The sequence below is a fragment of the Vombatus ursinus genome, unplaced genomic scaffold (genome assembly GCF_900497805.2).
Source record: "Vombatus ursinus unplaced genomic scaffold, bare-nosed wombat genome assembly UNPS02014802.1, whole genome shotgun sequence".
NCBI lineage: Eukaryota > Metazoa > Chordata > Mammalia > Diprotodontia > Vombatidae > Vombatus > Vombatus ursinus.
In genome coordinates, this window is record NW_020954580.1 from 2,868,162 (window position 1) to 2,935,976 (window position 67,815).

General features: G+C 37.9%; 1 pseudogene; it reads right to left on the minus strand.

Annotated features, from left to right (window-relative positions):
* Positions 1–19,271: 19,271 nt before the first annotated feature.
* Positions 19,272–52,624, minus strand: LOC114051487 (annotated as a pseudogene).
* Positions 52,625–67,815: the final 15,191 nt, after the last annotated feature.

Below are 67,815 nucleotides of genomic sequence, written 5' to 3' on the forward strand. Positions count from 1 at the left end.
CTCTCTATTATGGAGGCTTTTGCAATCTGGGACCTTTTCTCAGAACAATACTTTTAAATGCCTATGATGAAATACATAGAATTGCGGAGGAAAGCAACTTTATTGAATAAAGAAGTTTTTTTTTTTTCCATCCAAGTTCACAGACCTCCTGAAATCTATCCATGAATCTCTTAGAGGACCATAGATACCAGGTTAAGGACCTGTTCTAAATGAATTCTAATTTTCAAACTTTGTGGTTCTTTCTGTTTTCATGATGCCCAGTTTACTTCAAAGGCCTTCTCTGTCTATAAGCAGGTAGCTGTAACTCTAATTACAGAGTACCTTTATCAGCTTTATCCATATCTTCCCTGAGATCTCCTGAAGGAGTCTTGTGGATTGATTGTTTTTTTTTCATGATTGTACAATGGAAAGGACATTTTTTTATAGGTGAGAGCTCAGTTTAAAAACACCTTGTGTTTCAGAGTGTTTTCTTTTTTCTTTTTTCTTTTTTCCTTTTTCTTTCTTTTTTTTTTAGTTTTGTTCTCTTCCTTTATTTCAATTTGTTTGCCTTCTCCCTGCCAAGTCAACTGAATCTGCCTAGAAGGGCCAATCACTGGGAAATTGACCAATCATTTTCTGGTGCCTTCATTGAATGTCACAAACAATGCCTTCCCTAATGTGCACTCCTGACCCCTGGACCCCTGCCCTTACCCAGATAAACATTTAAGCCCAATGAAATAGTAAGTCCCATCAAAGAGCTTGGGAACCAAATACCCTTGAAAGGACAATGGGGCAAAGAAAATGCCTTAGGGCAGTACTGTACCAGGTGGCATCAGTATAATCTGTCTAAAGTGAGTCTAGAAGTTAAGACAATGGTGGCAGACAGATTAGCAGCTGCCAAGCTTTGCTTAAGACCCTATGACAAGGTTTCTTAAAAGATCCAAGAGCTATACTGAATGGGTACCAAAGGATAACATTGAACAATAGCCTGGCTTTCAAGGAACAGAGAAATTCCTTATTTTTGTCTCCTATAAGAAAAGAGAAAGGGAAGGCTTGAATAGCAGATAATGACAGATAATGACCTGAGGATGAGGAAAGGAAATGGTAATACAGCACTGCCTATTATAAGAAACAGGTTTCTCTGTTCTTGAAATGACAGCAGGGCTATTTTCCTCGGGGGTGGGGAGAGGATGAACTCGTTCTGTCATTGTTGAGAAGTTTTCACCATTTCTTTGAAGCAACACCATTAGGCAAACATGCTTGGGCTCTATCTGGGTAAAAGCTATATGTACAACCAACCTGTCTCTGTAACAAATGATAGACAAACCAGGACCTAATTCTTGGTCCAACTCATTCTGGGTTAAAACAAGAAGAGCATTTAATTGGGCAAAGGGAAGAAAACCCCATTGAGCTGGGTTGTTAGCATCCTAACCAATGTTTGTCAAGTGCTGGTGATAGTACTATGATTAAGTATGAATCTCAAAATCTGTGTCTTCCTTTTGACCTTCTTTCATACAGGCTCAATTTAATAACTACCTATCAAAAACCAAGCATGTTTCACAAGGTGGAAGGAGCTCCAGAATAAAACTTAGGAGACTTGGATTCTCAATCCATTTGGAAGTGACTGCCCTTTTCTATACTCTAGTTCCCATAAAATTGGAATAATAAGTGCATTGTGCCAAAAAAATATTTACAGTTATTACTTTTTTTTGTAGTAGCAAAGAACAAGATATAAAGTAGTTTGTATAATGGCTGAACAAATCGTGATATGTGAATGTAATAGAATATTACCACAGTGTTAGAAATAATGAATATGTGGGATAAATAGAGGCATAGGAAGACTGATATGAACCAATGCAAAGTGAGAACTTTGCAAAGTAGAACCAGGAAAACAGCATACAAAATGAATTCAACAATGTAAACAGAACAAAAAATAATCAAAACCATGGATTGGGGAATTATAATGACCACATTTTTTCCTTAAGAAGAGATATGAGAATGAATCTTCTATGAATCTCTCTCTCTCTCCCTCTCTCTCTCTCTCTCTCTCTCTCTCTGCCTCCTTCCCTTCCTCTCTGTCTCCATCTCTATCTCTCTCTAATTTTTGCAAAGGTAGGAGACTGGGTATGAAACATTGCTTATATCTGAATTGGTTGCTGCTAGTAGACATGTAGGTGGCACAGTGGATAGAGCATTGAGTCTGAAGTCAAGAACCTGGGTTTAAATTTCACTTCAGACACTAGCTGTCTGACTCTGGACAAGTCACTTACCCTCTGTCTGCCACAAGCTCCTCAGTTGTAAAATGGGGATAAAAAATAGCACCTATCTTCTAGGGTAGTGATGAAGATCAAATGAGGTAATACTTGAAAAAATGCTTAGCATAGTGCCTGGCACACAGTAGGTGCTCAATAAATGCTTTTTTCCTTCCTTCCCTCTGATATTACCTTCTATATATAATACATAGATTATATATGTTCATGATTATTTGCATAGTCTCCTCCATTAAAATATGAACTTCTTGAGGTCAAGGGTTCTGCTTTTGTTTTTCTTTATGTCCCCAGTATTTAGCACAGTATCGAGCACATAGCAGGTCCTTAATAAATGCTTGTTGACTGATTAATGAGTTGATGAGTTATGGTGAATTGTTTTTGTTTCTTTTTGTTTTTTTCTTTGCTTTTAGGAATATTTCTCTAATTGGGGAAGCCACAGGACTATGTTGGAAAATGAAGGTGATATGAAAATAGAAGATAACCATAAAACAAAAAAAAAACAATAAGAGTATCCTTTACTTCTTAGGATTATTGGGAGAATCAATCATACATATATTGATTACATATGTATATATATAATATATAATATATTATATATGTAATATACAATCATATATACAAGGAACTTTATAAACCATAAAATGCTATGTAAGTAACAGTCAAGTCAAGTCAGCAAGTATTTATTAAGTACTTAGTATGTGCCAGGTAATATGCTAATAGGAATACAAATACAGGCAAAATAAACAAACAAAAGATAAGATACTCCCTGACCTCATGGAGCTTACATTCTAATGAAGTAAGACAACACATAAAAAGAACTGACAAGGGAGGGTAAAGGGAGAAATCAGATAGTCAGGTTCGGGGAAAAAAAATTCAAGAGTTAGTATTATCTTTGCACTTGAAATAACAGTAGGATTTTTTTTGGGGGGGGGGAGCTTGACATGATCTTATATATGGTGCTAGAATATATCATAGTATCATTGAACCATAGATTTGAAGATGAGAAGGATCTTAAAAGACACTGAGAAAACCCCCAAATTTTACAGATGAGGAATATGAGGCAATATCTGTCATCTCTCTGTCTTTCTGTCTCTCCCTTTCTCTCTGGTCCATATGCCATAGGGAATTCCTATTGAGGACCGCTCCTTCCCCTAAGCCCCAATTCAAAGCCAGGACTTGACCCCAGGTCTTTTGGGCTTTAAGACTGGTTCTCTACCCACTACTCCATGTTGTCTTACATATAATCTTTATGTAATACATTCAGAGTATATATTGATATGGTATGTGATATATTCATCTACCTATAAACAGACCTCCTCTGGAGGTGGCCATGTTGTAACTGAGGAAGAGCTGGTCTCAAAAACAGGAACATCTAGGTTCAGATCTCACCACTGACACCTTTTAGCTGGGTGGCTCTGAACAATCACTTAAGTACTCTGTCCTCTATGAATTGCAGGGAAGGTGCCAACTTCAATTAGTAGGAAGACCTTACTTGTAGGGAGTTCCCTCCAAAGAAATCACATATTCATTCCCTCTCTAGGTCTCTTTCTCTATCCGTCTCTCTTTCTTTTTTTCTCTCTGTCTCCCCACACAAGTACACACACACACATGTGTGTATGTATGCATCTATAATACTTTCTCTTACCTTTTCCTCACCATCCCTCCACTCCCCAACTCTGGCCTCACTGCCAGATCACCCAAAATCCTTGATTATGATTTAAAAGAAAGGTTTCAGAGTCTCTGTAACCTAGTTTGCTCCCCTAATTATGGCATGACTCTGCCTCCTTACACTGCTTTTCTTTGATTTAATACACTTGGACATCTTCAGATGAAAAGCAGGCCTTTAAAGTGCCCTGTATTGTTTCTTACTCTTGAACCAGCCCGAAGTACCCATGTGAACAGGACTGCCTCAGGTGAGGGGAGCCCTCTCCTTCCTGGAGCAAAAACTAGACTCCAGTCTTTGGGTATATTGTAGGGCAATAGTGTCAAACTCAAATAGAAATGGGTGTCACTAATCTATACTTAAGTAGCCGTGTGGACTGTATATTGACTTATATTTAAAATGTTATCTATATTTTACTACATTTTTATTTATTTTGTCAAATATTTCCCAATGACATTTTAATCTGGCTTGGGTGTATTGTGAGCTACCGGTGGTGCAGTGGGGAGGTAGGTGTTGTAGTGGGTAGAGTGCCAGGCCTAGAGTCAGGAAGACTCATTTTCCTGAGTTCAAATCTAGCCTCAGACACTTACTAGCTGTGTGACCCTGGCCAAGTCACTCCACCCTATTTGCCTCAGTTTCCTCATCTGTAAAATGAGCAGGAGAAGGAAATGGAAAATCATTCCTGTATCTTTGCCAAGAAAAGCCTGAAATGACCAAACAACAACAGTGAATTTTTATCCTCTTTTACTTTCCCTGTCAGTGTCTCTTTTACATAAATGTTTATGGAATATCAGAGCTGTTTTTTTTTCTTTTCATGGCTTTTCATGCCTTATATTTATTCAATACAATTCAATTCAGTGAATAGTTCCAAAGCCTCTATGAAGATACCATGAAGATCTTCTGCTAAGCACTATAGGCAGTGACATAAACACAAAACAGTCCCTGCCCTCAAGGAGCTCACATAGGAACAGGGTGAGGGAAAGTTGGGAATAATGTGTACTCAGGAAAGTAAAGAGAAAATATAACAAGATATGCTTCACACGTATAGATGACCTAGATAGAAAAGATCACATCATAAAGAAATGAGGAACAAGGAAGAAATCATCTTTCAAATTTCCAGATAGGTGACATATTCATGATGATACAAGAGATAGAATCACAAAAGACAAAAAGGATAATGTGAATTACATAAAATATTAATATATATATAATTTTTATACAGGAAAAACACAATAGAGTTAATATTAAAGAGGAAATAACTTAGAAAAAATCTTTGCAACAAATTTCTTTGACAAAGGACTCATTTTCAAAATACATAAGAAATGAATTCAAATTTATCAGACTAAGAATGATTCCCTAATTGAAAATTATATAAGGATATAAGCAGACAGTTCTCAAGGGTCATCCGTAGCCATATTAAAAAAAAATTGAAATCTCTAATAATTTGAAAAATTCAATTCTGAGAATTCTCTCTTTCACTTATCATACTGGCAAAGATGACAAAAATTGAAATGACAAAACTTGGGAAGATTGTTAGAAAATAGGCACAATAGGTTTTGATGGATGTGTGACAAATGGGTACAAAAATTTTGGAAAGCAATTGGAATTATACCCCCAAAGTTACTAAACTGAGCATGCCTTGTGACCCACTACTAGGCCTATAATCCAAAGAGATCAAAGAAAGAGGAAAAAGCCCTTTATGTACAAAAATATTTATAGCAGCTCTTTTGTAGTAGCAAAGAATTGGAAACCAACTGTTGGGGAATGGCTGAATAAATTATGGTACATGAATATAATAGAAGGCTATTATGCCATAAGAAATGAAGAAAGAGGTACTTTTGGAGAGGGCTGGAAAGAATTGTGCAAATTGCTGCAGAGTTAAGTGAGAAGAACCAGGAGAATAATTTATATTATAACATCATTGTAAAAACAAACAATTCTGAAAGACTTAAGAACTTTGATCAAGTCAGTGATCAAACATGATTCTAAGGGACTGATGATGAAGAACACTGCTCACATCATGACAGATAGAGGACACAGACTGAGATACACATTTTTAGATGTGGCAACTTGTTTTGTATGACTAAGCTTATGCGATGCAATCATTCTTCCTCTCCCTCTCTTTTTTCCTCCTAGTGTGCGGACATATATTTTTTGGACATGGTCAATATGGGGATTTGTTTTGGTTGACTCTATATATTTATTACAAAAGTTTTGGTTTTCTTTGTTTTCTGTAGGGGAATATGGGAAGGAGAATAAATATATGCTTGAAAATTGAAAAAAATGAAGTTACAGAGATAATAACAGAACTAAATTCAGAAAGGGACATAGACAAGCAAGATAGTTTTGTTGATCATTTAAATTTAATGTACACTTTAAAAATGTAACAAATTCAATTTCATATGCTGTGTCCCAAAAGTTTTAATACAGTTTTAAGTTACTGAAGAGTATTATACGGGGTAAACCAAAAACCTTAGGAAAGTTTAATAGATTAAAACTGCACTAAGACTTTTGGGATAACCTGTAGAGTTCTCTTTCCAGTTTTCTTTGTAGGTGAGAATATTCGTTTCTTGATATGTAAGTCAATAATAAGAATTAGGTTTTAAGTTTAAAAACAACAAAAAAAGATAAAATATAAATATGAAACAATCGGAGGAGACAATAACAACTGGGGGGAAAGCAATAAAATCCTTTTTTTGGAGTTTGTACTTGAGTGGAGGGAGACTTGCAGGGAGGGAGGGGTTCTGCAAGCTAGCAGTGAGCAGTCTGAGCATTCCAGGCATGGCACATAGCCTTTATAGAGGTATGGACACAGGAAGTAATGGTCTTAGAAGTCTATATTTTTAAAAAATGAACTTTCTATAACATTAGACCTAATTTCCTTTGAAAAAGACAGTAGTCTCCCAAGGTTTATTTTTTGCCCACCAGTTTCAGTTTGTGAGATGAATGACCCAATAAAAACAGGTGACCAAAAGCTCTTTAGAAAGGACCAGGTTTCACATTGATTTAAAAAAAACAAAACCGGGAGCTCTTGCCTTCATGTGAAAATGCATTCATGCTTTTTTCAAAGATATGGCAGACTGATAGTGTGGGCTCATTATTAAATAATTAAAGAGTTGATGTCTATTTCTATCTTTTTCTAATCTATCCTCCTCCTCCTCCTCCTCTTTCTTCTTCTTCTTCTTTCTTCTTTCTTCTTCTTCTCCTTCTTCTTCTTCCTGGTAATCACCTCCAGTAGTCATTGCAGTTTGATTTCTGCCCTGGTTAGTTATACCTATTCATAGACTAGAGCTAACAAAAATCCACAGGCTCAAATCAAAATCGGGGCTTGTCAGTCACAAATTTGTGTAATTCAGGAAACATGGTGCTGTGGAAAAATTCTGGATTTGGATCCAGACAAGCTAGATTTGAATCCTGGCTCTGCTACTTATGCTTGTGTGACATTGATTACTTAACCTCTCCAGCCTCAGTTTCCCCAATTATAAAATGAGGGGATTTGGGTTAGATCATCTCCAAGACCTCTCCCAGGTCTAGAGCTATGATGGAGAACAACTCTCAAATAGCAGGGAGATGCATTTAAGTTCAGGGTCCCCAAAAGGGAGTATTTTTGCTCATGCTGCAGACATTAGCCTAGAATCCAAGGCATGTGAACAAAGGTATTCTTTCTCAGACTCATGCCCTGGTGACAGGGCTATTTTATTGAGTTCAGTCCACAGCTTCAAATTTATGGTCACCGGCATTGAGCTGTAAATTCCAGGGCCTGATTATTAGAACTCTGAGCATAGTTGACAAAAGACATTATTAATGAGCATTTGCTAAAAGTATTTTTGAGGATTTTATTCAGCAAAGTTAAAAACCACATTAAATATTAGTCATGCTATATATTATGGAGCATTATATGCATTTGTGTGCACATAAATCATTTAGCTATGAATACATAAGAGGAACAAGAAAGTGATAGCCTATGTACACTTTGAGATAATATTGTCTTAGTATTTGATTACAGGCATGGTGTCCTTAATGGACAGATTCATGTTCCATATCCAATGTCCAGTTTAAGCAGGAGCACAGAGAAATGGTAACAGGATCGGTTAGAGTTCAGGAGTGTAAACTTCTGTTGAAATAAGCCATGTTGACCAGTCTTGTCAGAAGGCTCTTGGCTTCATAGTGCATTACTTTCAAATAATCAATTTTACACTTGGTGCTAATTTTTGCAGTAGAGCATTTAGGCTGTTATGTTTGTCCTTTTCTTTGATTTAGAAAAAGTGAAGAGGCAAGCAGCTGCTTCACCAGGGGATACTGACCAGCCGGGGCTCTGTCTTTTGTATGAACACAAGGCTTATTCTCATTTAACTGCAAAAAGACCAACAGTTCTGCTTTTTGATTCAAAGCAGATGCAGAACCTTGTTCTACAGTACATCCACAAAATGAAAAGGGGAACTCTGAAAAATGTCTGGAAAATTCAGATAGAGTGGTGTAGAGGAAATGGCCTATGAGTGGATAACATGTGACCTGGGTTCTTTTCTTAATGTTCACTTCAGTTAACCTTTTCTAGTCCTCAACTACATCACCCATAAAATGAAGGATTTTGACTACAAAACCTCTAGACCATACTAGGGGTCCAAAATTCATTTGACTGAAATAGCTAATGAATCAAGAGATTATTTAGCTCTACATCCTTCAATAGATTGTCTTCTTAGTCTGATACATGGCCAGAATACGTTGAGTTGCCACTATGTCCACATGTCAACATTCCAAAAATTAAGCACTCACTGTATTGCTTGGTGATCTTGGGGAAAAAGCTAGGACTTGGGGAGAGTGTTTCAAAATCCTACAAAAAGCTACGGGACTTCTAAGAAAATGTAAGGCTGGACTCAAATCTTTATAGCTTGGCCAAGGAAAGTACAATGTGTAAAAACAAGAAAAATTGATGCTAAAATTTTGACAGGAAAATTGGGTATTTTGGTTAGTTTTTGTTACCTTCAGAATTTGAACAGTGGTGAATTTTGGACCCTGCTTTAACTCAAAAATTATTCACCTCATCAATTTCTGTGAATTCATGGTGATTTAGTTATGAATACGGCCAGACAAAAAGGACACTAATAATGACTGACATTTAGACAAAATTCACAAGGTGCTTTGCACACATTATCTAATTTGAGCCTCAGAACAACTCTGTAAGTTAGATATTGCAGTCCCCATCTTGCAGATGAGGAAATGGGAGTTCAAAGAAATTAAATAACTCATGGTTATAAAGCTAGTGACTGTCAGAGGCAAGATATGAACCCAGGTCTTCCTGACTTTGGTTCAAATGCTCTATCCATTGTACCACATTTCCTCTCAGTATGAGACTAAAACCTGGGTAAGCAATACTGGTTTGGAGTCAGAGGCTATAGTTTAAATTGCAGTTTTTCTACTTTGGACAAATCACTTAATCTCTCAAGGACTTGGTTTCCTCATCTGCAAAAAACAAGGTGCCCTATGAGTTCCCCTCCATCTCTAAAGCTATCTTTCTATGATCTTATTTCTCCTAACATGCAAAGAAATAAATAGCTTAATTTGCCTAGTTGTTGAGATAATTATTTTGTAAAGAATAAATCATTTTTGTGTGTGTTGTCTGGCATCTGCCAAGTCTCTCTACTAGCTCTTCAATCCTCCACTTGGCATTCATTAAAGAGAGAGTAAAAGTGATTGTTAAACCAAGGCTTTTATTCCTTTTGCTCCATAAATATGTATCTTTTAAACCATATTCGATTTGGCACTTTTTTTTTTCCTTTTTTTATTTCCTGTGGTTGCCTACAGTTGACATGAAATAGGTTGTGGAAGAAGATGAAAAAGTTTGTTTCAAAACCCGGCACATCTCATGATTATGAGCTCTTGAAGTCACTGAGACTCTGAAAATTTTAAATGTAACCATTGAACTTAGATGAAAAGGTTTATTTTCCTGGAAAGTAGCACCCTGGAAATGGATATTTCTCCATCACAGCTTATTCATGTTCAGCCAGATTAAAAAAAAAAAATTACCTTGAATTGAAACATATAAGGCACCCCTTGTGGCAGAAAGCTGGCAGTTCCCCATGGAAAAAATTGGCTATGCTATCCACAGATGGCCATTTCCTCCCCTATGGGGGCATTATAGGGTTAAATCCAGTTGCATCCAAATTCAGGCCCAAAAGTGACCACAAGGATGAAAAGGACCTATCCCCTTTTCAAGCAATTGCCATTCAATAAGCAACGAAAGTCAGGAAATCTCTGCTGGTTCCAGAAACAAAATCTACCTGCTTTTTCCTTCCTGGTTACATTTCTCAGGTAGCATTAGGAGGTGATGCTGGTGAATGATGAGGTTGGAGGTAGGAAGTATTCCAACTGTGAAGATCTGTGTAGGACTATCTGCCGCTATTAACATCACAGGAATGCCTCCGTGTAGATCAGAGGATTGCACATAGAATATACAAGATAAAGGGATCACCCAGGCAACTCCAGGACTCTTCAGGGGTTGGGGTCCAAACTTATAGTTTCTCCATCCAACATTTCCTAGAATCTTGAAAGAAACTAGAGCTCCGGATTATTCTAATATCTAAATGAAAGCATCAGTTATATTCTATGTGCCAGGTACTGTTTCAGGAACTGGGATTACAGATACAACAGGCAAAATGGCCCCTGATATTGAAGAGATTACATATAGGGGAGTGGTGGATGGGAGGAATATTTTGGTCTGGGAACGCAGAGGTGGTAAATACAAAAGGGAAATCATTGAACATTTTGTGAATGGTAGTGTTGATTTAATTATTGCTCCCCAAGGCAGAGTTGGAAGCAGGGATTGAAGTGTTGGCTTGAGATTGGCATGGAGAAGAAAGAGTATGCACTTAGTGGCTTGGTATGAAGATGGCCAGAAATCATTATGGTTGGACCGGGTCAGGCTAGATATGGAGATCCCTCACAAATCAAGAGCCCACTCTTGGTAGAGCTATTCTCATTCTCAGAGACAAAAGAATCTAGATGAAGAAGCCATCCTGGTAGCTCTATAAACAACTCAAGCCAACTCTGGACTGCACTAGAAGACCATGGACCATAGGGTTTTGAGCTGGAAAAGAAAATCTTAAAGATCATCTCGTATGATGCACTCCATTTTATAGGTGAAGAAACTGAAACTCAAAGAAGTTAATCACACCCATAGTCATAGGAAAATATTGCTCAGGTACTCTGACTTAAAATCTTAGAACTCTTTCAATAGGGAAGCCACAGGAACAAGCCCCACAGACATGTACCCATATTTCTAGCCCCAGAAACCCTAGGAACTATTATAGTGGTGGTCTCAAATTCAAATTTCAGATTCAGCTTATAACAGCTCAACTATTTACCCTATGGACATCTAAATGTTTGTTTCTCTTATTGAGGATTTGGAAATTCCATTACAATGGGGCATGATATGGCTGAAATGACTGCAAGAAACCTAAAGAGACCTTGGGCTTGAGATTTTTGGTCTGTAGCAATACTTCATTATGAGGATTAATATGACTTAGTCCTATGAGATTGACTGAGTGGACTGGACCTGTGATTTCATTGGTATAGGGAACTCCCACATGAGAAACCTTTTTATCAATGCAGGTTGGCACCTTCTCTACAACATAAAATCTTAGAGTTTCTTAGAGCATTAACAGAGGTTTAGTGATTTTCTCAGAGTCACTCAATCAATATATGTCAGAGGCAAGACTTCCCAGCTTTGACTTCATCTTTCTATCCACTCACTAATCAATGCTACCTCTGGGTACTAGGTTCATAGCATTAGAATATTTACAAAATGGAAAAAAAATAGGGATTAGGAAGAATATGAATTATGACTGATTAGATGGGCTCATTCTCTGCAATATTTTACCCTCAGTAAAAATAAGAATATTATTACTCTCCTCCTACCTCCTCTTTTCTCTCCTTTGTAATTGATCAATCAATCAATCAAAAAACATTTATTAAATGCCTAGATTTTGCCAAGCACTTGTATTAAACTCTGGACACACACAGAGTTTGAGAAAGTCAGGTTGAATGGTTTCAGTGTGTGATTTCCCATCCTTACATTTGTTTTTGGTGTCCTTTGAAATAGACAACACGATAGCTAGTTCTCTCACTCCCATCTCTTCTTGTTTTTGACCCATAGCTATGTGACCACTCCTTAGATATATTCTAGAAACATTGGCTGGACTCAGTAGCCACTGAGGTGTCTTCTAACTCTGAGCTTCTGCAGTTCTGTGATGGAGAACTCACAGTCCCTCAGTGCCCCTCCAATCCTCTGAATCAGAACTCAAATTTTTATTGTGCTTTGTGGTTTACAAAGGAATGGGGAAAATGCCCTAGGACTCCTGTAGCTTCCTGATTCCAAAATGCCTCCATTCCCAACCTGAGATTTAAAAGGAAAGGAAATCCTAAGTGGACATACCATCTTTCAGTCAAGCACAAGTCTCTCCCTCACTCTGTCTCTTTCACAAATATATAAGCAACTGTTCCTTAAATAGTATTTTTTTCTGAAATATTTTTAAAAAAGAGGGAAAAAAAATCAATAGCAGATGTAGATTCCAAAACATTTTCCCCCACAGGTTGCTATTAAGTAAGTTACTGTTAATACTATAATAATAAATAATTCTAAATAATAAATAATGTTGTTAATACTGTTAATAAAGGCTTATAAATTTTTTTAAATGGCAAAGGATGTACAAGGTGGGACCTTCAGATTAATATTCTAATTCTAAGTATAGCTATGATCACTTTGCTGCTCTGACCACTTTAGGTCTTTCATACAAAGGTTGGTGCCCCCCAATATAAGGGCAGATTGAATTTTAAAAGGGAACTATCTTTCATGGTCGGTCCTTCTTTTCCTTCTTTTCCTCTCTTTCTACTTCACTATCTTTATGACTCACCGTAACTCATGTTATACAGTACAGGGATACAATGGGGGGATCATAAGGTGAGTAGTCTGAGGACATGTAGCTTAATATATATTTTAATAAGTTTTTCCTGGTTTCCTTTTATGAGAATTTTACTATATAATATTATGTCTGAATACTGGAAGGCCCTGCACAGGCATTAATGCAAGTAATCCTTGATAGTATCTCATTCTTTCTAAAAACAAAACAAAACAGTAACAACAACAACAAATGCTTAACAACTGAAATAAAAAATAAATGATGGTCATTGTATCCTTAGCAATAAGTAGGTACTAGAAGTTGGGCAGCAACTCAGAATGCTAACCTCTACTCCTCTGTTCAGAATGCCTCTTACCAAGATATGAACCAACAATGTGGTACATCAGGAAGAGCCATGAGATCTTGGTCTGCATGCCAGGAACCTTGTGCTGCAGATCATAGAGATGGACACCTGATTTCTTTCTATTCTCTTTGTGAAGTTTGTGCTCAAATTGCTCTTTTGTGAAAATGTCCTGTATGTGGAGCCACAATTATGGATTTTTTGTTTCATTTGAGGTAAAAACAATCAAAGCTCAAATGATTGTTTGACTGTGGGTATAGTTATGCCCTGAGGGGGAGGTGGTGGCCTCACTCTTAGCCCTATTGAGGTTGGGGGGCAGAAGTATCCTGGAAGAGGGGTATCAAAGTAATGTCATTGTGGGGTTAGATGTCCAGGTTCAATAGTGCTATATGGATGATAGCAGAGGTTAAGGGAGTAGCACACCCTTCAAGGGACAAAGCACATCCTCTTCGGATGTCAGAGCCCAAAGGCAAAATCCTGTTTGCCTCAAGTTGGTTATGGATATGCATGGATGGGGACCTGGAGTACAGGTTCTTCAGAATGTCAATCTATAAGTAAATGAGAAAGATTTCCAAAAGTAGTAACCTCAAAGATGAAATATTTGGAATGAATAATTTACTAAGTAAATATATTCCTATATTCAGGACCCTTTGGACACCCTGTGGGATGTGACTGTAACTTTTAGCTAAACTGTCAAATATGGGTTCCAGTTCCAGTTACAAAGGACGTAGAGGGTCTCTATCTCAAGGAGAAAAGTACATTTCCACCAAGAGACAAAGTGGAAGGGCTTTATTATACGATTGGGATATGTAACAAGCAGATCCGTGATTAAATCAAGACAATGAACACATAGACAGAAAATGATAGCATTTAGTACTATGGTGACAATTAAACACCCACATCTAAGTCCTTCAGGGACAGGACAATAAACAGACACAACCAACATCATAAAAATAACGTAAAAGGACCATCCTTTTAAATAGTGATTCCCAAGTGCTTCCTGCTCAGGACCCTTTTTGCATTTAAATGAAGATCCCTGGACCTACTTCCATATTTTAAATGGAATTTTCTCCTTTGACTGTGACCTCCAGGCAGTGTTACAACAGAGGGAAAACTCAAGTTGTAGGAGTCTCTGGAAGAACCCTGTTGAAACTGCAGAAGGACCCAGAAATTCTAGGACCCTTTTAGATAAATAGTCTAAGAATTTGACAATGAGTGATTTCATCCAGGTTCATCTTCCCTCCTCCAACCAAGGTTACAAAGGGGCTATGACTTAGTAAACTATCTTAACACATTACTCTGCTTCCCTGCCCCCTCCCCAATGCATGCTTTTGGTGATGAGCCTCTATGAATTTAGCTAATTTGCTCGATACAATGGACACAGTGAAATATTTATCCAGTTTGTACTTAGAGCCTTTTAAATTTGATACAACCTGCCAGGGTTTTTGATCTACTGGCAAAACCTTAGTGATCTTGGGGTGTCTTCTGTACCATGATGACATATTGAAGTAGGACTTTAGTGGAGTCTTAAGAAGTAAGCACTTTTCTGAAATACAGTCACTAGCAATATCCCATCATGACATGGAATAACAAAATACTTTATTAAAAGGAAATAGCCATAATTGTGGAAAAATCCTTTTATTTTTATTTCATTTTGTTATTCAACTATGTATTTTTTTCTTTTAAAACTGTTTACTAAATGTAATAAAAAGAATTTTTTTCCCAATTACATATAAACAAAACAGTGTTAACTTTTGTTTTAAAACAAATTTGGGTTTTAAGTTTTCTCCCTCCCTTCCCTCCTTGAGAAAGCAAGCAATTTGATATAGATTATACATGTACAGTCATGCAAAACATTTCCATATTAGCCATGTTGCAAAAGAAAACCAAGACCAAAAAACCCACAAATAATAAAGTTAAAAAAAGTATATTTCAGTCTGTATTCAGATTCCATTAGTTTTTTCTCTGGAGGTGGATAGCCTTTTTTATCAGAAGTCCTTCACAATTGTTTTGGCTCATTGTTTTGTTGAAAATAGCTAAAGTATTCATTTGATTATCATATAATATTGTTATTACTGTGTACAATCTTCTTCTGCTTCTGTTCATTTCACTACATATCAGTTCATGTTAGTCTTTCCAGGTTTTTCTGAGAGTATCCTGCTTGCCATTTCTTATAGCACAAGAGTATTCCATCACAAACATATACCACAATTTGTTCAGCCATTTCTTTGCCATCACAAAAATAGCTACTAGAATTATTTTTGTGCAAGTAGGTCCTTTTCCTTTTTCTTTGGTCTCTTTGGGAATCAGACCCAGTAGTGGTATTGCTGGATCAAAAGGTATGCATAGTTTTATAGCCCTTTGGGCATAGTTCCCAATTGCTCTCCAGAATGGTTGGATCAGTTTATAGCTCCACCAACAATTCATTACTGTCCCTATTTTCTCATATACTTTCCAATATTTGTCATTTTCTTTTTCTGTCATATCAGCCGATTTGATAGGTATGAGGTGGTGCTTCAGGGTTGTTTTAATTTGCATTTCTCTAATAAATAGTGCTTTAGAACATTTTTTCATATGACTATAGATAACTTTGATTTCTTTTGAAAACTGCCTGTTTATATCCTTTGATAATTTATCAATTGGGGAATGACTTATTTTCTTATAAATTTGACTCAATTCTCTATATATTTGAGAAATGAGGCCTTTATCGAGAAACTTGCTGCAAAAATGTTTCCCAGTTTCCTGTTTCCCTTCTAATCTTAGCTGCATTGATTTTATTTGTCCAAAAACTTTCAAATTTGATGTAATCAAAATTATCCATTTTACATCTTGTAATACTCTCTATCTCTTGTTTGGTCATAAACTCTTCCCTTAATCATAAATCTGACAGATAAAATATTCCATGCTCCCCTCATTTGCTTATGATATCATCTTTCATGTCTAAATCATCTACTTGTTTTCATCTTGGCATATGACGTCAGATATTGTCCTACCCCTAATTTTTTTTTTCAGTTTTTGTGGCAATTTAGTCAACTAGTGATTTTTTTGTCTCCAAATTTTGGATCTTTGGGTTTGTCAAATATTAAATTACTATGGTCATTTACTACTGTGTTTTATGTACCTAATGATGCATCCACTGATCTACTGATGCATCTCAGCCAATGCCAGATTGTTTTGATGATTACCATTTTATAATACAGTTTGATATCTAGTATTACTGAGCCTCCTTCTCTCATGTTTTCTTTTTATTAATTCCCTTGATATTCCTGACCTTTTTTTCTTTCAGGTGAATTTTGTTATAAATTTTTTGAGCTTTATATATATCTTGTAATTTGATTTCTATGGCATTGAATAAATTTAAGTAGAACTGTAATTTTATTACATTGGCTTGGCCTACCCATGATTAACATTTCTCCAATTATTTTGTTCAGTCATATCTGACTCATTTGGGGTTTCCCTGGTAAAGATTCTGGAGTAGTTTTGCCATTTCCTTCTCCAGCTCATTTTACAGATGAGGAACTGAGGCAAACAGGGTTATATGACTTGGCCAGGGTCACACAGCTAGTAAGTATCTTAGGCCAAATTTGAACTCAGGAAGATGAGTCTTCCTGATTCCAAGCCCACTACACTGTGTCAAAACTGTTGAAGGAGGACTAGTGTCTCTGGAATGAGGGCTTACTGAGCCCTTTTCAAAACTGTGCATCCACCTTTGGTATCTACCTGGCATTCAATTCTCACCTGTGGCTCTAAGAAGCTATAGCATGTGTAGTGACCACACCTTGGTAAACTCTCTTGAGAGATGAGCTAAACCAGATTGGGGGTAACTTATGCACCTCAGACTTTTGGTGAGTTAGGGTTGTGTCTACCCCACACATGTGAAAACTCTCCTGAAGTGGAATAGGTGGAAGAGAATAATTTGTTCCAATAGCTGTGAAGGTAACTGAAGCAGGCACTGTGGAGTGCTTAGAGTTTGGTTAGACATCCAAGACATCAAAGTCAGGTACTACATCCCAGGCCATCACCAGTCATCTTGACTTCTATTTTGCTACTGGACTTTGGAAGAGAAATGGAAGTGTGGAAGCCTGAGGTTGACGACTATGTAAACCTGCCTAACTTAAATCCAATTCACCCATGAGTCAAGACATTACAATGGCATTAGTGCTCTTCAAAAATGAAGGATAAACAACTGAATGACTCAATTAATTGAGGTAGCATTGCCATTCTTACTATATTGGCTCAGCCTACCCATGAGCAATTAATATTTCTCTAATTGTTTAGATATGGCTTTATTTGTGCAAAAAAATATTTTGTAATTGTGTTCATATAGTTTTTGGGTTTGTCTTGGCAGGTAGACTTCCAAGTATTTTATATTGTCTGCAGTTATTTTAAATGGAATTTCTCTTTCTATTTCTTCCTACTGGACTTTGTTGGTGATATATGGAAATATTAGTGATTTATGTGGGTTTATTTTATAATGTGCAATTTCGTTGAAGTTGTTAATTATTTCAACTTTTTTTTACTCGATTCTATACTTAAACCATTATATCATCTGCAAAGAATGTTAGTTTAGTTTCCTCATTGCCTATTCTAATTCCTGAAACTTCTTTTTCTTGTCTTATTGGTATAGCTCACATTTCTAGGAAAAATATTGAATGATAATCTTGATAATAGATATCCTTGCTTCATTTCTCATCTTATTGAAAGGGCTTCTAGATTATAATGCTTGATGATGGTTTTAGATAGATACTATGTATTATTTTAAGGAAAGTTCCATTTATTTCTATGCTTTCTAGTGTTTTAATAAGAATGAGTGTTGTATTTCATCAAAAGCTTTTTCTACAACCATTGAGATAACCATATGATTTTTGTTGGTTTTATTATTGATATTGTCAATTATGAGAATAGTTTTCCTTATATTGAACCTGTCCTGAATTCCGAGTATAAATCCCATCTAGTAGGATCTTTATAATATAGTGCTACATTCTCCTTGCTAGTATTTTACTTAAAATTTATGTATCAATATTCATTACAGAAATTGGTCTACAGTTTTCTTTCTCTAATTTTGCTCTTTCTAGTTTGGGTATCAGCACCATATTTGTGTTATAAAAGGAATTTGGTAAGACTCTTTCTTTGTCTGTTTTCCCAAATAGTTTATATAGTATTGAAATTATTTGTTCTTTAAATGTTTGGTAGAATTCATTTGTGAATCCATCTGTCCTGGGGATTTTTTTCTTAGGGAGCTCATTTATGGCTTGTTCAATTTCTTTTTTTTCCAAATTATTATTTAAGTATTTTATTTCCTCTTCTGCTAATCTGGGCACTTATAACAATTAACACATAGTTTGTTATGTACATGTGTGCATATACATTATATATATGTGTGTGTGTGTATGTGTATATATATATATGTACATATACTTGTGTGTGTGTGTCTGTGTGTGTTTCTGTTGCCTGTTAGCTAAGTCTCTTAAACTGTAAGGGAGGGAGAGAGAGAGAGAGAGAGAGAGAAACATTGTTCAAAGTCAAAACATTCAAAGTTCAGTTGGTACGACATTACAGTATAGCCAATGGAAGTAACTCAAGAAAGGTAGCGAATTTAGTCTTGGCTTCTTGGGTAAAGACTGTAGATCAGACTTCTATAAGTGGTTCAATATAGCTTCAAAACTGTATGTTAGCTTTTACAGGACACTGTACTCACTACTGATGGCTTCAGAAGAAAGTGGGGGTGGGGGTTAGGGTCATACTGTTGTTAGAATTAAAAGGGAACCCTAACCTATTTTGTATAATTTTATTGAGCACAAAAAAGAGAACAAAATTATTGTTTAGCACAGCAACTAAGGCAAAATAAAAATAATCACAATATGATAATGATAATGATAATGATAATGATAATGATAAAAACCAAATACAAACTGGAAGCTTGAAGAAATTGCCACATGCCAAACCACTTTATACTAAAAAAAAAAAATTGAAATATCCACCCTCATCATTGTGCCACAAGTTAGCAAAGTAAAAAATACAAAAATCTCCAAACTTTGTTACTTTTGTCAAATAAAGCAAAAACAGTTTTGTACTCCTTACAAAGAAGCAAAATATCCCCTAAGTTACCACATGTAATAGTTTCTGGACCTGTCAGCTTGAGTTGGATTGGTTTCTACTGAACTACCTTTGTCTTTTACATTGTCACCATCCCAAGGAGGATAAAGTTCATTGAGGGGAAGTGAAGAACTTTCTGACTACATAAACTGCAATGGAAACCAGGCTAATCACTTCACTCATTGACCTCATAACTTCTGCCAGGAAATGCTAGTTTCCTGATCCAAAATCTGAAGTGCAAAAGTGGTATTCTTTGTGGTGATTTTAACACATGACTTTCAAGCCTGTTGTTGGATGTCGGACACTGTGAAACACACCTCAGAAATAGTAGATGGGTGAAGGTGTGTCAAGTTGTACTCATGAACATCAACTGGAACCTGGGCAGTATATGTGATATGGGGGTTATTGATTGTCATAGTCACAGATGACCGTTTAAAATATGAAGTCATGACATTGGAATTAACCTTCAAAAACTGTAAAGTGGAATGAGATTCTGTCTATTTGACATAGATTTTCAGTACCTAAGTACCATCCAAAAGGGTTTCATTGACCTTTATTGTAGCTACTTGCACATCTATCCCTTCTATATTTTAGGCAACACAAATTTATCTCCCTGAGCTCATTTCTCAGTTTATACTTGTATGAAAGAGTTTCCACTGTTATGTTATTTCTAAGCAGTATTACCTAATAAATTTTGAGCTCAGGTTTTGCCATGGCTCAACAATCTAGGAATATCATCATGCCAATATTCATATTCAAATGATTTGGAAATGTTTCATGAGGAATAATAGGAAGTCACTGTTCATTTGAGTCCTGAATCAAAACTTCTTTTACCTACTACCCCCTATATTCAGGTGGTATGGCAGAAACATGGACAGGGGCTCCATAAATTGGATATTGGTTTTTTTGGAATTAACCCAGTAGATGACACAGTTAAACCTCAGAGAATTGTTGAGAATGATAATCTCACACAGGTCTGGAAGAGTTTCCACAGTCTTTTACTAACCAGTATTCAAGGCATTTCTGTTGAGTATCAGGCTTTCGAGAGTGAAGACGTGAAAAGCTAAGTGGTGAATGTAAGACAACTTGGGATTATAGGTGGCTTCAAGTTTTGTAAGGTCGGGTAGATTGTCCAGGGCATAGTGATCCACTGATACTAATTCACCCATATTGTTAATGCCAAGTTCTTTTAACCTTGATATATTTCTAAAGTCCCCTTCTTGGATTTTGTGAATTGGATTTTTGTTGAGATGTAAGAATTTCATGTTTGGAACCCTCTGAACTGCGAGCTGAGGGACAGTGATCATTTTTTTTTTTGTCATAAAAAGAAAGACTCTCAAGGTTGTCCAAACCCACAAAGGTATTACCAGGCTTGTTGGTGAGATACATTCCTGTCAAAACTAAGCTGTGTAAATTTGAAAGGGGCTTAAAATTCATATCTGAGATGCCAATCGCTGAATTTCCCCTAATCACCAGAATTTCCAGGTTAGGTGTAGAATCATACTTGTGACTATCAATCACTTTCAACTGTTAGAATTGAAGTGGAATTTCAGAAGATTCTTCAGCCTTGAAAAGGCATTAATAGAAATGCTGCTGGTCTGGTTATGGTTTATGTAGAGTTCTTGCAAGCTCATGAGGTCCTGCAGACAGTAGTCATTTATCTCCGTGATCTGATTTTCCTCCAGATGGAAGCTAGTGAACAGGGTGAGATTGGCCAGCCCCACTTCTTGTGTATTTGTGAAATAGTTCTGTGAAAAATCTACCTCTGTCAAATTGAAAAGTTGCTGGAGCTCATTGGAGGCCTTAGTAATATTATTGTTCTGTAAGAAGAGAACTAGAGAGTCGCCTGAAAGGTTGCTGGGAATTCTTGTTAAGCAGTGGTCATTGCAGTCTGCTTTGTAGCCTCTCTGTATGTGGATTGTGGAGTGAATCATAGCCTGATTTCACACACACGAAGTTGGAGACATTCATTACTCTGATGGAAGACTCAGTTAATGAATTCATTAGCAATTCCAACAACAAATGGCAAGCAACTCAAGCAAAGCTAATCTTAGCCTTGCTGGTTGGTAGGAAGTTCAAGCCTCAACCTTCTTCCAATTTAACAAAGTCTAAACAATAGTAAGAAAGATCCAGGACAGCAAGCATAAAACATAAACATTCAAACAAAGTTTTAGTTGTAGTGCTTGGCTATCCAGAGTCTGAAGAGAGATTTTCTGAGTTTTCAAAGGGCAGGAAGTAATTGGGAGCCTTTTAACAGTGCCTCTCAATTCCAGGCCTGGGCACAAAGCTCCACAGCATGAATTAGTTCAGTCAAATCAATGTCTAGAGACATGCCTCTTTATGCTTCTCTTGAGTCTTGTATTTGAAAGTCAAATTTTCTACTCAGCTCTGGTATTTTCATCAAGAATGCTTGAAAGTCCTCAATTTCTGCCTTGTATTATGGCCATAGAATATCCTAGTATCCCCTGTTAGATTATAAATTTTCTGAGGGTAGGCATAGATCCTTTTTTTCATTATTCCCTTCCCAGAGTTGAGCATAGTATCTCACACATAAGAGCCACCAAATAATTTTATACTGAATTGAATTTGTTATATATATAATGTATATATATATATATACTATTTTTTTTCTAATTACATGTAAAACTATTTTTAACATTCATTGAATATTTTGAGTTCCAAATTCTCTCCTTTCCTTTCTGTCCTCCCTCATCATTGAGAAAGCAAACAATTTGATATAGATTATACATGTACAATCATGAAAAACATTTTCATATTAGTTATTTTGTGAAAGAAAACACAAACCTCCCAAAAAAATAAGAAAAATAAAGTTAAAAAAAAGGTATGCTTCTATTTTCATTTACACTGCATCAGTTCTTTCTCTAGAGATGGATAGCATTTTTCATCATAAGTCCTTTGAAATTGTCTTGGATCATTGTATTACTGAGAATAGCTAAGTCATTCATAATTGAACATCACACGGGATTGCTATTACTATGTAGAAAGTTTTCCTGGTTCTTCTCATTTCACTTTGTGTCAGTTCATGTAGGTCTTTCCAGAGTTTTCTGAGAGCATCCTGTTCATCCTTTCTTACAGAACAAGAATGTTGCATCATAGTCGTATACCACATCTTGTTAGCTGTTCCCCAATTGTTGCGCATCCTCTCCATGTCCAATTCTTTGTCATCACAAAAAAAGCTGCTAAAAATATTTTTTTTTGTACAAGTAGATTCTTTTCCTTTTTTAAATTTCTTTTGGGTATAGATTTAGTAGTGGCATTGCTGGATCAACGGGTAAATATAGTTTGATAGCCCTTGGGCCATAGTCACAAACTGTTCTCCAGAATGGTTGAATCAGTTTACAACTCCACCAACAGTGAATTAGTGTTTCAGTTTTCCCATATTCCCTCCAACATTTGTCATTTCATTTTCCATCAAATTAACCAATCTGATAGGTATGGGGTGGCACCTCCAAATTATTTTAATATGCATTTTTCCATTCAATAATGACTTAGAACATTTTCATATGACTATAGATAGTTCTGTTAACTTTGTCTGAAAACTGCCTATTCATATCCCTTGACCATTTATCAGGTGGAGAATGGCTTTTATTTTTATAAATTTGACTCAGTTCTCTATATATTTGTAAAATGAAGCCTTTTCAGAGAAACTTGCTGTATTTTTCATAGTTATAATTACTAACTGTATTTCCCTCTGTCCTATTTTCCCTCTGCTTAACCTACTGTCTCTCTCCCTTCACCCTGTCCATTTGCAAAAGTCTTTTGCTTTTGACTGCTACTTCCCCCAATCTGCCCTCCCTATCACCCCCTCCCTTATTTTCTTCCTTCCTACTTCCTATAGAATAAGATAGATATCTATAGCCAGCTGTGTGCATATATTATTCCCTCTATGAGGGAACTCTGATGGGAGTAAGTTCAAGCACCCCCTACTTCCTCATCTTTTCTCTACTGTAAAATCTTTTTTGTGTTTCTTTAATGTGCGATAATTTACTCTATTCTATCTTTTCCTTTCCCCTTCTCCCAGTGCATTCCTCCTTCTTACCCTTTAGTTTTATTTTTTAGGTACCATCCCACCATATTTAACTCACATCTGTGCTCTCTGTCTATGTATACTCTTTCAAAATGGTCTAAAAGGGGCGGCTAGATGGTGCAGTGGATAGAGCACCAGCCCTGGATTCAGGAGGACCTGAGTTCAAATCCGGCCTCAGACACATAACACTTACTAACTATATGACCCTGGGTAAGTCACTTAACCTCATTGCCTAATCAAAAAACAAACAAACAAAATGGTCTAATAATAAGTTCTTAGTTACAAGTATCACTTTCCCATGTAGGAATGCAAACAGTTTAACCTTATTGGATCCCTTATGATTTCTCTTTCCTGTCTACCTTTTTATGTTTCTCTTGAATCTTGTATTTGAAAGTCAAATTTTCTATTCAGTTCTGGTCTTTTCATCAGGAATGCTTGAGAGGCCTCTCTTTCTTTAAGTATCTATTTTTTCCCCTGAAGTATTATACTCAGTTTTAATGAGTAGGCGATTCCTTGTTGTAATCCTAACTTCTTTGCCCTCTGGAATATCATATTTCAAGCCCTCTAATTCTTTAATGTAGAAGCTGCTAAATCTTGTGTTATCCTGACTGTAGAGCCATAATATTTGAATTATTCCTTTCTGGCTGCTTGCAGTATTTTATCCTTTATCTCAGAGTTCTTTCAGGCAGTCCAATAATTCTTAAATTATCTCTCCTCGATTTATTTTCTAGATTAGTTGTTTTTCTAATGAGATGTTTCCCATTTTCTTTTATTTTTTTCATTCTTTTGATTTTGTTTTATTGTTTCTTGATGTCTGATGGAGTCATTAAATTCCATTTGCCCAATTCTACTTTTTAAAGAATTATTTTCTTCAGAGAGCTTTTGTACCTCCTTTTCCATTTGGCCAATTCTACTTTTTAAGGAGTTTTTCTCTTGATTGGATTTTTGTGCCTTTTTTATGATTTGGCCTATTCTATTTTTTAAAGTGTTATTTTCTTCAGTATTTTTTATGCTTCCTTTACCAAGACGTTGACTGTTTTTTCATAATTTTTTTTGTATCAGTCTTTTTTATTTTCCCAATTTTTCCTCTACCTCCATTGTTTACTTTTTAAAATCCTTTTTGAGCTCTTCCAGGAATTATTTTTGGTCCTGAGACCAATTCACACTTTTCGTTGAAGTTTGGATATATCAGTTTTGACTTTGTTGTCTTCTTCTGATTTTTTTTATCTTCCCTGTCACCATAGTAATTTTCTACTTTCAGGTTCTTCTTGTTGTTATTTGCTCATTTGTCCAGTTTATTTCTTGACTTTTAGCTTTATGCTAAAGTAGGACTTTGCTTCCAGGGTGAAGGGGCACTGTTCTATGCCTTGTTTTTTTTTTTTTTTGTGCAGCTGTTTTCAGAGCTAGTTCTAGGGGTCTGTAAGTTTTCAGTAATTTCATAAAGGTAGTATGATTTAAGGAGAGGTGTGTTTTCTACCCACCTGGCTTGTGCTTTGCTATGTGTGTGGCCAGAAGCACTCTTTTCTGCCATGAAACTGTGACCAGGATCCCCACTCCCTTGCAATCCCTTGCACTCCCTTGCAAGTTTTGGTGTGCTAGTGCTCCTCCTCACCCTGGGACTGTGGATCCAGGACCATGACCCAGGACTCTGACCCAGATCTGTGTATGGGCAATGCAACAGAGTCCTTCCAGCAAAAGGGCCCCTATAATCTCCTTCTGACCAGTTATCTGTCTCCCTTACCATCTGTGAACTGAGTGTTCTGTTAGCTGCTGCTGCAGATTCAGTTGCCTCTAAGGCCTGCCATGGCTTGCTGGGGCATTACCTGTGTTGAATTGTGCTCTGTTCTCATCTCAGTGTGACAATTCTTTCTTGACAACCTTCTTGGTTACATTGGACTGGAAAATTGTTTCACTCCATCCTTTTGTGTGTTCTGCCACTTCAGAATTTTTTTTTTTTGATGTTTTATTGAAAGTTATTTGGAGGACAATTCAGGAGAGCTCAGGCGAGTCCCTGCTCTTTCCTTGCCATCTTGGTTCTGGCTATTGGATCGAATTCGTACATTTTCAGCTATTATTAAAATGTGTGAAGAGGAATGTTATCAAGGATTACACCCAATAGGAACTCACATTACTACATTTTAGGGTTCAAAGAAGAAAAGGACAGGTATTATAGTCATATCCCTTTGGAAATGGTGAAATCTATTGCTTTTTAGGAGTAGTAAGGAGGAGGTGGATTCCAGAAATGCTACTGGGGCAGGATCAACTAGTATTGGTAACTGATTAGGAGAGACAAAGATAGCTTCAGTGATGAGAAAAGATAATGAGGGAATTGTGGCACCAAGGACAGAGAAATAGTGAAATTAAAAGTAAGAGCAGGTTTTGGTTTGCAATGACTTTCCCTCTCAAAACTTATATAGATCTCTGCTTAGCAACTTTTTAATGTGGTGGACTCCAAAGTTTGAGACTCATCCTCTTGGAGAAGTATTGTGTGGCATGATCTTCAACTTTGTAAACAACCAATCAGAGGACAGAAAGATGGATAGCATTCCACTCTCCTATGCTTACCAGTCATGGGTACTTGACTCCAATACAACCACACTTACCCTTCACCTGTTATTGGCCCAACACTCTCCCAACTCTGCTCTTTCTAAAACAGGATAAAATCTCAACCTCTCCCTTTTTGCATCTGGCACTGGCCCCTCAGAATAGTTGTGACATTATTTCAAGCCAAATAACAGACGCTATTGAGAAAATCCTCCCTCTCTCAACCCCAGCTCAGTTCTCCACTCTCTTCTTCCTAGTAGTATCAGAAAGCACTCCTTAAAAGACAAACTCTGTATCATGGATCAGTGACCAATGAAGATGAGGCCTATTACTTTTCAATTTGGATTTGGATAGAATGAGTTGCACAAGTTGAAAAGGCATAGTTGAGTTTCAATCTGAACTGTACTGATTTCATTATATCATCTTTTGTCCTGAAACCCACCCCTTTTCCAAACTTTCCTATTTTTGCTAAGGTTCTAGTGTCTGTCATTCAGGTTTACAACCTCAACGTCATCTTTGTTTCTTTATTTTCACTCATCCCAGCAGGAGAAAGTGAGGCTGGGGACTTTGCACAGCTCTCCCTCACTTAAATCCAATCAACTTGCAAGTCATGGAATCACCTCTCTGACGTCATAGTCTTCTTCAAGAATGAAGGACAAATAATAACCATTGTGAATAGTAGTAGGAGCTTCCCTACTGGGGACCCAATTGCAACTGGCCAGTTAGACAACAGAGCTTTTTCTTTTTCTTTCTTTCTTTCCTTCTTTCTTTCTGTCCTTCTTTCCTTCTTTCTTTCTTCATTCCTTCCTTCCTTCCTTTCTTTCTTCCTTCCTCTCTCTCTCTGTCTCTCTTGGTGTCTCTGTCTCTGTCTGTCTTTGTCTCTGTCTGTCTGTCTCTCTTTCTTTCTCTCTTTTCCTCTGTCCACAAAGGGTATCATACCCTTACCTGTGGGTGCTCTGCCCGAAGGAATGTACATTTTAATTGCTGAAATTTTATTTTTAAGGACCCTACCTTAAAGCCAAATCATTCTCACTCTCATTGATTGGCCAATATAAGTCCCAGGCCAAGCCCCCCTTGCTCATTTTTTTTTCATTTTTTGGGGGCCTTGATTGGTTCAGAGTAATGTAAATAGCAATTGTTTCTGTTTTGGCCAGAAACCCTAAAGGTCTTTCCCTCCCAAATGGATTTTTTTCTAGGTAAAGAGGCCATTGTCTGCCTCATTTCTTTTTTTTTCCAGGCAATTGGGATTAAGGGACTTGCCCAGAGTCACACAGCTAGTAAGTGTCAAGTGTTTGGTCTGAGGCCGGATTTGAACTCAGGTTCTCCTGACTTCAGGGCCTCCTGACTTCAGGGCCATTGCTCTATCCACTGCCCCACCTAGCTTCCCCTCTGCCTCATTTCTTGCCTAGCCTTAATCACTGAATGGGCATTGCTTCAGTCAAACTGAGACCTATTGAAGATGTTAGCTTAAAAAGGCCAAGGTCCCCCACTGCATCCTGGGCCATTTCCAGTTGTCCTGATCCATATCTGGCCACTGGACCCAGATGGCTCTGGAGAAGAAAGTGAGGCTGCTGACTTTGCACAGCCCTCTCTCACTTAAATCCAATTCACTTGCATGTCATGGCATCACCTCCCTGATGTTGTTGTCCTCTTTTAGAATGAAGGACAAACAACAACATCCTGCATTTCCTCTCAGTTGCCAAATCTTGTTGATTCTACCTTCACCATATCTCTTATACTATGTGTGAGTATACAGAGAGTATATAACATATCCAACACCCTAGTTCAGGCCTTCATAACCTCCCATCTGGACTATTGCAGTGACCTAATTGGTCTCTCTATCTCCAATCCATTTGAGAAAGTGCTTTTCCTAAAGTTTAAGACCGTGCTCTCCCTCCCTTCCCCTACTCAGTGAATTCCAGTGACTCCCTACTGACTCAAGGACAAAAGGTAAAGTTCTCTATTTGCCATTTAAATCTCCTGACCAAACAGTCATGAGATCATGCAGGTCCACGTTGCTATATTGCTCCAATTAAAAGAATAGATACAGACTAGATTCTATGAAAAGTTTTGGGTTTTTTTTTACTATTTCATTTGAGTTGCCTAAGTTGTCGTAATTTAGGGAAAAGAATTAATTGAATATGAGTCTGGGTTTATAGCTTTAAACAGGATATTTTCATACTCTGGAATGCAAGGAGGCATAAATTACAAACATCCTCACTGAAAAAAAAAAGAAACTACATTTTAAGCAGCGAAAGCTAACAGAATGGAATGGTTTTCCTAATACATATTTCTTGTAATACTTAGCCATAGAGAATATACTATAAAGGAGATACTGATTGGCATGATTAGAACAGTCTTTGAATCTCAAATTTACACTATTGATACAAAGAACTCAGAGACGGTGTTTCAAATCCAAGAAAGCAGAGAGCTTCAGGTGCCCAATACTAATGACCAATATTCAGAAAGTGGCAATTAGTCCAGGTCTGACCAAATGTTGACTTTTATGGGTTTTTCTTTGTTTTCCTTCCTGGTGTGAGAAAAAGTAATTCTCAGAAAGTTGGAAATTGCTTGTGTTCTGTGACTCCTTTGCAATCATTATGTCCATTTTTATTGAATTTTCTCAGCTGCCACAGACCACTGTGCTTAGCATGGAGGCGAGTTACAAGGGAAATTAAAGACTTACAGAATCCTTGGTGAAAACATTGGAAAAAAATACTTATATGTATGTACATACATATACATACATACACGTGTGTATATACATATGTATGTATATTCATACATACATACACACCCGGGAAGCATTTTGATGTAGTAGAAAGAACAGTGGATGTGGAATCAATAAACTCTAGGGGTTCCTTATTTCTTCTAGAATCAAGTATAGCCTATTCAGTTTAGCCTATAAAGCCCTTCACAACCTGGCCCTAATCTATCTTTCCAACCTTATTATTCATGACTTCATTTCCTTTATGGTCTGGCCAAAATAGCCTTCTTGCTTCTCCTCACTGATAAATCTCTATCTCCCTTCTCCATGTCTTTGTAGTGACTGTATGCCATCCTTAAAATGCCCTCTCTCTTCACCTTCAAAGCTCAGATTAAGTTCTACCTTCTACAAAAAGGTTTTTTAGACTGCCTCCTCAGATCATAATGCCCCTCAACTTTATTTGTATTTTGTACAGATATATAGGTACTGTTTTATTTCCCCTATTAGAATATAATTTCCTTGAAGTAAAGGACTGTTTCATTTTTGTTCTTGTTTTTAATATTTCTAACTGTTATTTGTCCTTTGTTTTTGAAGAGGACCAATGACATCATGGGGGTGATGTCTTAACTTGTGCATGAATTAGATTTAAGTGAGGCAGAATTGCACAAAGTCTTCAGCCTCACTGACTCATTAAGTCCAGTGGTAAGACAAATATTAAGACAACTGGAGATGGCTCCAGATTCAGTGGATGACCTCTGCATCTTTGATGTCTGTCCAGTCTCTAAGCACTTCACAGCATCTGCTTCAGCTGCCTTCATGGCCAGTGGAACAAACTGCTCTCATCCATCCATGTCGCTGGGGGACATCTTCGTATGCTTGGGGTAGACATCCCTCTACCTCACTGACAGCTCTGAGGCTTATCGGTTACCTTCAATCTGGTTTAGCCCATTTGTTGAGATATACGTGCCTGGCATATACTAGAAATATAGCAAATGCTTGCTGATCATTAACAAATGATTGATTGCTCTGTATGGGTGAGCAGGGAGTAAGTACTTCATACAACAATGTAGTTTACCACTCATCTACATCTTAGTAAGTAGTTTAGTTATTTTTTGCCTGCCTCCCTCCCTCCCCCAAGTTCATTAGTTGGTGGCCAGTGTTTTGGCAGTGGGCTTCTCTGAACTAGCTAGGCTAGTCCTCTGAATAACAGACATGTAGTCCATATCAGAACCCATAACTAAAACCTATTGGACTTGATAAGATTTACATAGATAAGAGAATTCAACTCTTGCACTCACGCGTGTCATAACGAAACATTGCACTTGAACATTGTCTCTTTTCTTTTCTTTCCCCTCCTTTTCCTCTCTTCCACTTCTTCTCTGTCCCACCATTTACCCCTGTTTACCTATGACTCTTTTTCTCTGTCTCTCCCTCTCCCCTTCTCATTCCTATATACACACTTATTTCCTTGAAGCTGACGAAAGCATGACTCATGGTGAGAATAAACTACATAGGCAATAATAGTCATCTTCTCATACATGATACACATTTCCAGAGATAGGAAAGATACAGAGGAGAGGCAGGAGAAGGCATTAGAGTGGGATGTAGTGCCTGAACAGAATAAACACCTAACAAATGTTTGTTGACTGACTTAATGAATGATTTGAGTCAGGTGAAGCTAGTTTGGGAAAACTCCTTGGAGCCAATGAAACGTTAACAGAGTTTTTAAATAGCGCTAAGGGCAATTTTTGGCAGGAAAATATGGAGAAAAGGCTCTAGGTTCAGGGGACGACACGTCCAGTAGTTTAGAGACATTTTCTTACTTCAAGTGGGATTGCATTTTAATGAAAAAGGTGCAGAATTTTTAGAGTGAAGATGTTGATATAAATATAGACCTATCTATATATGATGGTGAACTGAGTTATTTATCAAAGGACAGCATAAAGTGATCTTGTTGTATGAGAACAATTTTTTTTTTTTTTAGAATCAGAGTCACCCACTCTGTGGTTGTCTCAAAATATAATCTGAAATTGGTCTCCCTAATTTGTAGTCTATACTCCCAAGAGAAGAAGTATTTTAGAAAAATTCTTCGTTTTATATCAGGTTCCCTTTGGCTAAACAGAACCTCTTGGTCCTGAAAGAAAGTTAAATGATTGTGTCTCATAAAAATATTCTCTTCACAATGGTCGGATCAGGTAAAAGAATTATCTTATTGAAAAAGAAAGCTCAGCGAGCTGCATGGGTTATCTTGCTAATATCTACATGATACAGTGGTATAATGGTAAAAATGGTAGGAAAACATATACAAACAAATACCAGACACAATCTTCTTAATGAAAGGGGATTAGCCTTAAGCATCATTTAAGGTGATCCAACAGAAGCTCCATGGGAACATGAGGAATTATGTTTTTGTTTTGATGTTTACATCCCTATGACAGCAAATGCTAAAACATATAGGCATAGGTGTTAAAAAAAAATACCAAGCAGCTCTGCCCTGCTAGAACTGGTTTCCTGAAAATGTTCACGTGTCTACCATAAGGACTGGTAAAACTAGTGTGATTTTATTGACATGGGGAACTTCCATGTGCAGAATCTCCCTCTGCATTAATAATGCAAGTTAATACTTTCTCTGAAACTTATAATCTTAGAGGAATAGCTAAAGCAGTGAGTTTTTAATTTTTTTTTAAATTTCACATTTTCAATAAACAACCATTCATTTTATTTCCCTCTCTCCCACCACTGGAGGGAAAAAAGAAAAACAAAACCCTTGTAACAAATATGCATAGTCAAGCCAAGCATATCCAAACAATGCAACTCATTCTGCATCTTGAGTCCTACATCATTCCGCTAGGAGGCAAAAATCATCATTGATCTCCTGGAATTGTGGTTTGTCATTTCATTGAAGAATGACTGAACAAGTTACGGTCCATGAATGTCACACAATAATATTATGCTGTAAGGAATTATAACAAAAGGGATGATTTCAGAGAAACCTGGGAGAACTTGTATGAAATGATGCAGTGTGAAGTGACTAAACTGGGGAAAAAATGTATACAAAGAGAACAACCTTTTAAGGATGAACAGTCTTGAAAGACCTAAGAACTTTGATCAATACATCAAGCATTGAGAGTTTAAATGGCTTGCAGTGGATCACACAATCAGTATATCTCAGAGGTAGGGCTTGAACTCAGGTCTTCCTGACTCCAAGGTTGGCTCTCTACCTTGCATATCATTATACTGTAGGAAAGAGAATTTTCCTGATGAAAGTCTCTTGATATTCTCCCAACAACATATCATACACACACACACATATGTATATATGTATATGATATAGACGCACATGTCACACACATGTATGTCATAAAGGTATGTTATGAACATGTGTATGTATATATGTTTGTGTGTATATATGTATATATCAATACCTAATGAGGTCTTCACCTTAGTTCCTATTCATTCATTCATTCATTCAATTTATTTATTTATTCATTCATTCATTCATTTATTTATTTATTGTTTTCTAAGATGAGTAGTACGAACAGTATGATGTAGACATCTTTCCTTTGTGTAAACATGGCCTCTTGGTTCTGAAAAAAGTTACATGATTGTATCTTGTAAAAATATTCTCTTCGCAGTGGTCAGATCAGGCTTGTAAAGAGGTATCTTATTGAAAAAGAAAGCTCGGCTAGTTGCATGGGTTTACTCGATAATATCTGTAGCAATTCTCAAAATACATTTCAACTTGAACTCCCAGACGTCGTTTGAAGTTTTAGTGTTTTTGCCGGCCCTTTCTGTTTGGTTTCGTATGATATTGTATTTTGAGGAATGTGTAGCCATTATGCCGTCTCTTTCAGTCTGTGAAATATGTGTTTCCTCCCTGCTTGCCACAATTAATATTATATTGCTTTATTTCCTCTGTCTGAAGGACACATTATTTTTAAGGTTATTTATTGTTCAGCCACGTCCTCTGTGTGATTCCTTCCCCCGATGAGGTTACCCTGAATATTGTCCTCCAGACATGCAGTAAAGCTGAGTAGCTGAGAAAATAACAGTGTAGTTAACCTCCTTAACACAGAAAATAAATTAGCACTAATCAGATAGGTACTAGGGTAGCAATTGCCTTGACATAATGAAATGTGCTGGCTGAAGGGAATGGTTGCCAGTGTCATTGTGCTGCACTCCTAGGGTCCCATGTGGGTCTGACATGGCCCAATACCTAGTGAGCCAGTGATTCCTCGTTTCTTAATGCAAAGTCTGTATCACCTTGGATTGGAGCCCAGCCAATTGAGAGTTATACTCACCCACTGCTGCCATCCCTGTTGATGGAAAATGGTGCCTCCATTATTAATTTATGTCTGCATGGATCAAATAACTCTTCTCTTCTCATTTCATTGACAAGATATCATGACAGCTTCATGGTGGATCTAAATGCCCAGACTAGAGTGAGCTCTGCTCCACTGTAAAGTATTTTGTCAAGGTATTTAAATAATGTACTGGGAAGAAAATAGGCCACGGGAGGTCTTAGGGAGAGGGAAGATGGAGGAAATAGTAGTGAGCTCAAAGGTGAGGATAAATGAATGCTCTAAATGAAACCTCACTGGGTCACAGCTGGGCAGCTACAGAAATGTGTTTTATGTTTTCATTTGTTAATTGAACATTTAATGAATACAGCAGTAATTAATATTTTCACTGGCAATTAATTTGAGAATTATTTCCCCTGTAAGCCATGTAAAGATATGATATATGAGGCATGACTAAGTTAGAGCAACTCTGTAAATTTATTTCGGCTTCTTATATTGAAATATAGCTATCTACCTTAGTTTTTTTCCTCATTATTATAGAGATTGTGAAAATTGTTGTTGTTTGATACACTGTTCTCCAATTGTTACTGTGCATCATCTTTTGGGCTATAGTAGGCCAGAAGGGAAGAAATTATTTTCTTATTTAATGTTTCCAGCAAACTGTGACAGTGAGCAATCAGAGGCTTATAACAGGTTCTCCTCTGAAGTGTCTTCCCCCGTGGCATGTGGAGTTTTCCAGGTTTCCTTCTTCACCCAGCTGCCAAAACATCTGGTTCAGTTTTGGAGAAATATTTATAGTGATTTTCCATCAGGATTTAATTACTGCCAATGGAACATTAATGGGTGCCATACTGGCCTAATAGATTTTATCTCTACTCCCTTATATCTATGAAGTGCAACTGACAAATAGGAGCCCTGTTCTGCAGTGACTTTAATAAAACAATAGCTAGAGAGTGAAGGGCCATGTCATGAGGGAGTTCAAATGATGGGCAAACCTCAGATTTGGAAGACTGGGGTCCTAACTTGTAAAGATTAATGTGCATCCTAAAGAAATGCTAATTTATTGCATCGAGACAGAAACCCACCGAATTACCAAGTAGACATATTTCACAAAGTAAAACATAGATTTATATCAACCACAGAATGACTGAGATAACCCGAAGATGTCATATCTTGGCTCTAGTTTCTACTCTATAACCCAATATTTCTTTGGGGCCTTTTTAAAACAATTGATCCTGAAGTGGTACATCTTGCTGCTGCTACCACCACTGCAAACTCATAGCCTTTCTGGTTTGGCAGGACCTGGGAGAGTTTGCACTTCACTGCCATTGACTTTGAGAAACCACAATCATATCCTACATACCTGCATGCTGAAGCATTAGAGTAAGATTTTATGGAGGCAAGATTTTAACCCAGAGAATCTTTTACCATTCACTGCCCCAAATTCTCACTTCATTTAATCACACTTTCAGAAACTTGACCATTTATTTCCTTTGGATGGACAAACATGCTTTTTTTTTTTTAATGTGAATATTCTAAGACTCCTGCAATTCTGGCAGGGGCTATCAGTAACTTACACCTTAGCATGAATTCGTTCTTCCTAATTATTTTTTTTCCCCAAACATTAGATAGGATCACTAAATTGAGAGAATGAACTTATTAATGAAAGGTGGAACAATCATTTGGAAGCATGGGGTAGCTTCCAGGAGAAATCTGGATGGGGTGTTACAGTGGGAGATTCAGATCAGGGAAAAGAGCATCATGAGAAAATTGGACATCTGGATGGGAGGAGGATGAAGGAAGACCCCACAGATGTAAGAGAGAACCAAAAAAGCAGGTGAAGGGTATTGAATAGAGTTTTTGCCTAGATCCTGAACTAGTAAAAGGCCAACCCTGTTCATCCTTATAATGGATACTCATTTGGATAACTTGATACCAACTATCCATACTGTAAATCCATTCCAGAGGAGTTAATTTCTGTCATATAACCCTTCATTCTAGGTAAATTTGTTTTGAAATCTTCTTTGGGATTTTCCTGTCATTCAATATCTCTATGACTTACAGATGACACTAATGAAACTATTCAAACCACCAGAGAGGAGATGGGGCATCTGTTAACCTCATAGTCCTAGGGAAACTTGATAACTATGTACTCTTCTGCTTTCTTGGGGAGTGACCTTTGATTTGTTTTGGGAGCTTAATTACACACCAACACCATGGTCCATCGGACAGCCCCCTGAAGAACTTATTGACCTTTACTGATTCCATTCTCTACATAGCACTGCTAATAGAATTCAATTAATTGGCCTTCCTGGTCATGTTGCCTCCTTCAAGACATTATTGCACACCCTTGCTCTTGGACCCTGGGCTTCTGACTGGGGAATATTCAGCATGTCTAGATTGATACTTACCATTTTTCTCCCTAGCCATCTATGTTCCATGTCACTACACGAGAACCCCCCTCCCCTCTTTTTCCCCTCCTTCTTCCCTCAGTTTTCTAATTCTGGCTCTGAAAATATTAATCAAATTTTCATTATCAAAATGATGTTCCCTGGCTACTGCACCTCTCTAAGTATGTTTTCTTCTTCAACAGGTTGTGACCCTCAGCTTCTGCTGAGAGAAGCTAGAACTCCTGTGAGAAAATTACTCTAACAACCAGTTTCAATTTTAGAGGACAGACAGCAAAGTATGCATACCCTTCTTTGCAAAGACATGATGCACTAAAGTCTTGAAATAAATCCTACATTGTTACATATGGTCAATGTGTGCATTGGTTTTCCTTCTTGGGGCCTCTTTATTATAAATACAGGATCTACTGGTACTTACTAGGGTTGGCACGAGGGTAGGATAGAACATACTGGGAAGTGACTACCATGCTTTCTCTACTCTGGTCCTCCCTCTCCTCCTTCCTCCAGAAGATGAACTCTTCCTTAGGATGCTTGACTCTGACAGATGAATCTTTGTCTTATCTTTTCTGGAACCAAGGCCACTTATTTTCAAACCAAGCCATATTCCTTTTATTCTCCTTTCCAAATTTATGTGTTATTTTACCCTATTAGTATGTAAATTTATTGAAGGCACAGACTATGCTTACTTACTTTGTATAAGTTTATCCAGTATTTTGCATGGTGCCTGGCATGTAGTAAGTACTTAATAAATGCTTTTATATTAGGGAAAGAAAGGAAGGAAGGAAGGAAGGAAGAAAGAAAGAAAGAAAGAAAGAAAGAAAGAAAGAAAGAAAGAAAGGAAGGAAGGAAGGAAGGAAGGAAGGAAGGAAGGAAGGAAGGAAGAAAGAAAGGAAGAAAGGAAGGGAGGAAGAAAGAAAGGAAAAAAGAAAGAGAACAAACAAAAGAAAGAAAGAATGAAAGAAGGGAGGGAAAGAAGAAGGGAATGAAGGGAGTTATCAATCAAAGTTTTTAAAAATATTGACAAAGCTGAGCCAGGTCTTCTAATTCCCAAGTACAGTAGTCTTCTTTTTACTTCATACTGCCCCTCTGCAAAAATATTATTTTTGCATTTTTTTATGTCTGATGCAAATATAAAGTCATCATCGTACAAAAACTCATATATTACCATTTCAAGGACCTAGAATCATCTAATTAGATTATATGAATTGTAAAAGACTTTAGAAATCACCTTTCCTGCCTTTACTTGAAGCATCCTTGATATATGGTCATCTTGTGATAAAGTTCATAGTGGCTGAATTGGTAGCATAACTTTTAAGTCTGAAAACATATGCTAATGACAATTTCCAAATCTCTTATTCAGCTTTCGGACATGGTTACACAAAGTTGAATAAGTCTTAACCTGCTGCAGAACCCTAACTCAATCTGTGGTGTATGAAGAATGGACATCGTTAATTCTTCCATAAGCACTCAATACTATAATCATTATATTATTATTCTAACTAATTACTAAAACTAATTTCAGCAATTTACTCAGGAGGTAGCACAGAACAGTGTAAAGAGTATTGGATTTGGGTTCCTATAACAATGAGAAACACACTTCACTTATCTGAGCCTTGATTTTCCTCATCTGTAAAATGACAGGGTTTGTCAAGGTATGATTTCAATTTTTTTTTTCATCTCAGGACCCCTTGACACTCTTAAAAAATATTGAGGACCATTAAGAGCTCTTTATGAGGATGTTATTTATTAATATTTACTGTAATAAATGTCAAAACTAATACAATTTTAAAAAATATTTATTTACTAATTCATTAAAATAACAATAAACTTGCCACATGCTAACATAAGTATCATTTTTATGAAAAGTAGCTACTTTCCAAAATGAAACAAAATTGAGAAGATTTTCATTGTTTTACATATTTCTTCAAATGTCTTTAATGTCTGACTTAATAAGAGACAGCTGGATTCTCATAGCTGCTTCTGCATTCAATCTGTTGTGATATGTTGTTTTGGTTGAAGTGTATGAAGAAAATCTGGCTTCACATAGATATGTAGTTGGAAAAGGGAGAATAATCTTAATAGGCAGATAATGTTTTATATTGTTATGAAAATAATTTTGACCTTGAAGATCCTCTGAGATGGAGGTACCCAAGGGTACTTAGACCACACTTTGAGAACCACAGCTCTATAAGAACTAGATACACTTCCTAATTTTAAATATATGATCCTATAAATTAATTTTATTGAATATCTGATAGAGCTCTGGCCTTAGTGATGGCATAAAACATTTAGGAAATAGACTGTAGAAATCTTCATTGTTTTCTTCTGCTATTGCCCCGCACGTTTTGTGTTGCAAACACAACAGCACCAAGATTAACTCACTCCGAAGGGACAATTTTATAATATATGTGAGTTGAATTCAGAATATAGGACAGTGTAGAATTGAAGTGGTTTACCAGACTGTTAAAACTGAGAAGCAAAGCCAGCGTAGCCAATGCAGGGCTGATGGCTTGGGGAAATAGTGAGGATTGGATGGATTGGAAATCATAAAGAAGGCAAAGGACAATATTAGGGAATCATAAGGCGTGGGGAAAGAGGGAAAGAAATAAAATATTATAATTAGATAAGGAATTAGGGACACAGAATATTTGTGTGTGATGGTAAATCAAAGGTATGATCATCTCTGTGTAGCTTAGGTGGGATGGAGGTCATGGGAATTGAATAGATTGAGAGAGTGGGAAGTTAGAGGATTTTAAGGGGTTTTCTTGTGAGTGCTGAAGTTGAAATCATAGGTTGGGGTGAGGAAAAAGACTGTGGGTCAGGCACTAAACTCATAGAAGAGAGAGGAGTCTTGGGGGGTTCAGGTAGATACCTTTCACCAGAATCAGAACTGGGTAATACATTTGATCTGAATGTTACAATAGGGATCAAAGAAACTTCTGACTTCCCCTAAATGACTGGTGATTTGAAGGTATGAAAGAAAAGTGTAGCCAGTACTGAAAAGAATGTCCAAGGAAACAGCATAGTGGAGGAGTCAGGTCTTAGCGAGTGCCAGAAGATGGATGTAACAAGAAAGGAAAAGAGCCTTTTGGGTTTAAGAGCATAAGGTGAAAGGGACAAGAAGATATGGAGTGGAACACTGAAGAGGCAGAGTTGAAGTAAATGAGACTAAGGGAGCAGACATCTGGGGCTGGGGAATAGGGCATGTTCATTGGTTGTCAGGAGTTCAGAATCACTGAGATGCTGAGGAATAGGTCAAGGCAGAGTACTAGTGGATAGAGACATTGGTTAGGGGATGTGGGTCCAAGGTTGTCCCTCAAGGTATGACTTTGTATCTGAGGTGGTATTGTATCATGTGACGACCCTAAAGGTCATCATAGGAGGCAGGAGCAGTAGGAGTTATGTCCTAGGGAGTCTGGGAATTAATTCAGGAGGAAGAAGGTAAACGTCTAGGTCTATCTCTTCTCAGAGCAGTCATGAGGCTGGCCCTTTAAATGAGAGGGCTCTGGCCTGAGAGAGGGTTGGAAGCTGGAAGTCAGCAGGGGGTGGTGTGGTGGATCTAATCCTGGAACTCGAGTCAGCTGGTAAAAGCCTTTTTTTAAAGCCTGCTGTATGAGCCTGGAGAGGTAGTTTAACCTTGCTGAGCCTCACCGTCCTCATCTGGAGGTAATAATAACACTTGCTTCTAAGAATATTTTTTGAAGATCATACGAGCTAATTCTCATAAAGTTCTCTGCCAGCCTCAAATCACTAAATGAACATGACCTTTTATTCATATCAGCACAGAGGAAATGGGAAATGATTACAACAAACTCTCAAACCTATGGAGTTTGGCATCACCCCAAATGTGCTACATGAAATGCAATAATCTGGCTCTTGGCCTCTCATTTCATAGTTGCAGAAACTGAAGACTTAGTAGCTTGGTCTATACAATCCTGAAACTGGAACCTCCTTGATAGTAGGAACAGTTTTGAATTTGTCTTTGGATTTCCAGAACCTACCAAAGTGTCTAGCACATAGTAGGTGCTCATTAAATATTTGTTGAGTAGAAATACTTGTTGATTAAATTGAGTTGAATATAATCCTCTTAGCTCAACAGTTCCATCAGAGCTCTGTTTCCCTTCCTCCAACCCTCCCCAGGGGTAATCATTGTAATTGCTGTACAATTGAAGCATGGTTGCTAAGGTGGTTGAAGGAACAGTATTGATTGACCACACTCTAGCCCTTTATTTCAGCTATCAAAACAGAGCAATCTAATCCATTGTGTGGTTATCAGTTGTAGCCAAATTGTAGGGTTTGTTTAGTTTCTCCCAAAACAGCTGCCCTATTTCATCTACCCAGAGAGGGACAGTCAGGAACTAGAACTCTTTTGAGAACAAGCAGGGCAGAGAGAGGAAAGGCCACATTCTAGTTTCCAAATGTAACTATGGGAAAAATCAAGAGCCTGACCCGTATCTGGACTCTTGATTTTCCTTTGACTTCCATGGTTCTCAAAACGTTGACAGAAAGAAGCTTTGCCATACTTGAAGCCATGAGGAATGGTTTGGTTTGCCTTCTTTTATCATCATCAAGATTACTTTTCTTATACTCTACAGAAGAGCAAGTTAAACTGGAAATGAATTGATTAAAAGATGCTTGTTTTATGTAAAAAATATGTGAACCACTGATACTATGAGACTTAGAAGTTATGCACCTGTTGGCACGGAATTCAGTCAGATGTGAATTTTTAAGTTATTCTTACCATTTTTGGTCCTTCCAGGCTCATAACCCCCAAAATAGAGCCATAAACTCAACCCAAAGTTGATCTAAGACTATATTCAAGCAATAATAAATGACAGGGCATTTGCCACCTGAAAATAATTTTAACTAAATTCAAACTGTGCGCTGCTTTTCTTTACCTGAAAGGAAAGAACGTTGGGTGAGTCATGCAACTGTCCTCTTTCCTTTTCTTGCTTGGGGAAGTTAATGTTTTGCAGAAGGTTTTTAGTGATGGATTGATTGGGGTAGGTGTTTGTTAGGCTTTGATGTGCCATAGACCGAGGCACAGACTCAGAGGAAGCCAAACCATCCTCCTTCAGACTCTTCCCGAGCCCTGGGACTTATTTCAGAACTCAGTTGGGAGACAAGCCCATCTGACAAACAGCATGCAAAAGTGCCCAGAATTCTCTGATGCACAGTTAGCAATACTATTTTCCTGGAGGTAGATCAATCTCAACCCCTGAACCTTCAAGAAAGCTTTAAGGTTTTGAGAAGCAAGACTTAAGACAGCTTATGAACTTAGGAAGCCTAGAGCACATGAAAAGAGCAAGGTTAACCGAACTGTTGCTTTTCATTGGTGAGAAAGAAGTCACTTTTCTTGTTTCGCTCCTTTTGAAGTGTTTCTAAGGGGGGAAAATGTCTCTGGCTCTATCATTTTTTGAAGAAAACATATAGCATATTTCAAAAAGGCTGATATGATATAATTTGGCATCAGGTATAATAATAATTACAATTAATTAGAATTTCTATAGCACCCACTCTGAGTCAGGCACTGTGTTGTGCTTTACAAATATTATCTCATTTGATCCCCAAAACAATCTTGGGAGGAAAGTGCCATTATTATCCTTAGTTTTCAGTTAAAGAAACTGAGGCAAACAGAAATTAAGTGACTTGTCTGAGATCACACAGTTAGTAGGTGTGTGAGGTCAAATTTGAGGTCAAGTTTTCCTGACCCCAGGCCCAGTGCTCTTCTATTCACTATACCAATTAGCTGGTATTTCCCAATGATAGTGATTCTGACTCAACTTTCCCAATTTCATCGGGGAGAAGAGGAGGAACTTATTGAAAGATTTTTTTTCCCTCTGTGCCTGGATACTACAAGATAACTTTTACAGGACTTGGTATATTGAGGATCTTTTCCTCTGTAGTGTCTGGTGATTGACACAACCTTGCTCAATTTTACATAAATCCTAGGGGAGGAAAGTCTCATCTTTTGTATCCCAGTGGTGAATTTTGAGTCCCTTATTTTGAGACTTCCTGGGTCATGTGGCTTCTTCATGTATGTGGGTTTAGGAGGGAGTTAGTTGGTGTGGGTCATCGGTCAATGGTGACAAATGCCAGGTCTCTAGCAGGCAATGACCCATAAACATCTGGCTAGTCTCATTTGAGAATGGTTCTGATGTTCCACTTGTTTTAATAAGACAAAGAAAGAAAGCCTTCAGTATGGAGAACTAACAGGGAAGATATAATACTCCTGAGCTCCTCCTTGCTCCAATCTGAGGCAGCTAAGCAGAGTAGTGGTTACAGCATTGGGCCTGGAGTCATTACAATTATGTATAATTACACAAAACAAATCTTCACGTTAGCCATGTCCAAAAGAAAATAAAGAAAGAAAAGGAGAAAAAAGGAAGGAGAGGGAAGGGAAAAGAAGAGAAGGGAAGGAAATTTATATTCCGGGTCCATCATCTCTCTACCTAGAGGTAGATAGCATGTTTATGAGTCCTCTGGAGTTGATCAGTTATTAAGTATTTCAGAATTCATTATGAGATGTTATTTGTAAAGCACTTAGCACTTAGCACAGTATCTGGCAAATATTAGATGCTTAAAAATGCTTGTTTCCTTCCTATCATATCTGCATGCTTTCATCCTTTACTTTGCCCACATTCTCAACCTCATCTAACCTATTCCTCAACTATGTCCTGCATCTCTCCTAAAGTCAACAGAGGGATGCCAATAAATGCTGAACAATGAGCTCTCCAAATAAATTGTATACATCATCCATTTTTAAGTTTATCATGCATTATTAACATTTTCTCCATAATTTTAGTAGGTCTATGTGATCAACAAAACAATAAATCAAGCCCCAATTTGTAGCATTTGCCAATTTCTGAGCGGTAAATGCTCATACCGGACATTTAACAATTGATATGAGCTGACTCTAGCACATCCCTCCATGCCCATTCTGTGACTTTGGGCTATTCATTTAACTTCTCAGTAGCCTTCTAAGACCATAAGTTGTAGAATAGCTGCAGAAGGTCCCTACAATGGTGAAATCACAGGATACAACAAATATTTATTATATATTTATGCAAACACATGTAATATATTGATATGTTACATACTCACATATTTGTATGTTGTTCGGTTATTTCAGTCGTATCTGACTCTTCGTGACCCCATTTGGGGTTTTCTTGGCAAAAATACTAGAGCAGTTTGACATTTCCTTCTCCAGCTCATTGGATAGATGATGAAACAGATGCAAACAGGGTTAAATAACTTGCCTAGGGTCACACAACTAGTAAGTATCTTAGGCCGCATTGGAACTCAAGAAGATGAGTCTTCCTGACTCCAGGCCCAGCTCTGTATATACTGCACCACCCAGCTGCCCCATATATATGTGTATATCTAGGTCTATATTTATGTCTCTCTGTATATCTATGTCTATATATGATAAGGTAAAGGGGAGAATAGTAAGCTCAGTTTATGGCAACAAAAACAGAGCTTTTCCAACTATATTTTCTTTGCTGATCAAGACCTTGACTAGCAATAATAGTAACAGCAATAAGAACTCCCATTAATACCATGCCTTCCTATTTGCAAAGTGCTCTACATACATGATTTCATTTGACTTGTCCTTCAGCATCCACTCAAAGGAATGTGATTAGAAATCACTCGGAGCTGATTAGTTTTTAATGAGCTGATCTAGGGGCTCCTTCTCATCAGTCCTAGAATCATAGATTTAAAGTTGGAAGAGACTTTGGAGGTCATTGAAGTCCCAAACCTTCATTTTAAAGGGAAGGAACATAAGGCAGCAGAGAGATTAAATTGCTTGTTACATAGTGTGTAGCAGGTTTTCTTTTTCTTTTTCTTTTTTTTTTGCAGTTTTTTTTCCCTTTTTTAGGCAATTGGGGTTAAGTGACTTGCCCAGGGTCACACAGTTAGTGTAGCATATTTTCTGACTCTAAATCTGCTGCTTTTGTCACCATACCAACCTCGGACCTGAGTTTGTGTATCCCTTCCTCTTCTTTGTCAATGGAAAGACTTGACCTTAATCTTAGACTGGAAAAAAAAAATCTACTCTCTTGGACTATCTACTGACATTCATTTTATAACTAAGTGCTCTAATGAAGAGGAAAAGGGTAATTGAAATGAGTTTAAATTAGATTGTCAATTACCTGCCTTACATAGGTAATTGAAATCTCCCTAATTATGGTGTCTGTGGGCCTAGATGCTTTGTAGTTAGGAATTGTCAATAGAAAGCAACTTTAGATGAAGTAAGAAATAATCTTGAAAAATGACTTGAGGAAAAATATTTTTAAAATATCCACTTACTCAGAGCACGGATATTATTTTTCCAGTCCAGCAATGAAGACATACATAAGTAGACAAGAGCTGCAACATCTCTTGACTGTGAAGTGCCAGTTTTATCAAGGTGATTGAATGGCATTAAGATTTTGCCTCAATCTTCATTTCCCTAGTTTTCTCCAATGTTTGTAAGGTTTTCATTAGGGTCAGTGGGAGCTATCTGCTTGTGGGAATGCTTGCCAGGTGTAAGATTCCTCCTCAAGGCTCTGAGAGAGCATTAGGATAAATATCGGCAATTGGGTTTGCAGATGAGACAAATGGACTATGTGTGAAATAAAGTTAATATACTGAAGTAATAATTACTTCAAGTGTCTTACAGATCAGCATTTTATTGAAGAGGCTCCAAGAGTAGGTGGAGGTAGGTTGAATTCTAGAGAAAACTCATGAAATGAAGAATGTATCAAATGTTAGATTCTAGGATAGGTTTGACTATTACAGAAAATATTTACTTTCAAATATGTCCTTACCCTTTGTCATTTTCTTTTATCACTGGTTATAGGTTGGCCCTTAGGGTTTTGTATGTTTTTTTTTTTTCTGGAGGCAATCTGTGGGTTTTTTCAATTGACATCTTGTTTTCTGTATTCAGGCAGTTTTCTTGTATTTTTTTTTATTATGGTGTTTATGTGTTTTGATTTAATGTGTTTTTCTGGGATATCTATGATCCTTAAGTTATTTCTATGAGTTCTATCTTTGAGATCGATATGTTTAGCTTTTATAGAGATTGTATTTTCTTTTAATGTTATTGTTTCCTTCTCCTCTTCTTCCCGATTGTATTTGTTCATCCAATCAATTATTCCCTTTTTGTTTCATTGGTGAGACTTGTCACCCTGGAGTCAAATTTTAATATACTACCAATTATTTCTTCTGTGAGGGTCACAAATTATTATTTCGTCATTTTTATTTCTCTCTTGAACAATTCAAGAGCATCTTGCTGTGGTTCCATGTTCTCTGAGTAATCCACAGAATCCTTGCTTCATCATCTTTTGATTTATTTTCCCTTTTCTTGCAATTCTTCAGAAGCATTTGGACCTCTTTAAGTGTCCTTGAGGCCATCTTTCCTTCTCTCATTATTATCTTCCCTGTTAGTTTATATGTTTGTGCTTAAGGTTTTTAAATTTTGTTTTCTTCTTCCTGAGATCTTTGACAATGTGTTTTTCCACTCTTGTTTATTTCCTGATTCTTTCCTCTTTTATGGTAGATTCCCTAAGGGCTGGGTCTCAATGGTGTCTCAGTCTTTCCCTACCCGATTTTTCACCAGCCTCAGTCTCTATCCCATGTGACTTTAGGGGGCTGGGCAGAACTTGGTTCAGATGGATGCTGGTCTCTTTTCCTTCAGGCCTGGTGGAACACCACATCCATACTGATGCTTGACCCAGTTCTTTCTGTGGCATATTTTGCCACCCAAGGGAGAGTGCATCTCCTGCTTTCTCATTCCTCTACCTCCTCCTCACAGAGTAAAATGAGAGAGCATAGTTTAGTTATGTTGCTTATTACCACAAAACATTGGGGTGAGAGCAGTGGAGAGGAGATGCTTTAGCATAGACTATAGGAGCAGCAAGGGAATTGCTGAGTGGATTTCAGAGCATAAGCCTATAAGTTTCCCTTTTGCAGCCCTTCCAGAGCATGAAGACTGGCATAGGTGGGGATGCTGAATGGATTCATTAGGGATTATGATTTAACCTTCTCTGATGTTAATTCATCAAATTATTACTTCCTTGTGGTTCTTGGTGTTTAGACTGTGGAGACAGCTAAAATAGCTTTTCTTCCTGTACATAACTCTTACTTGGGAAAGATTAGATAGGCTCTAAAAATCAGAGAAAATGTCTGGTTCCTCCATCTTGTTCATCACAGGTTGCACAAATCTTACTATAATGCTGTAGTGTTGAGGAGATGTAGTGTAGTACATAGTGGGCTGGATTTGAAGTCAGCCCCATAGTCAAGTTTTCCCTAGCCATGTGACCAGGAACAAAGGATTTACTCTCTTAATGCCCCAAGGAACTCTCTGAGATTAGAATCTGAAGAACAGGAGTAGAGTTATATCAGTAGAGGAACTTCCTATACCAGAAAATTACTATATTTAGATATAGACAACTAAAAAAACATTATAAGAGGATCTTCTTTAGATATGAATAGCAAGAGTATTTAACCTTGGTTTCATGGACTTAAAAAAATCTTTTTCATAATTGAATTTCAATATAATTGATTTCCTTTTATAATCCTGTGTATTTTATATTATGCATTTAATGACATTATTTAAACAAAAGATCCACAGACTTTACCTGGCTGTCAAAGGGTTAAGTATGACAGACATAAAAAAAAAAAAGGTAAGGAACCCTTCCCTGCTCTAAGGAGAGGATGGTGATTGATTTTTCTGAATTCTTTCATATTTGTAACTTCTTTAGCTTCTCAAAACTACTCTGAGAGGGATGATACATAAAAAAAATGTAGTCACAGATTGATACATAATGGAGTCCATTTGACACATAAAAAAATGGAGTTACAGATAAAAAAACTGAAGTTCAAAGAGGTTCTGTGATTACTGTAGGTCACACAGCTAGTTAGGGGCAAAGCCACAAGATCCAGGTCTTCTAATTCCTAGCCTGGCGCTCCTTCTACAGCCCATGTTTTCCTTTCATTTGCCTAGTAGTTTCCATGATGAATTCTAAAACCTGAGCAACAACTTCCACCCTCTTACTTTTCAATTAGTTGCATAATCTCCATATTTACTTACGTATTCATCTATCATCTATCTGTGTATGCACCTATTGATAGATATGGTGGACTCAACCAGTAAGTGAGAAATGATTAATAACTTTTCATCCTCTATTTCTTCACACCTTTTTAATAAAATAGCCCTTTAATATAAAATTCTTATTTGTCACATTCCTACACATTCCTAAAATATTTCCACCAGGAATAGACTGCTGGAGAAGAGGTCATTCTATATATTCAGGATAAAACTGGGGATGACTGGGAATATCTTCAGTGGCTTCTTTTGGAACCAGCATTTTTCTCCAGAGAATATAAGATGCTTGAGGGTAGGGAATATTTTATTTTTATATGTGTCCCTAGTACCTAGCACAACATCTGCACAAGGCATTTAGTACATTTAAAAATGAATTGAATGAGTCCTTAAGAATAAATTTTCTAAAAGAGAGGGATGTGAAGGTTAGGCCATAGCTCCAGTACCCTGGTATTTCTTTCAGCTCTTCTTTCTTTTGATGTCACTGAGGAGCTGGTGATCCTGACAAAGATGACTTAATAATGATTTTTGAGTAGTGTAGATAGGATAAATTTTGGACAAAACTGTGATATAAGTGAGGTTTCTGCATGGAGGAATCCACAGCATGCCATCTACCTGTCCTGTATCCAATTCCTGCTCCAAGATGGTTTTCAATTAAATTAAGATAGTGACTTAACAAGACATGCTAGTCACAGAATATTGGAGCTGGAAATGGTCTTAGAGATTATATAGTCTAATGTGTTTCTTCATTTTACAGATGAGGAAACTGAGATAAGAAACCCAGATAGTTAAGGTACTAGCTGATAATAATTTAAGCTGATAATAAGCTGATATATAATAATATAGTCAATAATATGGCCCTCCCATAGGGTCATAGTTTTAGAATTAGAAGGGACTTTAGAGATCATGTTATCCAGATTCTGCAGATGATGAAACCAAGGCTGAGGAAAACTTAGGTGACCAGTCCAACAATGAACATAGAAAACATATCAGAAATGAGATTTGAATGTAAGTCCTATGACTACAAATCTCCTTCATGCTATTTAAAAGGAAATGCTTGGGGGTTGAGTTGGAGAAGGCCTTCAAGACTTCAAACAATGAAGATTTGTACATTATTGGTGGATTGAAAGTCACTTGATTTAGTGTTGCCTAGAGCCCGTCTACTTTTACAGGAAGAAATAACTCTTAGCATTGTAGTTAAGACTGTGCATGGCTGGCTCTCTCTCCCACTTTTGAAGATGGAAAACAAAGTCTCTTTTCTTTCATCCCAAGACTTTCTTTCATCCACTTTCTAGTCGGTTGCTGATGCTCAATGTCAACATTCAATAGAAAGAAGGCAAAAATCAAACAAAGCATATTTTCTCCCATCCAAATTGGATGTCCTTGTAGCCCATAGATGTGTCTTAAAACTGAGGCAAACTGATCAATTATTTTAAAACGTGTCCTGTGAAGAATCATTAGAGTTGAGGGTGTTTATGTGACTATGCTGCTACAGCATAGCCACCATCTTCAGACCCCTTGGTGCAGTGGAATAAGAGCCAGTCTGGAAGTCAGGAGACCTGGATCTTGGTATTGTCACCTTGAACAAGGTCCTTCACTTATTCTGGAGACTGCCTCTACCTGTGATTAGAAAGTTGTGAGTTTTATTTTTCTATTTCTCAATTTTCTTATTATTTTTTATCTGGGAAGAACGCAGACACATTTTTAGAACTATTAACTTAAAGAAAATGAGGTGCTTAGCACCCCTTTCTCTGCCAGAGAATGTATATCTTTAAGACAAACCAATGCTATGTCCTTTGTCTTAGAGCTAAGGTTTTCTTTGGCTGCACTGGGGGAAAAAAACAAATAAACAACAACAAAAAAATCCTCTTCTTTTTCAGGTTAGCCCCTCTACCTGTCCCTAAGGGTTCTGACCCACTTTTACTCTGCCAGAATGTAAACACAAAAATTTCAGGTGAGTACCCTTACCGCCCTTCTAGAAAAATACCTGACAGTAATACATATTGTGGTATATAAATTGGTTGTTACCTGGGATTTTATTGGTGTAGTTCACTCCCAGTAAAGAAATTCTCCCACCAATTGAGACTCCCAAATGTTCTTTAATTTATACATATCATTATCATATTATAATTATTATATGCACATATTTATGCATAAATGTATATATACATGTGTGCATATACATGCTTATTTATATTTTTTGTTCAGTCATTTTTCAGTCATGGCCAACTCATTGTGACTCCATTTGGGGTTTTCTTGGCAAAGAGATACTGAAGTGGTTTGTCATTTCCTTGTTCAGCTCATTTCACATATGAGGAAACTGAGGCAAACAGAGTAAAGTGAATTCCCCAGGGGTCACATGGCTATCTGAAGCCAGATTTGAACTTAGGAAGATGAGTCTTCTTGATTCCAGGCCCAACACTCTATCTACTGCGCCACCTAGCTGTCCCATATCATGTCATGTCATGTCATGTCATATCATATCATAACATACCATATCATATCACATCACATCACATAACACCAGTATGTGTGTATGTGTATATATGTCTGTACATGTACAAGATATATACATACATGTTTTGTGTAACACATATACATATGTGTTTGTATAGAGACATTTATATGCTCACCTATGTATAGCTATAATTTTGAAGAGTTACCTTTTGGAGAGTTTCAAGGGGCATAAAGTGACTTGCTCAAGGTCACATGGCCAGTATTTAAAAGAGACAGGTCTTGTACTTAGGTCTTTCTGACTCTAAGACTGGATCTCTCTGCACTCTACTACTCTACCACAATATTTCCCAGATTGTTGTTGGTGGAGGTAGAAGGGGGGAGACTTTCCCCAAATTAAGGCTGATAGATTCTGAGAAAAGTAGGTACTAGGTCTTCCACAGACTAGCTGTCGTGTCGGTTTGCAGCTAAGGTAGTCACTGGTATGACATTGAATAATATCAGTAGACTGGCAACTTGTCTTGGAATGATTAGCAGTCATAAATAGCTGCCCATGTAGATACAACTGCCAAGGCAAGGGCCATCAGCAATTATAGGTTAAAAGCTGCATCTTCATTTGGACTGGGGTGGGGAACCTGTGGCCTCGAAGCCACATGTGGCCTTCTAGGTCCTTGTGTGCAGCCTTTTGACTGAGTTCAAGTTTTACAGAACAAATGCTTTTATTAAGGGGATTCATTCTATGAAGTTTGGATTCAGTCAAAAGGACACACTTGAGGACCTAGAGGGCCACATGTGGCCCTGAGGCTGCAGGTTCCCCACCCCTGACCTGGACTAATTCATACTGATACATATGCTGATTTGACATGGATCTTCCACCATGTTCTGCTTATGGCTATCTTTGCAGCCCATGGGGAAGAGCAGATGAACAGACCTGGCTAGCCCTTGGGTGAGGGGCTATGACAACACTCTGCTTTCTTCCTCCCTGTAACCTTTCTGAAGACCTCTCTCCCCTGCTCACAGCTGCAGCAGGATGATTTGGGCCTATAGGTCACAGAATCAGGCTGAATGCAGTCAGGAGGAAGTGACTTGATTGACCATTCTGGCAATAGATGTGTAGAAGACAAGGCATGTGTGTGTGTGTGTGTGTGTGTGTGGATGTTTGTGTGTTTGTAGAGCAAACAGGGCATGCTGGTGGCTGACAGAAAACCCATAGGTTCATTCCTTATTAAGCACATAACTGATGGAAAGTTGCAGCATACAAATGCCCACCCTGCTGATTTGCCCACCTTTGGTTTCGGCAGGTATTTTTATGTATGAACTTTGGGTGAACCTAGAGAAACAAAAGAGAGCTGAGATGGTGGGTGATGGGTGAAGGCAGTGACCTTGCAGGGTCATAGGAGGAATTCACTGGGGACCTTGGAGAATGCCTTGTCTTACAAGGTCTAATAAAGGCCAATAAAGGAAAGGATTAACCCAGCCACAGTGTCAGCACAACTATAAATCTTTATGCAATAATAAAATAATAGGATGTTATTAATTCAACCATTCTAGCTGCTCCTGAAATAGTATTAGAGCAGTATCATTGATTCATTTTTTTCAACTGATAATATATTATTTTCTAGAATTATTAACTGCTTTAATCGCCCCCCAGTACTACAATACAATTGGAAGAGATTGTGAAATATTTCCACTGATCCTGACAATTAACTTAATTTAAGGGTATCCCGTACGTTTTAGAATTAGGAATTATACTTTAAAACAACCTAAGGGGAAAAAAATCAAAATGAGACAGTGTATGTTTCTCAACCTCATGACTCAGTCTTACAGGTGAAAGTTGGGTCATATTTTTCTAGGCACTTTTTTTTTCTGAATACCTTTGGACTGGATGAGCTATCTGAGACAGTTCTCCAGCATCTACTTTTGGACCCTAGCGCTCTGCCCTTTCACCCTGGTCCAGATCCACAGCTTTGAAGGTTAGCCACAATAACCCTCTCTTCTTCCATACCTATTCTTTCTTTAATGCTTAATCTGGCTTGCTACCCATATCTCTACTGAAGCTGCTTTCTCAAAATTCACAAGATACAATGATCTCTTTTCAGCGCTCATCTTCTTTGTCCCCTAGAGGTGAGGACCCCCCTTCACACACATACACTTTCCCAGGCTACCACAGAACTTACAAGGCCTTGAAAGTTTCCCTTGGTACTTCTCTCATTCTTCTAATTTTTGTTATTCAATTGTTTTCAATCATGTCTGACTCTTTGTAACCCTATTTGAGGTTTTCTTGGCAAAGATATTAGAGTTTTTTGCTATTTCCTCCTGTACTAATTAATTTTACAGATGAGGAATCTGAGGCAAACAGGGTTAAGTGACTTGCCAGGGTCACACAGCTAGTAAGTGTTTGAGGCCAGATTTGAACCCAGGAAGACGAGTCTTCCTGACTCTAAGCTGGGCGTTCTACCCACTGGACCACTTAGCTTCCCCTCTTTCTAGTTAAAATTCGCCTTTATGGGTAATCTTTCTCTATTACATTATAAACTCCTGTAGGGCATGGGTGTGAAATATGGTCTTTTGTTCATTCATTCATTCATCATTCATTCTTTATGTCATAGGACATGGAGGGCCATTCCCTTGTCTCTTGGCTTCATCGATACCACGCTCTCCTTGTTTTCTGGTTCTCTTCTTGTTTAACTGCTCCTTCTCTGCCTTCTACACTGATTTCTCTTCCTCTTATTCAGTCAATCAACCATCAAGTGTGTATAAAACATCTATTTAGTGCGAGGCGCAGTGCCAGGTGCTGGGCATAGAAATGCAATAAATTAAGCAATCCCTACTTGCAAGGAACTTACATCCTAATGGAGGAGAGAAAAAAAAAAAAGAACAATATATAAGTAAACACAGTCAAGCATTTGGTAAGCACTTACTATGTGCCAGGAAATAATTAAAAGGAGACTATATCCAAAGTAGTTAAGTACTAGATAATTTGAGTGGGCAGGTACTAGCAGTTGAGAGCATCAGGAAAGGCTTCATGTTGAACTGTGTCTTGAAGGAAGAGACATATTCTCTTAGATAGAGGTGAGGAGGGAGTCTCATGTCAGTCGTGGAGGATGTCCATGCAAAGGAATGGAGATGAGGGATGGAGTGTCATGTGTGAGGAATGCAGCAAAAGGCAAATTTGGCTTGATTACAAAATGTGGGAGTTGTGGTAGTATAAAACGAGGCTGGAAAGATCAGTTGGTGGCGGGTTGTCAAAAGCTTGTAAGTTAAACAGAAGAGTTTATATTTGATCCAGAGGCAATAAGAAGCCAGGAGAGTTTATTGAGTTAGGAAGCAATGTGGTCAGATCTGTGATTAAGGAAAGTCCCTTTGATAGCAGGATGGAGGATGGATAGAGATGGTGGTGTTGGGGAATGGAGGCAGAAAACCTAGTTAGGAGACTTGCAGTAATCTAGAGGAGAGGTGACAAGAGCTTGAACTAAGGTGGTACCTGAGTGAGTAGAGAGAAGGGATTAGATTCCCCTTCCTTTATTCTCCTCTCTGTCCATTGAGGCTCCATTTACAACTTCATGAGTTCAATGCTCACTCCCACACCTGCCGAATCTCACCTTTTCACAGATGGCTCCTACCACTAATCTCCAGAGCTGATCTCTCTCCTCAGCACCAGTTCCACATTTCCACCTGTATACAAGACATATCCTATGGTACCCCTAACCCAACGTACCTGGAAACCAAGCTCATGTTATATGTCCCTATACCAGCTCTTCCTTCTAGCTCCACTGATTGCAGATGGGCCATCACCATCCACCCAGTCTCCATGCTTGAACTTGAGTGTTACCTTTGATTCCCATTATTCCTTCATCTTCTATATCCTATCAGTTGTCAATCAATCTCTCTGTCTTTCCACTGCAGCAAGACTTTTTAGTTCAACTTCACATCGGTGTCGCCTCCACATCAGTACACGCCCTCAGGGGCTACTACAGTCTCTCTGTAGGGTCTCTTTTCTTCACTCTCTCTCCACTCCAAACTTGGTACCCTGCTGCCTGACTTGCTTTCCTCCTGTACAGATCTGGTCATGACAGTCTTTGAGCCAGGGCTCAAAGAACTTCAATGGTCTCCTGTTGCCTCCTGAGTAAAGTTCAGACTCTTTTGGCTCACATTTAAGGGCCCCTATGAACTGATGCCACACTTCCCCTACAGTTTTATCTCCTACTATCTCTCTTCTTGATGTACTCTGGGATCCAGGCAACCAGACTCCTCTTTGTCTGGAAGTAAAATCTCTGGAGCTCTGCCTATGCTGATCCCACTTGTTGAATCATTCCGCTTCTGCCCTCTGCCTGTAGAATTTCTATCAACTCTTTTCATGCCACTCAACGCTTTCAGGAAAGCATCTCACAGAGAGCTGGGTGGTGTAGTAGGTAGCACCTTGGACTTGCAGTTAAGGAGATTTGAATTCAAATCATTGCCTTAGATCAGTGGTTCCTATTTTGTGGTAAGTGAATGCCTTAGGGGTTTGCAATGATAGCAAAATTAATTCACACTAAAAATTCCATAATTGCTCCTTAAGTAGTAAATAATTATGCAATTATGTTACATTTTCCCATTCATGACAAGTATATGCACGTTTGAAGCATCATAGACAAAAGTTATCATTATAGTTATTGTAACTCCTTAACGAATAAAGTTTTTAAAATTATGAAGAGTATCTTAAATTACCTAGGAGATTCACAACATTTTTGTTGTTGCTGTTCTTGAAAGGAGTTTGTAGAACAGAAAACATTGGGAACTACTGCTTTAAACACTATTTTGCAACACCCAAGCGAATTACTTACTCTATCTCAGTATCAGTTTGCTCATCCATAAAATGGGGATAATGATAGCATTGATCTCATAGGGTTATTGTAAGGCTCAAATGAAATAAATATGTGCAACACTTTTCAAGCCTTAAAGTGATATATATATATATATATATATATATATATACATATATACATATACATATATATTCAGAGAAAGAGAGAGAGAGATACACAGAGCACTGTTATTATCACAGTAGTAGACAGAGAACTAGCATTAAAACCGGGAGGACCTGGGTTCATATCCTGTATCTGACAACATACTGGCTGTGTGACCCTGGACAAGCATTTAATCTCTCAGTGATATAGGTAACTAACTCTCTAAGAATAAATTTTGCAGAGAAAGTGCCAGTCTACATTGGCAAAGGGCACTTCCTCTTCTGTGAACTTGTATACACCAACGAAATCACAAATCTGGTAAAATAAAAAGGGGGGGGAGTCAGTATTTGACTACTTCTTTGTTAGAGTATTAATTTATATTTTATTCTGGAAGATTAGCTTAAGAGTGGGCCTTTGTGAGGCGAGGGCCTATTGGGCAGCCAGGCGACATCTGAGTCAGGAAGACCTGATTTCAAATTTAGCCTTTTACACTTACTATGTGACCCTGAGCAAGTCAATAACCTCAATTTCCTCATGTGTAAAATGGGCATCAAAATAGCCTCTACTTCTCATGGTTGTTGTGAGGATCAAATGAGATAATAATTGTTAAAGTGCTTAGCATGGTGCCTGGCACAGAGTAAGTATGCTATAAATGTTTAATTGTATTAATAATAATAATTTCATTATTACTAAAAACTTAAGAGTTAAAAGGCAAACAAAGCTGACATCCATTGGAATCTGTTGGCGCTGGACAAGCACCTAGGAGGCTCCAGGGGCATGACACCACCATACTACCACCCTGCCCCAATTCAAAACTGCACATTATCTAGAAAGGAGACACTGGCCATCTTCAGCATTGACAGTAGTCAATGTAGTCAGGAGTAAGAAGGAAACAGTGGAAGAATGTCTGCCAGAAGGTCTCATTTTCTTGACCCTCATGAGATGCTTCTGTCAGTTTTTGTGAATCAAGGAGATAGCCTCATTCTCTGGTTGTGCTACTTTTAAAAATCAAGATGTAGAGGAGCAGTTAGGTGGGACAGTGGATAGAGTACTGGCCCTGGAGTCTGGAGGACCTAAGTCCAAATCCAACCTCAGACACTTAGTAGCTAGCTGTGTGACTCTGGGCAAGTCACTTAACCTCCATTACCTAGCCCCCCCCAAAAAATCAAGGTGTAGAGCTGTGCTCGGTGGGAAAGGGAAGTTCATACTACCTATTAGTGTTGAGGGATCAGCAGTGATCAAAAGCCATCTTGACAAGAAAGGCACATTATCAAGGTCATGACTGTAATAAAAAGCCCCACTCACCCAGGCAGTATGGATAGAGGTAAGGGTTTACTTAGATGTCAAAAAGGACACCTAACTGCTATTGTTTTATTCCCTGTTGGCCTGGTTAGCCCTTCTATCATGTGTTTACTGTTTGAAGGTAGGGATTTAAATGGGCATTGTCCTCGGGCTGCCAGTGGTCTGACTTAATAGAACAGTGGTTCCTGAGAGGCAACGAGTCAATGAGTGTTTTAATGTATCTCTCTCTCCTCTCGTTTTCTCTTTCCCCCTCTCTCTCCCTCCCCTCTCCCCCCCCATTTCCTCCCTTCTCTCTTTTTTCTCTCCTCCCCTCCCCTCCTTTCCTTTCTCCTCCCCTCCTCCTCCACCTTGTTCTTTTCTCTCCTTCTCTCTGGCTGTCTGTCTCTCTCTGTCTCTGTCACTCTCTCTATGTCTCATCTCTCTCTCGCTGTCTATGTCTCTATCTCTCTCTATGTCTCTGTCTCTGTCTATGTCTCTGTCTCTCTGTCTCTGTTTCTGTCTCTCTTTCTCTCTCTCCCTCCCTCTTCTAAAGAGAAACTAGAACTTCCAAGTTATTTTTTACATATGGCACTTCTTGTATTTCTTTTTGGACTACAGAGCCATGGTTCAGGACCTGGTACATTCCAGAAGGAAACAAGTGTTGCCCACCAACCAGGCAAGCCCTTCTGTCAAGGATAAAAGGAAACTTTTTTTTTAAAGTTCAAAATAATGACATATTAAGGCTTCATGTAATATATGGAAAATGGTCCTGTAACCACAGATTTTCCTCCCAGAGAAGCCCTTGAACAATGATCAGAACAGAAGAGAACATGTGTTAAAAATTAAGTTAGAGTCCAAATGAAAAATGTTTAAAAAGTGCAGCCTCGTCATATGTAGAAATACTTGGGGCTTGAAGGGGAGACTAATCAAAGAGAAAACTTACCTTCTCTGGGACCCGAAAAATCCCAGACGCTGAAAAGATCAGCAGCACATGTGTGCCCTGGTGAGCAAGGTGGGGGGGCGGGGTTGGACCATCTCTGTAAAATGATTGCTTCTCACATGAGAAGCCGGACAGTAATTCAGTGACTTAGGAAATGACTCTTCCCGGTAAATTTTACCCATCACTGTCCGGATTGCAAATTCCTGATGGGTTTCTAATATGTAAGATGAGGACATTGTACTGGGTGATTTCAAAGCACCTTACTGGGTTTAAATCCCATAAACCTACAGACAGATCTGTTCCTCTTTCTTGCTCTAGTTAGTGCCAAGCAAGGTACCACCTGCAGAGAGACATTTAATAAGTCCTAGTTGATGACTGATGAGATAGCCCAGTAGGTACTAATTTGAGGGATGGTAACATTGGGGCTAAAGCTGTGTGTGTTTTTTTCCTCCTGTGGGAAACCACTCCCTGCTTTGCATTGCTTGCTTTTGGTAAGCTCCCTGGGGTGGGGGATTTGCTTTTCTGTATGTTTATTGGAAGGCACTGAGCAAATTGCAACAAACTCCACAGTGATAACAGTGAGTAAAAATTTCATGAGATGCTATCAAATGATTCATTAAAAGAAAGATGCAGGATATTACCACCAACTGCTATCCTGTCATAACATCATCAAAGCGCTAATTAGGTTGTCTGGCATGATTTGTTATTTATTTATTTAATAAACCCATGTTTCCTTTAGTCCTTGGTTTTGTCCTTTCAGACTTCTTTTCTTATCAGTTGCTTCCTGAGTTTCGTGAGCACTGCAGTCCTATTTGTCAGGCAGAGGAAGATAGAACCACTTCTCTTTTGGAAACTGAACTTGTCTTTATTCTCTCCTCTTCTTCACGCTTTCCATTCAGAGTCAAGGTCTGCATAATAAGAAAATGAAAGGACACAAGAAGAGGAGAAAGCATGTTGTTGATGGCACTATTAGGGCACTGCCTGCCAGAGCCTTAGTGACAAAGCTCTTTCCATCATGACAGTCTGCTGGTATTCCTGCATATACTTCATCCAACCTAGAGTTGATAGGACTTAATTAGTTGGCAGGTGAGCAGCATCATTTTATGTATGGAGGCCAGTGGGTCTAATCATCAGTAAGCTTGTGAAGCAGGAAGATTTTCTCTTTGAGCTCCTCCACCTCTGTAAAAAGGATGTTGGATTTGTCATTGAAAGAGCTGGGTTCAAATTCCAGCTTTACCCTCTATTGGCTATGTTAGGATGGACAAGATGCTTAACCTCTAGGAGCCTGTTTCTATATCTACAAAATGAAGACAATAACATTTGTACTAAGAAGTGTTTCAAAAGCATCTCAAACTTGTTAGCCACCAAATGGAAGTCATTATATTGCCTCCCCAAAACTGATACTCTTCCAACTAACCCATTTATTTTAAGAGTGCAATCATCCTTGTTCCAGGTATCCAAGTTCACCAATTTAGGATTAACCTTGGCTGCCCCCTTTCTCTCACCCCTCAAACTCATATCCAGTCAATTTCCAGGTATGATTCTGACTCTATAATATCTGTCTATCTATTGCTTTCCATTCAGACGGCGTCCAATATAATTTAAGTCTTCATTACCTATCTGTGACTTTTGAAATAATCTCTTAATTTTTGTTTCTGCTTCTAGATGCTACACTTGTCAATCCATCTTTCTAACAGTTGCCAAACTGATTTTCTTAGAATACTAAGCTTACCAGGCCACTCACTAGTTCAACAGTCTTCAGAGGCTCCCTATTTCCTTGGGGGTAATATACAAAATCGTTGGCCTAGAGCTCAAAGGTATCCACAGTATGACTCCCATCAACATTTCTAGTCATTTTAAATTACTTCACTTCATGAACTGTCTTTCTCCCTCCCCCCCCACCCCCCACATCGAGAGGGCAATCAGTCTGATATAGGTTATACATAGGCAATCATACAAAACATATTTCCATATTAGTCATGTTGTAAAAGAAAACAGATAAAAAACTGTCACACAAAATAAAGTAAAAATTTAAAAAAAAAGTATGCTTCAATCTGCATTCAGACTCCATCAGTTCTTTCTCTGAAAGTGGATAGCGTTTTTTCACCATAAGTACTTTGGAATTGTCCTGGATTATTCTATTGCTGAAAATAGCTAAGTCGTTCACCATTGATCACGGTACAATATTATTGTTGCAGTGTACACTGTTCTCTTGGTTCTGCTCACTTTACTTTGCATCAGTTCATTTAAGTTTTTCTAGGTTTTTCTGAAAGCATCTTGCTCATCATCATTTCTTACAACACAATAATATTTCATCACAATCATATATCACAACTTGTTCAGCCATTCCTCAATTGTTGGGTATCCCATCAATTTCCAATTCTTTGCCATCACAAAAAAGCTGATATAAATATTTTTGTACATATTTTCTTTTTTTCTTTCTTTCTCTTTCTTTCTTTTTTTCTTTCCTTGTTTCTTTCCTTCCTTCCTTCTTTCTTTCTCTTAAAATATTTTTTTGGGGATATAGATCTGCTAGTATTGCTAAGTCAAAGGGCATGCGGTTTTTATAGCCCTTTGGGCATCATTACAAATTGCTTTCCAGAATGGTTGAATCAGTTCATAACTACACCAACAGTGCTTTAGTGTCCTGATTTTCCTATATCTCCTCCAACATTTGTATTTTCTTTTTCTGTCATATTAGCTAATCTGATAGGTGTGAGGTGGTACCTCAGAATTGTTTTAATTTGCATTTCTCTAATCAATAGTGATTTAAAAACACAATAGTGTTTTTAATACAACTATATTTAATACAACTTTGATTTCTTCAACTGAAAACCTGTTTATATCCTTTGACCATTTATCAATTGAGGAATGACTTTTATTCTTATAAATTTGACTCAGTTCTCCATATATTTAAAAAATGAGACCTTTTTCAGAGAAACTTGCTTTAAAAGTTTTTTTTTCCCCCACAGTTATGCTTACTGGATATTTTCCTTTGTTCTATTCCCCCCACCCCCATATATCCTTCTCTTTCACCCGGTCCCTCCTCAAAAGTGTTTTGCCTCTGACCACTGCTTCCCTTCACGTACCTTCCTTTCTATCACCTCCCTCTCCCTGCCTCCTTCTTTTATACACTTCCCCTCCTACTTCTTTGTAGGGTAAGGTAGATTTTTATACCCAACTGAGTGTTTATGTTATTCGCTCTTTGAGCCAATTATGATAAAAATAAGGATCAAGTGTCTTCCACCTACCCCCATTTACCCCTCCACTGTAAAAACTCTTCTGAATCTCTTTTATGTGAGATAATTTGCCCCATTTTATCTCTCACTTCACCTTTCTTCTAGCACATACCTTTTGATCACTTCTGAAATTTATTTTTTAGACACAATCCCATTATAATCAACTCACTTTTGTGTCCTCTTTCTATGTATATTCCTTCAAATTGTCCTAATAATAATAAAATTCTTAAGAGTTACAAGTATCATTCACCCAGGTAGGAATGTAAATAGTTTAACCTTATTGACTCCCTTATGATTTATATTTCCTGTCTACCTTCTTATGCTTCTCTTGAGCCTTATACTTGAAAGTCAAATTTTCTGTTCAACTCTGGTCTTATCATAAGGAATGCTTAAAAGTAATCTATTGCATTGAATATCCATTTTTCCCCTGCAGGATTATGCTCACTTTTAATGGGTAGATGATTCTTGGTTGTACTCCTAGCTCTTTTGTGCTCCAGAATATCACATTTGAAGCACATCCCATCACCAATCCTTTAATATAGAAGCTGCTAAAACTTGTCTTATCCTGATTGTGGCTCCATGATATTGGGACTGTTTCTGGCTGCTTACAATATTTACTCCATGACCTAAGAGTTCTGGAATGTGGCTATAATATTCCTGGGAATTTTAATTTTGAGATCTCTTTCCAGAGGTGATTGGTGGATTTTTTTTTTCAATATCCACTTTACCCTCCAGAACCAGAATAATAGGGAAGTTTTCCTGGATAATTTCTTAAAAGATGATGTCTAGGCTCTTTTTTTGATCATGGCTTTCAGGTAGTCCAATAATTTTAAAATTATTTAAAATTATCTCAAATTATTTAAAATTATCTATTTTCTAGGTCAGTTGTTTTGATAAAGAAATATTTCCCATTTTCTTCTTTTGATTTTGTATTATTATTTCTTGACATCTGATTGAGTCTTTAGCTTCCACTTGTCTAATTTTACTTTTTAAGGAATTATTTTCTTCAGTGAATTTTGGTACATCTCTTCCCATTTGGCCAATTCTGTGTTTTAAGGAGTTCTTATCTTGATTGGATTTTTTGTGCCTCTTTTTACCATTTGCCTTACTCTGTTTTTTTAAGGTGTTATTTTCTTCAGTTTGTGTGTGTGTGTGTGTGTGTGTGTGTGCACATCCTTTACCAAGCTGTTGCCTCTTTGTTCATGATTTTCTTGCATCACATTCATTTTTTCCCCAATTTTTCCTCTACCTCTGTTGTTTGCTTTTTAAAATCCTTTCTGAGTTTTTTCTAGGAATTCTTTTTGGGCCTGAGACCAATTCACACTTTTCTTTGAAGCTTGGGTATATCAGTTTTGACTTTGTTGTCTTTTTTTTTTTTTTAATCTTCCCTGTCGCCATAGTAACTTTCTATGTTCAGGTTCTTTTGTTCTTCTTGTTTGTTCATTTTCCAACCTATGTGCTGGCTTTAAATTTTATGTTAGAGTTGAGCTATGCTCCCAGGGTGAAGGGGGAATTGTCCCAAGCTTCAGGTTTTTTTGTGTAACTGTTTTCAGAGCTAAGTCTGGGGGTCTGAAATTTTTCAATTCTTTCAGTGTGATATGATTTATGGAGAGGTGTGTTTACTATTCTCCTGGCCTGTACTCTGGTCTGTGAGTGACCACAAGTGCTCTTCCCTGCCCTGGAACTGTGACCTAGAACAGTGTATGGGCAGTGCTACAAAGTCCTACTCCCAATGCCAGCAAAGAGACCCTGTAATCTCCTTCTGACCAATTGTCTGGCCCTTTTACTATCTGTGTGCTCAGAGCTCTAGTAGCCACCTCCACTGATTCAGTTGCCCCCATGGACTGCTGCTGGCTTTCTGGGGCGCTGCCTTGCTGGACTTACCTCTACTCTCACCCCAATGAGACAGACTTTTTGTGTCAACCTTCTAAATGTGTTTCTCCTTGTCATTTTGTTGATTCTGTGACTTCAGAATTCATTTTGAGGCATCATTTTAATGTTGTTTAGAGGGGAGGGAGAGCTCAGGAGAGTCTCTATCTTTACTCCACCATCTTTGCTTTGCCCTCTGATCCCTCTAATTCTTAAAACTCTCTCCCTCTTGAAATGACTTTGGATCATTTTATAAATACTTTGTCTTTGCTTATCTGAATATAACCTGGATCTTTTTGGTAGAATGTAAGCTTCTTGAGGGACTGTTTGCTTTCTGTCTTTGTGTCCCCCACATCTGGTATAATGCCTAGGGCACAGCAGGAACTTAAAAGATGTCCATTGAATTGAATTAAATTACCCACCTCAACAGAAGGTGAGAATCAAATGAAGCAATGAATACCAAACATGCAAAATACTTTGTCAATGTAAACTTGTATCTTTCCCTTTCCAGATCATCCCTCCCCCTTTCTCTACCCATATCCTCTTGCTACCTCTCAACTCCAAGGCTATTATAAAATTATCAGAATGAATTTGTCAATGGTCTGCCTTTTTGGAGGCATCCAGTCTATGCTTTAATTTTCATTGTAGAATGGAGGGCATTATCTCCAACTGTAAGACTTTGAGACTGTATCAGGAAATATGTTTTGCTTCTCAAATCCCACCACATAATGTGATCTGACTGTAGGTAACAGCCAGCTCTGAAAGAGAGAAGCACAACTCCCCCACTTAAAAGGAGGTAGATAAGAATAGAACCAAGAATGCTTGAGTTTAGGTAAGCCTCCATTGGTCTATGTTGAATATCTCCCTTCCTCACTCCGTAGCTGCTTCAAAAGAATCTATCCCATGTTACTCTGATTACTGTGGGTATTCTGTTTTTGCACTTATCAATAGCCTTTGTTCTTGGGGAACTTGGGGGCAGGTGGTTTTCTGGGTATTGATATGGCCTGGTCTTCATACTCCACAACCCAAGCAAGGCCTTCTGTCCCTCCCATTTCTGAATGGGCTCAGTCATAGATAGTCAACAGACAAACATACCCTGGCCTTATTAGACAAACTGTCTGAAGCAGAGAGACCTGCCAACAGCTTTCTGGCTTTCTTTACCCCCAATTATGCTGGGTTCTGCTTGACAGGTTTAGCCTGACAGGCAAGGCTTGCCTCAGCATGTATCCCTGAAGAGGCCTGTGTTTATGTGCCCAAATGGGGGCAAAATCCTGGGCCAACACACCATTCCAGCTGTTTTCACAAGACAGCAATGAACCATTTTCCCAAAGAACTCCTTTTGCCATGGCAGCACCCAAGGGCTTGCGAGCAGGGGACAAAGAAAATATTTCGTTAGGTTTAGTTCTTCTGCCTAACCACTGTCACCCATCCCTGAACATGAAATTTTCTTCTCCTGCAAAGTCTTTGTGATCATGTGGACATGGCATAAGTTTCATTTACAGCATCATAGATTGAGAGCTGGAAGAAAATTCAGAATCTAGCTCAGCTCCCTCATTTTACAAATAAGGAAACTGAGGGCCAGGAAGTTTTCATGATCCACAAATATAATGGGTAGGAGGTGAGTAGAGTCACTAGAATTCTTGAATTTTCTTTGCTTTTCTTGTTAGCCAGAGACAACAACTCTTTGTTCCCCAATTCAGAACACCTAGAGATTGATTGACTTAGAGTTACTTTTTCCCATGTAAATATGTAGCCTGAATAAGATATCGGTGCTAAGGAATACCTCACCATGCCTTCCACTCTCCTAACCCCAACACCAGTTGAGTTCTCCCATTCTCACTTTGGGAGAAAAACAAGTCCCTAATTCTATTGCTCAGGGTTGGAGAAGATATGTCCCTGCTGTTCTAAATTAAAACTTGGAATCTAATTCTTTTATAAAATCAGTATAATCAATGGTGTTTCATTATATTCCAAATAGTAAAATGAGCGTTTCACTTCAGTTATGTTATAGGTTAAACAAGCTTTTGTGATTGGTAGGGGAGCTAAGCACAGCATTTATAACATTGTTGTAAGGGAAAACAGGTTTCAAGTTCCAGCCAACTTACTTTTGCCACACAATTGGGGACTGCCTGCATTAATAAGGAATTTATAAAGTCTCTCTACTAATACTTTTTTCTATCTTTGGAAAGAATATTTTTTTTTTTAGGCCAGTCCCCTCAAACCCTCCTGTGGTATGAACTAATTCTAATTTTCCTTTTTTGTCTTTATCATTCCTTCTGCTATGTATACTTTCTTGGCTCCCATCACCATTTCCCATTCCCCCTACAGGGTTTCTCTTTTCTTCCTTAGATCTGGGAGTAATCCTTCATAAAGTCGTGTTTGAAAGCCCCTTCCTCGTCTTATTCTCTCCTTTCAGAAGAGCCGCCTTTCTTTTGCTTTTATTTTAACATCTCAGAGGTTTCCCAAGGCTTTTTTTTCCATGCACATGGATTTATTAGTATAATTTCATTACCTGCTTCTGGCATTTTTTTTGCTGCATTCAATGCCAGTAATGAGCAATGAGCCTAAGGAATCTTTAGCGCTTCCCAGGTGGATTAATGAACACTTGTTGTATGTTTTATTAAATTAATGACTACTCTCTCCCCATTAAATGTGGCATTCATAGAGATAATTTTCACTGTAACAGTGCCCCACTGTCTGAAATTTAAAGCAAAATTTTCCTAAAACCAACTGCTCGATCATCTTCCTCTCTACTATCATCTCTGCTGTTCCCTTGGCCCACCAAGAAAGGATAGAGGAATAGCTTCTCACCTGGAGAACAGTACAATGGCAGGACAGACTCACCTTGACACAGCCTGAGAAAGAGATAGCACTCGGGGACTGGGGCATATCAAGGAGAGAGCTCATTTGGGATGGTGTTCTTGTTTGTTTGGTTGTTTTTTGGCTTCCTTTGGGGTTGATGTATGTCTTTGGACACATTTGTAACTTTTTAATAATAGTGGGCTTTATATCTTGATTTAAGATTTCCAGAATATGGCAGATGCTTTATCTTATGTGTTTCTCAAAACCCTGTGAGGTAGGTGCTATGATTATACCATTTTATACATGAAGACTCTAAGATTGAGAAGAATTAAGTGCCTTTGTCCAGGATCACACAGCCTTGAGCCTAAGTCCTCTTGACTATTGGAAAGCCCCTTGCTTTCCCCACTGTGTGATGCTGCTTCTACTGGTTGATTCATTCAATGAGAAGAGTGACTTATTCCCCAGAGAAAAAGCACTTGAGAGGAGAAAAGCTTTACATTCTCCACTTTATTATGCCCTGGCTTTCTCTTTCTAGGTTCCTGAAGGGGAACATAGGCCAAGATTCTTTGATGGAACTCCTGATATAAGCTGGGAGATATTCTGATAGCTTGCCCACATTTGCCCAACTTTTTCTTAGTTTGAAGAGACTCTGAAACTTCCCGTGCTTTTGAGTTGAAGTTTGCAAACCAGTTTGTCTACTTCCCTCTTAAAAATTAAGCACAGATTAAGTCTTGCTGAGGAATGAATGAGCTTCAAGAACTAATCTGTTCTTGTTAAAAAGAAAGAAGGAAAGAAACTGTATGTCTTCAATGAAGTGTACCAGAGAACAAAGGAGGGAGGACCTGTTTGTGTCTGAAAACAAGATCCTGGCAGTTATATCCAAATTAAAGGTCTCTGAACTGAAAGTGGGGCTCACTAATATTTCTCTTCCCTTACAGATTTGCTGAGCTTATAAATATCAATTACAAGGTCTGAGTAAATTACAGGGATGTTGAACCTGAAATAGCTAAAGCCCTTTAAAGTGTCTGCATAAGGATAATAAGGTGATTGTGGAAATCTGCTGAAGGAAATCTCGCACATATTTATAGATAATTAATACAGTGTGCGGAAACTGGAAATCAGCACTGAATTTTTTAAGGCAGTAATTTAAAAGTGCATTATGGCAACATATTAAGTTAACAGTTACCCAAACAAGGAAATGTTAAGATTATTAAGCTAATTAAGGGTAATAAAAACAAGTTAAGGTATACTGCATATCATAAACATGATTTAAAACACACACACACAGACACACATACACAACTTAATACCTTGAAGAGACTACAGGCACTTTCAGGTATGTTGGTGATTGCATTCAATGTATTGATAAATCCTTGCATCTCTATGTTTCAGGAAAAACATGATGTATGAAAAACATTCCCTTGAGAAGCATCAAAAAAGCGGGGTAAGGAAATGTTTCTGGATAACTTAAGAACCTTTAGAAGACATATGTGAATACACGAGCCCTTGATTTGTCTACTCGATGACTGATAGCCACTCCAAGAGCGTGATCTTTGAAACTGTTCACTAATACATCTGATCACACTCATCTTTTAGATCCTCTGGCCTTTATCATGATCTATGGGCATCTTCTCTTTTCCAGCTATAAAAGACAGTGAACTCAAATCAGATTCCCAAGCTTCCCTTTGTCTTAGATTTCCTTCCTCTCTTACAACAGCAACTGACTTAAAATGAAACTATAACTTGCAAGAGATTTGCTAAAGAGAACTGGGCTGATAATAATAATTTATGTTTCTAGAATACTTGATTATTAAAGCACTTTCCTCACAACAACCCTGTATTAGGTAGTGTAGGTATTATTATTCCCATTTTACCACACTGAGGCTAAGAGAGTAATCTGCTCATGGTAACAAGCAAAACAAAGCCGGAACGAGGACTTTTTCTATCTGTGCAAGAGCCACAGACTTCCCTCAGGAAAATCACGTGAGATAATGTAAACATGTGAAGCATATTTTCAGTTGAGGGGAGAGGTGGAATGCTATTTCTTAGGGGAGAAACAGAGAAGCCAGGAGTACTGCTTGCTGATGGGGGAGCTGCTACATCATTTTGGGGAGGGGAGAAAGTTGAGGTGGGGATAAAACTCACCTTAGCTCACCATCTGTTAGCTTGTTATTTTAACTGATTATCCTTGCTAACTAGGTGCTGAGCGCCTTTGTTTCTTTGCTGCTGGAGTGAAAGAGAAGTTAGCACCCTCTAAATTTCAATGCCTTGGGCAGGACAAACCCCTGGTTTCTTCTCTCCATTTAGGAGTCAGGCCTAGTAAGTGGAAGAGCTAGTTTAAACCTACTTCTTTTGGCACTAAACCCACTTTTCTTTCCACTTAATTGCTTGGATTTGTGTGATTATCTTGTGTCTTTTTATTGAGAGAAAGAAAACTAAAAAAATCTATTCTATCCAGATGAGATGTTTTTAAAAATTCAACAACTAGGAAGTTGTTTATTTTTTTTGTTTTTTGTTTTTTAATGAATAGCCTAATCACATTTTACAGGGTAATATCTCTTTCTGGGCGGAGACTTTTTGCAACCAATTGATTTAGGGACAGCCCAAGGTGATGCCTCCTTTCTAAATTAGCCATGCATGCATATATGAACATTAAAAAAAAAGATTATGGGATTGTGCCGAGGGAAATCTTGAAGGCATTTATTGTAGTATGTGACTTTGCAGCTCCAAATAAAAGCAGGAACAATATTTCTGCACCCGGTAGAGATCCCTTGTAAAAATGTGCCACTTAGCTAACTTGGCTATGCTCAAATAGGGAAAAAAAAAAAAAAAAAGGTCCCAAGAAGTGAGAAACAATCCACTGTGAGAATTGCTCAGCTATAAGGAAGAGGAGTAAAAAGTTATTTTGATTCATCAGCTTTATGAGTCTAAGGCAGGAGATAAGGAATCCGGCAGTATTTTAAAACATCCCTATTTCCTCCTGCTTCCATGGAGAAGAGGATGGTTTGCAGTTGTCCAGATGGAGTGGAGGTGGGTAGGGGGAAGCAGGTAATTTTCCTTTGATTTAGGCAGTTGGAATTTGGAATCCAAATCTGGTCTCGTTATACATTGTGACATACAGTCCTAGTTCCTGAGATGAACTTTGTTTATGAACTTTCCCTTTTACAAACGAAATATTTCTCCAGAAGCAGAAAAAAAAATGTTTAAACTTAAAGTCAAAGAGTGGGAAATGTCCAGGAATTTTTGGTCTTTGTTTCTGAGATTTTTTTTATTAAACTCAGGCTTCGAGAACCTTTGTCTTGAGGGCTGGCCCTATTATTTCTTTGACATTAGGAACTCCCAGGTGAGGAAACTCACTCTACCAATGAAGGTTAACACCCCTGCCACTTCTGGTCTTAGAGAGTTGCCTAAAACAGAGAGATTAACTGATTTTTCCAGGATCAAACAACCGGTATATGTCAGATCTCAGCCAGCTCTGAATGTTCATTGCGCAAAACAACCTCTATCCTAAGATCCTAAATGAGGAGGGAATTTATTGGAAAACTTAGCACAACTTTATCAGCAAGGTTACATCAAGAATTTGGGGTAGACAAATAAAAAATGACTTCCTCAAGTCCAAATGATCTTTTTCGGATGGTCAGAATGGCTTGAAAGCTTGAAAGCTCTCTTGGTTCTCATTACAAAGCTGATTTTTGCAAGATCCTTTTTCAATTATTTTCATTTTTTATTAGTAGTCTTTGCAGTTGATCTTTGCCTCATTAAGCTCCACTGTGATGCCATAACCAAGATGCATTTGGCTTTGATATTATAATTTATATTGATGCTTGTCATTTTATATGGCTTTTTCAGGTGTATGATCGCTGAAGAAAATTTCCTTTCCTCTCCTCTCCTCTCCTCTCCTCTCCCCTCCCCTCCCCCCCCCTC